General features: G+C 34.4%; 1 protein-coding gene across 1 annotated transcript in view; it reads right to left on the reverse strand.

Moving 5' to 3' along the window:
• Positions 1-999, reverse strand: part of LOC100267201 (serine/threonine-protein kinase ATG1c-like) — a 2,682-nt gene extending 1,683 nt beyond the window's left edge. Inside the window, 2 exon segments of the mRNA XM_059741245.1 lie at positions 104-471; positions 586-999. Of these exon segments, the coding sequence (XP_059597228.1) occupies positions 104-471; positions 586-994 (777 nt within the window). The 5' untranslated portion in view covers positions 995-999.
• Between the last annotated feature and the right edge of the window lie 71,090 nt (positions 1,000-72,089).

Consider the following 72,089-nt stretch of genomic DNA (forward strand, 5'->3'; position numbering starts at 1 on the left):
CCAGCGCCACCCAGAAACCATGCTTGCACTTTTAACCAACAAAATAATTTATTATAGGACAAAATAAGGAGAGTTGATTTCTAAAGTAGGATTGATAAGTTACCTTCTCATTTACCAATTCAGTGATGATAGATGCACATTGCTGCAATGACTTAATCCTTGTTATGCAGTGAGTTGATGGTCGCTCTAAAGCATCTCCTATATCCATGGATCCTTGTGAAGTCTCAGAAGGTGCCGAGCTATGACTTTCCAAGCTTCTAGTATAACATGTGTTAGTGATTCCTACACCAGCAATTGGCATTGGTGCACTTGATTTGGTCTTCATATTTACAGATGTTAGAGGGGCACTCCCTAATTTGCATTGTGAATGACTTGGCTTGGAAGCAATAGCCGAGGAAGATGACACATCCATTGGGGGTCCAGATACAAAAACATAATCCTAATCAACCAACTCCTCCTATGAATCCACAACTGTGGAATCCATACAAATAAGATAATAAAAAATAACATAAATTTTAGCAACACGTTTTTTTAGATAATAGAATATTAAAATGAGCAATGAAATATTATTGAAAACTTTGGTACCTCTTGAACAACTTCTCATTGGTCTTTGTTCCATGGATTTTAGAGGTTCTTTGACATTCTCATCTGAAGGCCTAAGACTGTCAATCCTAAAGCTAGTAATTTCTGGTTTATATGATGCACTGCTGTATTTAGAAGCAAGATCCATGTTGTTGGGAGTGTTAAATATTGTTTCCCTTATATCAACTTTTTTATCAGGAGAAAATCCATAGGTAGACTTCATTGAGGACCTCTTCCTCAAAAATGATGGGCTCCCTTCAGCACCACTAGAATCATCATCTAGAGGAAAAGACATACAATCCTCTTGAGAACTTGCCTCTGTCTTTCTCACAGAATTGCATTCAGACAAAGGAAACCCGTCAATTATTCTTGATGATCTCCTACTATTGCATGGCACGAAGGATTTTAACATGAGTAAAGAATGAAAATATCATATGCCAAGATCGAGAAGAGTAAAAAAATTTCTCCTTTACCTTAACGCTTCATTTGGTTGCTTTTGAGAAAGGAATGGGTGGTTAAAAAACTCTTCAAATGTTAGTCGTTCCACTGCATATACAAGGACATAGAAGGATCAAAGAGCTATTAAACCTCAATAAGCCTTTAGTATTAGAACTACAGTGATTTCTTTTTGGCACAATCAGATATCATATATGTTTCACTTTTGTATCATCTTTAGCTGTTTTAGGCTTTTCACTTGGTGCCATTAAGAATTCCTAGCAACAAATAGGTTTCCCCAATAAAACACACACACACACACACACACACACACACACACACATATATATATATATATAAATGATGCCAGTTTCGAGCTAAATTATGTGAAATACCAGGATTGCGGCGCAACAATTTCTGACACAAATCTTTGCAGTCAGCACTCAAATCATTATTATCAGGAGGGAAATGCAATTCACTATATTTAACAATGTTTTGGAGCAACTGGTCAAGAAACAAGACAAAAAGTTAATCAAGGAAAAGTTAAGGGCACAAAGAAAGACAAATTAAACATAGCTAGAGAATTATTACTACTTAAATTAAACACAAGAAGAATCAATAATTAAACCAAGTTGAAAACCCAACCACTACAAATGATTATTGCAGATGTGCTAAAAAAAAGAAAAAGAAAAAATACTTGTATATGATTGTTTCCTGTAAATGGTGTTCTTCCAGTCACAAGTTGAAAGAGAATGGCACCAACACTCTAGAGATCTGCCTGCATATTTGGTTCAAGTTAATCAGAGAAGGTTATGCAAGAAAATAGATGGATTCTTACAGATGAAGAAAGTAAATATCACCTTTGCGTCATATTTCTGAAGTTGCATTATCTTTGGCGCCATGTACAGTGGTGAACCACACAATGTTTCTACAAGACCTCTAGGTTGTAGAGATCTGCCAAAAAAGAATTGGAACATATAAACTTATTGAAAGGACCTTAACTATATAGCCCATTTAGTTGTACTAGAAACTAGAAACGTTAAACAAAAGGATTTTTAAAATGAAAGAGAATAGGTTTCATTTCAATGAATATTTACACCATTTGAAATCAGGAGACTCATGAGAAAGTTCAGTTTGTTGAATCATTTTGGAATACAAACAGAGGAAAACTTGTTAAAACTTTGTCATGTAATGTTAATATCACAACTTGGTTTTGCTAAAAGTTAGACCATCAAGTGTTCTCAAAAAATAAAAATAAACAAAAAAAATAAAATAAAAAAGAATGTATTAAAAGAAAGAATCTTATAGGCTTGCTAAAAAAGATTTGAAAAGTAATCACCATCAAAACCCACATACAAAATGTAAAAGATAATATGAATTTTACCTTGCAAATCTAAAATCAGCAATCTTCAGTACTAAATTGTTGTCATTTGTGGAGAGAAGAAGATTTTGTTCCAAGTAATACATATGCCAAATGGAATTAGATCTTATGCAATGCCTCTTTTGCACAGGATATACAACATAAAGAATACCCGTCACTAAAATTTCCATAGTATTTGCAGAGGATAAAAATTATGATGGGCATGCCCTATAGAGAAGTTAAAATCATGACAAAGTCAGAAACAAAACAAGAGCCAATATATATATTAATAACTTTTTTATTAAAAATGAAAAGTAGACAAGAAAAAAGCATGCTTGGGATTGTAGAAAATGGTAAATGGGCTTTGGTTTGCCGCAGCATGAGCTGTAGCTGCAAGAACTCCAATATGCAGGCTATCAGTAGACAGAACTGATGATGACAATGATGTTTGCTAACGGTTTGCACGCCTCACACCAAACAATAGCTGTGATTTCTCATCTCTTGTGATGACAATGAATACAAGATAACGAGGTTAGCTAAAATATATTTTGTAGAATGCAATATATTATTAAACAAGCATTAAACCTGTGGCTATGAAACAGACTTGAGTGATTGTCCAATATGGATATATCATACAAGGGTCAAAACTTTCAGATGTCCTAAGAGTTTCTTTCTACAGTTTCAAGGATGACAAACGACATTAGAAACTTTTACAATATTGGCACTGGTTGTCACCAATCTCATACACAAGATGTTAAAAACAGAATGAGGGAAAAAGAAAAAGAAAACCTAATTGTTGCATGCCTACATAATCAGAACATCAAACTTGAATTCTGGTTTCACTAAAACTTGGATGCATAATAATCAGTCAACTAAAATGAAGCCATTATTTGACGTCTACCTAGACCACATCTATGTGGAACCTAATCATACTTGAGCTAGAAATAACTTTTTATGAAAATTTCCAATGAATGTTATATAATACCTAGTTTATGATCATCTTCAAACTTAGGCATGACGTGTCATGATTATCAAGAAATAAAGGTTCCCTCACCATCAACAATTTGCTATCATTCAAGTTTAAATACACTTATGTTATTATTCAAAGCCAAATATCAATGATTAGGGTCAAGAAAGGGGAATATCTCATCATGATTAACAAAAATATTTACCTCGATGTTGCCTACATCCCACATTGGTTGCCTGCAACTATTTTGATCATCTAACATATCTCCAGCCTGCTTGTTACAATGAAAAGGTGATAAATCACTGGTTTTTGTTCTCTATCTTTCAGAACTGTTGGTAAATGAATGTTGCATGTCATCTAGTTTTCCTCTTTCCTTGCTAGAGCTGCCTTTAGAGTACCAATCTGAAATAATAGTTCAAAGTTTTCAGAATAATAAATAAGAATTGAGAAGAATGATAAATAATGAGAGCATTCAGAACCTGTTCTTTCAGCTCTTTCACATCTGCACTATCCTTGTTTACACGAGCAGCACCAAGTTCTACCGTGGCAAATCGCTCTGCAAATTTAACTATGCTAATTGTTTCTCCATCAGCATCCGGTTCAGGGCTAATGTGAACAAACATTAGTGTCTTGGCTTGCCCCTCTAAAGAGAATTACAATCCAAAAGCCATATTATAATTTAAAAAATAAAATGAAAGAAAACAGAATCAAATATGAGGTTCATACTCTGAAAATGCATTAGTTTATTCTTACCAAGTGAGTCTTGAAGAAGTTTTGTTACTTTACTATTCTTGTAAGGGACATGTGGACTCTTCTGGGCAAGGGCAGAGATGACATCCCCTAGAACAGAGAGAGATCTGTTAATATGTTGTGCCTCCTTTAGTCTATCTCCATTGACCTTAGATTTGTCTACTCTCTCACTGTCGGCCTGATCAACAAGATGCATACAGCCACGAAGAATAGTTCCTGACATCAAGTCTCTTCCCTAAACATGAACAGTCAGGCATGTGCAAGTTGATTGAAAATCAAGTGAGCAAAACCAGCAGAGATTACTAAAAGAGTATTCCTAGAGAAATATATAGAGGAATATGATCATACCTGTGAGAGCGACTACTATGGTTTCATATGTTCACAAGTGTCAAAGAACCAAAGTTTTAATTTCTATGCAATTTTGAAAATTCATTCTAATAATATTTAATTCTCCCTATTTACTTACAATGCAATGAAAATCAACTTAAGTAAAAAAACAATCAAACTCCGACTAATTCCATAATCCCAGTGTTCATTTCCGAATGTGGCACAAAAAAAATAAATTTAAAGAACTACATTTGTCCACCATAAATTACATACAAATGTGCTAACTTTATACAGCCTTATCACAAATTACAATCCCCTTTAATCTCTCCGGACATAGTCTCGGTGTGCATTCTGTGCTGAGAACAACATACTCCCCATAATCTTCAACCTGTAATGTTTCAATTTCCCCTGCATTCATTCAAGTTGATAGCAACAAATCAGCAAATTAATTAATTAGGCTTTTCTAACTATTTTAACATTAATGAGATAGTCATAGATAATTCCTCCTACATACCACATCGATTGATTTGGAGAACCCTCTCATTGACCACAACTCCATGAATTTCATTACAAAAACTCTGCAATCGTGCCTACGTCAATATAATTACCAAAACGTTATTAAGTGTGGAATTATAAATAAGAGATGAACTTAAAAAAAGTTGCAATCCTATACAATATCCCGGACTGCAAGGTCAACACTCACTCATTAGGTTGGAGGGGTACATCAGGTGTTATGAAATTGAATGTCCTCAAATCATAAGGTGATACCTCTTTTTTGTGGGCAGCCAACCACAGGACAACCTTGGCCTGAAACATTTATTAATGCAACAAGTGAAATCTATATGGGAAGACATACCTAACAAATTATTAGTTGTTACTTTACCAGATTTTGTTGTACTCCACTCAACATTGTCTTCTTCCTACCAGGACGAGAATCTAGCAGTTGGATTCTCCTATTTGCTAGGTCATATACGTACAATGTCCAATGGTTCTTTATGAGAACCGGTAAGAAGACCTGCACCAATAGACTGCCATTAAACATACATCTAAATATTGTACCTTCATGAAATAAAAATACAAATCCAAGCATTAAACATAGGAATCCACCTCATTAACATTGACATATGGAATATCCATCTGATACACATGTGGTTCAAAGCGTCCTATAACTACCTCCCTCAGTAAGTGTTTTGCCTGGAAGTGGATTACCATTTCTTGCATGTCAAATAGGGGATAACATCAGGTTTGTCATTGTAGGTGATGCCTAATTCAAGACATAAAATAAATTTAAGCAAGGATTTAATGGAATAGTCATCATTACAGCTATGTAGGGGGATAGAAATAGTTTCAACTTCGGTTCATGTTCATACTGCAGCAATCTATAGTAGGCATCGACGACCTGATTTCATATATCATAAAAGTGTAAGGAACTAATTATATTAGAACCACACTTTCATTTTCAAACTTAAAATAATGCATAAAGAGGGATAAGAAGTGATATGCACGTCGTTCCCTATCCAGCCATTCCCTTCGAAGCAGCCTAAATTGCCTCTAGTTAGGATAGTGTCATGCATAGACACTAGTTCCTCATTGTTACAAAAACATACAATTTAGTTTTTGTGTTTTCACTATCATACAATGAGAGGAGTGTCACTAAAGTATGTTATCTAGCATCCAAATCCTCTCCAAATACCAGTGCAACTGCTTGTTTTAAGTCGATTATGATGGCAGATTGTTTGGTTTGTGGTTGGGATACATATGGGGACAACAGGTTTGGAGCCATTTGACGCACTCGGCGTCTCCGGACGTTCCTATTTGTGGGGACAACATTACCTTCTGGTTGTTCTTCACCATCTGCAATACGAGATTTAGAACTAGTCAGCAAAGGTATACATTATGATTGGGTACTTGGGTTGTTAACCATATGGGTGTTTGCATAAATTTTATCACTTACCGCTTACTACATTAATGGGTACACTGGGCTGCAACTCATACTCAGGGGCGACAACACGATCTGGTGTGTCTAGCACATGGTCTGCAACATGCGAAGCCATGTACTCATCACCAAGAAATGCATGGTCATCGGTTGTGGGAGTGTTGGCTGGTGCATAACTAGAGTGACCACCCACATCTGAATTTACCCCACTATGTCTTCGAGCCCCTAACTTATGCATAAGGCCACGCATTATTCTCAGCTGCTGCTGAATGCCCCGTTGATATTGGTCGATTGCTCGTTCTGCATCATGATATTGATGCCATATTTCCTATGACATGATATTGATGTCAATCTTTGAGCACAAAATGTGACAACAACATATTTCTTTGTAGTTAAGAAGTAAAAATAAATTACAATGACAATGAAATGAACATTTATTAAGCTTTTAAAAAATTAGCAACTTACATTACTATTTTCAGCATCAACATTTGTGTCATGGTCCACATTAGTCTCTGCCTCCATAGTTCTCTCTACGGTTGGAGATCTCTGGGACGCCTATAATTAGCACTGAAGATTAGTACTTAAATAATGAGTGTTATGCTGGTAATGACAATATATTTATGCATGCATCACTTACAAAATCAATCTCAGCATGTCCGAATGCTCCAAACTCCTTTATCTTAGCGACTAGTCGTCGCTTAATCAAATCATCAGTCCATGCCAATGCTGGGGGCACTGTAATGGGGACTTGGACTGAAGGAATTTGGAATTTAATGACATAATGCAGCTGCATAATAAATACAAACATCAGTAGGAAAATGTTACTATGTTGTGCAATAAAATTATATAACAAAATGGAAGACAAAGGCTGAATAAGTTCACTACCTGTAGAAATAAAACGCAACCATGTATCCAAGAGGTGTTAGACTGTTGGTATCACCTAATTCCCTCAACCAGTTGGTCAAGCACAAACTGGGCCCAATTAACGTCATTTCAGAATCCATCCTCATGGATGGTATGCCACAAGTTATGGCAACCATTGAGCCTAGACGTGGGGGCCAACAATGTGGCACATGCATAGTAAATGAATGCTCTACGGAACTCCTCGCCTACAGGTAAGTTCAAGAGTTTCTCCTCGCATGCCCGAATAGTCCCAAATGGATGCTCTAATGATGTAGAGGTCACTTACAAAATCCGTCCTTCTGTTGGGAGGCCGAAAATGAGGCCAACATTGGTGGCTGTAACAGGATAGTGTTTCTGGGCTGAGAACTCTATCCGTCTAAATCCAACATTGAAATTTTGGATTAGAAAGATACAGATGTTGTGGCGCACCTATGTGCAGTTTAAGCTTAAGAGACCTCCAAATTGGAGGTCTCTTATGGCTTGTATTTTTTCCTTTAGTAACCAATTGCAGAGTTTCTTAAATCTTGCAGTTGAGCATCGTGTAAACATTGATGTGCCCTGCATGCAATGTTTGACAACATGGACATGTTAGGAATAACAACATTTTTGCAATTGGTAATGCAAAAAATAAGTGAAAAAGTAAAGTTGTCATTTCTCATAGTTACAAAGACTTGTCTGCTTGTATTTGGAAATAATATACAGCAGGGTAAGACATGAGATGGGGTTGGGTGCTATTGATAGTGAGATATCCTGTAAGAGGGAGGATTGTAAATTTATGAATAAGCCTATATAGAATAGACAATAATAGTAAAAATGTATAGAATAGACTATAAAAGTACAAAAATAAATATGAGAATACTACATGATATAGAAAAGAAAGAAATCAAGTCAATTTATGGAAATAAATTGACTAATTCTATTAGAGAAAGAAACCATCAACAAATCAATGAATAATCCTATTTAATTCCCATTTAGATTGTAAGACAACTTGATAGAACAAAAATCCTTGGTAATGAATTTGTGATCTTCAACAACAACGAATAAATGGAGTAAACAGAAAATGCTATGGAAAAGCAGATTTCTTTCATTGCCTTAACATGCTTACAATAAAATGCTTGAGAAGGTGGAAATAAAAGCTCACAAACTCAAAGGCCTTGTCTTTGTATTCCCTCGCACACACTGGGTTTTGTGTCAGGAATCATCTTTGCAATAATTCTATTCCCCCAAGTGTTTTCCATTATACCGAACAACATGGTGGCTGCTAAGGGCCTTGCATTCATGGATGTGAGCAAGAAAAAAAACTCAAAGAGACCTCTTTGTTTTCCCTATTCTTTTCATTCTTTTGGCTATTTAAAAGGGGTCTAACCTGCTCCTTTTGATACTTCTGATAGACACAAAATCTAAAGGAACTGCTAGAGCAAGCACTTTGCTACTGCCATTGAACATGGACAAGGTTTGGAATCCAAGTTTCTGTTGAGAGTATTCCCACATGGTAATAACTATCATTGAATAATTATTCACTATCTTCTAATACCAAGAATCATGTGTTTGACCAAAGTTCATTCATACCTAAGTTGTTAGCTGAGTGAGGATTCATGGGAAAATAAATGAAAACTAGGACTCTTAATCTCAACTTGTGAAAGTTTTGAGGGCTGAATCTGATTCAGTGGGCATAATAATCTAAAATTTGTAGAATAGAGGAAGTGGGCATTTCGAATTAGGTACTGATACACTATGAAATGCTACTACATAATTTTTTGTAGAATAGTAAACAAAGAGTATCTTTACGCTTGAAAACAAGAATAAATAAAGTGAATCCATGAGTGTTGGAGAATTAAATGAATGAAGAGGAGTTTGGAAACCATAAACTCCAACTGGTAGATGGCCAATACAACAAGAACATCAACTAAGGTAAGAAACATAGAACATAGTTTCAAGTAGAAGTTATGACACTGCTTGTTACACTTGGAACTTCAACAACAGTTCTCCTTCATTACCACAGTAGAGTAACTAGCATTAAGTTATGTGTTATGCCAATGCATCAGTCTTCAAACCAAAACATAGTTCACAACATACACTTATAATATCCTGCTTAATTACAAGTTTCATGTTTGCCTAAGAAATGAAAATTATAATATCAGGCAAGACTCAACTAGAGTTTCAACAGCTTGGCTGCATACCCATTTACAGATGCCAAATTATCAGATATTTGAGAATATTGTGAGGCTTTAATTTCAAGACCTAAACTTCAAGAATTACAAAAATCTTTATAGAAAGAGGACTTAATTATTTGGAAAATATTTACAACAACAATAATAATCATCATCATCATGAAGATTGATGTTTCAGTTCTAATGTTTCAGTCAGTTCATGCACCAAATCTTCTATCAGTTTCACATGGAGCTGAACTATTCATCCAAATTCACATTTGATTGAGCAGGATATTGGTCCAACACATTAAAATCATGCCCCAAAAGGAGAATTTCTGCCTTATCGCCCTAGATTCCCAATTATTTAATTGAATTTTTTTTAGGTACAAGTCAAGAAAACTCCTGCAAGGGATTACAATCATATGTGCCAAATTGTCACGGAGAGCACCATTTCATCTATTTTAAAGGCTGGTTATACAGTTGAGAGAATTAGAGTGCGGTTGGAAATGTTTTTTTCTCGAAGTGTAATTAAATAAAAAGTTTTCCTTCCTCGTAGATTTAAAACATAAAATATGACATTTTTTATCAAATGGAAACCACTATTTGGGGTAGGTAAGAATAGTTTAGAGATTGTATGCAATGAAAATCATGAAGTTAGCTCAAAATGGGAATAAAATTTTCATTCCATTATAGAGTATTAAGTGCAATCAAATATTGAAATGAATCTTTATTAAGATTTTCTGGATACCATTCCATTCTCAGCAAATGAACAGTCTTAGTAACTCTAAAGTAAGTGTTAAGTACCTAAAGGAGAACAAAAATAAAAAATAAAGGAAAAAATTTTAAGAAAATAAATTGTAAACATTTATATATCTTCTTTTCCCTGATTTTCTTAGCAATCAAAGAAGAAAACAATTTTATAAAGTCAGAAACAAAAAATATGAAATTAATAAAATTGTAAACATTATTTAGAGGTGGAATGAGAAAAACTTAGAGATGTTGATGAAATAAAAATAATGAATTAAATTAACATATAATTGGAATGAAAGGCTCATTGCAGTTCAACCTATTAAAGTGCAACAAAGATTAGAATGAATATTCATTACCATTCTATAACTAGGAAACAAACACAAGATGAACTGAATGCCTCAATCAACATCAACTATCCATTACTTTGATTTCCAGAAACTAGAAATCCAAGATTCACCCAGGAAAGTGTAAGAAGTGATCTAAAGTAAATAGAAATCTTTGGTGTCAGTTAGAAGGTGATGCTACTAGATTAGCAGTAATCACTATATCTGAGCAGTTCTTGACAATGAACCGAAGTTTAGCATAAAAAATAACTCTTGGTCCGTATAGAAAATCAAATTTCATTTTTTCACTGAAATAAGCCAAATAAAGGCCAAAGAGGAAAATAAACACAATCAAATTTCATATATTTCGAGATTAAAAATTTGGGGATAGAGACTCACTTCCTAGGGTTATTTATCATTAGTATCTGACATGCAATTCTGATTCGAGTATGGCAAGGAGTTCGGTGAGCGAGTTGGTTGTTCATCAGCAATCTAGTTGCTGACTCAACTCCTAAGGTTTTATGCCTTTGGAAGAAGGGTTCAATGGCCATCACTACGTCTCTCAAAATTGAGGGTTAAGAAGAGTGAATAGAAGAAAAATGTCAAACAATTAGTAAGAAAACAAAATCACAAGTCATTTGAAGATTCTCACCAGTGGGTTCTCAACAGTTTGAAGTAAGGAAGTGGCTCTGAGTGGGTTGTTGGCAGTTCGAAGTGAGCGGCAGAGGTAGTGGTTATCTAGTAGCTCTATTGAGCCATTTATAATAGCAGCTCATTTCTTCTCCTAAATATAAGAGTTGTTATATTTACAACCTATTTCTTTCCTCAGTTATAAGACCTTTTATAGCAATAGTGATTCCTTTCCCTAGCAATAATGTTGGTTTGGTTGTGGATTTTGCCCAATAAAAACTAAGTCATTATATCTTACATTTCTTGTAGTGTAATATAGATCATTTATATATAGATGTAGGAATTAGATAAGTAAATCCTTGTGGAGACCACCTAACTGCTATTCATGTTCACTAGTTCTTTTTTAGTAAATTCACTTTTTATTTTGAGTGCTAAGGACTATGATCAGTTAAAAATCAAAGTAAAACCTGAAATTGAAGTGTGAAATTGATTGTTCAAACAGATTTCAAAATTAAACCTTGAGCCAAGAGTTGTAATTGGAAATAGTAATCAAAACATTTGAAATTATCTTCTAATTGTTGTGATAATTTCACTAAAAAACGAACCAAAATTCAAAAATTGGCATATTGCATGTGTCTTCTAAAGGGGGACAACTTGTCCTCATAATCTTGCTTTACAAAATGGGTTGAATACCGGTGTAACAAAAAGCTAATCAAGGGATACTTAGATTGCTTCATAGTAAGACATCATAGCAACTTAAAAGTCAAACAATTGTTTTCTTGGATGTTGTTTGATAGTTTAACAAACCATAAGAAAGTTGTAAAAAATATAGTAGTTTTTTTTTCCCTCTTTTCTTTGTGTCAAGTTGTAATTTAAGTGTAACCTAAGTAAAGAAATGGGAAACTTAAATTATGTGGTGAAGCATTACACTAGGTAAGGAAGTTCATTTTGACTTAAAACTTTTATAGGTTTTATAAAATATGGTTTTAGGTGACACAACCGAACATACTTTGAGTATATCCATTAGCATTAATCCCATCCCCATCACCATTCCTACCACAACACCTTTCTTTATCCCTTCCTCTACCCTCATCCCTCCTCCTAGACGACATGGTTTTTGCCTATCCCCACAGCTGTATAGCGAAGACCATTAGATCCCTAAAGCATAATTTTATATGGTGTTAGTGAACCACATTTTCCATATTACCAAATTGTACACAAATATTACCCGACAACTTACAAAGCTGATAGAATAGTATTGAATAAATAAACGTTGAATTGTTAAAATATTATATTAGAGAACTTTCCAACATAACTGATACATGGTAACTATAATAACGGAGATGAAGAAATCACTTAAATTTCATGCATAATATATATATATACTAACTTAAAAGGTATCTGGAAATGAAAATTTCATAAAATGATTTTAGATTATATATAAACAAGGGAGTCATTTGTACACACCAATTCAAATGTGCAAAATATCAGAAAATGAAATTTTACCCATTTTGATACCAACATGCATTCTAATTTATGTTCTCACAATACATTAAAATTGCATGACTATAGATTATAAGTTCTTATGGCACTCTACCAGAGAAGCCAAAACCTCTCAAATAGTATGTTGGCAACGAAAGAATACAAAAAACAACAAAGATAAGCAAGCATGATGAACCATACCGAGAGTGGGAGTGAACTGGTAGCAGAACCATCTAGGCCATTACTAGCCATTTTTAATATTATAACTGCATCATTGGGCATAGAAAAGTAGAATGTTATGCACAGCTAAACTGACCAACTGAATAACTAGACAGCAAGTATGGTACAATACTATGAAAGTTCAGCTAAGTGACAAGAAAAATGCACGCATCCAATGATGTGAGTAGGACATACTTAAAATAGGGAAGTGAAAGTATACATCAAGTTAAAGGATACCACATTGAAAGTGCAATTTCAAATTAAATCAGTAATGAAAGCAACTCCAAATAATAAAAATTAAAAAGTAGTTCTATAAAAATAAAAATAAAAGTAGTGCATCGTGTCTATAATAAGGACAATACATAACATCCAAAAGCAACAACCCCATGACCATAAAGAAAATAATGGAACAATGAGGGATCGTACACAAAATGAAAACCTTACAAGCAAAGAAATGAACATGTCACGACAATGGATTATTACATTTAGATCGATTGTGACCTATGCCATTGCATCGAGAGCAATGAATAGCTCTCTTATGGCTAAATTGTGACTCAATATGCCTTTGTCGGGGTCTTCCTGGAGGACGTCTCACTTGCGGGGGTTGGAGACTAGGAAATATGTTGCCTTGGCCATCTTGCAAAGTCCCAGCCTTACAAACTTTAGGCATATTGTGTGTTGGTAATGGTTGAAACTAACCCAAGTAAATCAAATGTTGGGTGGAGACTTTAAAACATGGGTCGATATAGTCATACACATCATGTCTCAATGTGCGGATCACAGCACATACATGTGGACATGGCAACCCGAACATTTGCCATGTTAGACATGTACACTTATGTTGCTGCATATCCACAACCAAATAAACATCTCCAATAAAAACCTGGAACGTCTCACCCAAATAGGGCATCACAATAATCGAAGCAGATCTCGTGATATTTGACATTAGCTTTTCCTCTGTTTTGGGTCCAACCATGCTCTTCCACTTATCTGTACCACGCATATGGGTGTCCAACATGGCTACAAGCTTATCCATGTCCATCAACAACAACGTATAAATTGTTTGGTGTCGTTCCTCTCTTAACCACGCATTGAAGGACTCTGCAATATTAGTGGTCATTTTATCCCAACATTTTTTAAGGAACTTTGACATCGCCCAATGCTCCAGACTATTCTCCGTAACCCACCTTGCTAGGTCACCATTAAAACGCACAAGTTTTTCAAATGCCTCATTGTAGTCTATATCCAACCGAGCATATGCAATGTTGTCTAAAAGCAACAAAGCATCTTCTTTCCCCTAATGTTTTGCCTATTGAAGAAGCTTGAAAAGTTCTCTTTCACATGTCGATAACAATAGGCGTGATTTTCTTCCTCAAACAACTTCGAAACACTATGCAATATCCCTTGATGTCTATCTGATATAATACTTACTTCTTGATCATCTAGGATCTCCTTCAATTTCTCCAAGAACCAATACCAATCCTCATAATTTTCTGAACCAACCACACCCAGGGCTAGAGGGAACATTCCATCATCTGCATCATATGCAATGGCAGACAAAAGAGCTCCTTTGTATGGACCACTTAGGTGGCAAGAATCAATAGCCAATACCGGTCGACACCCCATGGTGAACCCTTGAATTGAAAATGCATGGGCAATGAACAATTGCTTGAAGTGACCTTCATGAGAAGTGTACTCGGCAATAGTTCCAGGGTTAATTTCCCTTAGCCTATGGCATAACCAAGGCAAAAATGCATAGGGCGCATGTGGAGATCCATATAAATGCTCTTTTGCCTTCTCTTTAAGATGCCATGCTTGGTTATAAGTCAATTGAACTCCATGATCACATTCAAAATCCTTGCAAATTTGTCGGGGAAGGTATTCTGGAGTTGTTCTAAACACGTCTTCAACAACAACAACACCTCTCTTGGAAGAAACCCTCACCTTAGATAAACACTCATCTTGAGCTATATGATTATGATTAACTTGGTAAGCATAAACTCGCAATATTTCATTTCCTTCAACAGCATGAGCTGTTATCTTCCAAGGACAACCCTCAACCGAACACTTTACTGACATATGAGTAGGTGAATTTTTCTTGTACTTGTATTGAAACCTTCCAGCTAATGACATTTGGTATATTGCATTCCGAAACTCATCTGCATTCTTAAATGTATGTCCAAAACCTAATATTGCCTCACAAAACAGATTCGATTCCAAAGGAGTGTACTCACTATCTGCATAACGCGATGCAAAACCTCTTGATAACATCATAGTATTAGGACTTGCATTATGAAGGAAACGTAGGAAGTGGACCTCTGCATTTACATTCATAACCAAAATTAGACTACATAATGCGTAAAATTGATATTCAGAAAATTTTAAATAGACATCCAAGTGAAAGCGCATTACCCAAATGCCAACTGTGTATTCAGCATATTTGCCTCTATGGCTTCCACATCGGGTGAATCTACTATGTACACATTTGCAAAGTCATCACTGTGGGAAACCACATTATCCAAGTCATCCTCATCTTCTAAATCTTGGATGACTCTAGGGTTAAACTTAAGGGTGTAGTGCATCCTCCTCACATGAAGGGAAATGTCGAATTTTTCTAAGACCTTATGAGTGAATTCTTCAAATGTCATTCCTTTATAAATGTGAATACCTTTGCTTCTTCCACCAACATATTCCCAAAGACCATCATTTTTTTGGACAAGTTTGCCTCCCACGAAAATATAACAGTATATTCTATTTGTGGCATCCATCAACCTATTGAAATAAAGCACAAATTTATATTGTTGAACAAACAATAATGCATATTCAATGTGATCTTAAAAGTTTTTTCATCTCACAATATACTATGTTCCCATAAGAAAAAGTTATATTTTAAAAAATGTATATACAAACAAATGTAACTTTAAAGTCTTAAAAAATAATTTTTGTTGCTCCTTTTGATTATTCTAACCATTGTCAACAGTAAGATTATTTTAAGATAGGCACTAATAAACAAACAGTGAGTTGAACTAAGATATGAAGACCGAGCTTCTCTCTTCTCTTGGACTAGTAAATACTACCTAACCTAAACAAAACTAAAAATAATAATAAAAATAAAAAACAAAAATGAGAAATGTAAAACTGAAATGGAAATTAAAAGATTGAAATTAATAGATTAAAAAAAATCATTAAATTAAAAACTAAGAAAGGCTATAAAAGGAAAAAAAATATGAAAGATTACAACTAAAAACTATGTTACTTCTACTCCTACTTCTAAAAACAAATCTCTAACTTATTTTCCCTATCATTCCTCTTTACTTATATATTCATAGTTCACATTTTTATAAGCAAAAACCTCTCTCTCCAACTACTTTAGTGCTACCCAATTTGACACTACTACTTACCTATGCTAATAATCTAATCGTGTCAGTACTTGGAACTTTAAGACAGAACATCACAACAATATCTAGTAAAGTAGGAGGATTTTGTGTCTGATTCAACATAATACTCCAGAACATATATATATACACCAAAAACATTGAAATTATGGAACTATAAGACATTCAATAGGAAATAATCCCCCACGTTTTATTAAGCTCTGACCTATACTTACACTAGGTAGAAAACAAATTCTCATTCTCACTCAAACCCTTAGACAATTTCTGTTGGTACTACTATATCAAACATACCTACAAACTTATTCAAAGAGAATGGAGATATTTAAATATTAATTATAAAGCGTCGCTTTGCAAAATAATATGAAGAGATAATAGCCTAAAAAATGTAACAAATGCAGAATTCTCTTCTAAACTATCTGTCCTACTTTAGATGATTCATACAAAACCATAAACAATAGTTTAACACGTTTAAGGTTTAAGAATAAAAAACTAATAGATAAAAAGAGATAAATATGTTACTTGTGCCTACATCTCAAGCCAAGGCACCATAAGAAAACTTTAGGGTTTTTAGGTTTTCCATTTCCTCTTTCCATTTTTCCTCTCCCGGTTTTCTAGCAACCAATTAAACAATTATAAATTATTTTCAAGTATATATGACAATTTTTCACAAATATTTTTTTGAATTTAAAATATACAAATAGCATGAAAAAAAAATCTAAAAAAAATTACAAAAATAAAATCAAATCGATTAAGCCATGAATCATGAGTTGCAGGTAAAGTGCATTTTCTGTATTCTCAAGGCTTAAAGAAAAAATTATGGTTCAAAATTTTTCCTTCTTTTTCTCATTATTTTCTCAGCATCCGAATAATAGTAGCAAACCAAGAAGTCAATTATTGAATGGGAACAGTAACTTGAGCTCTAGAGATCAAGTTGAACATAGTTTAGAGATTTGGACTAAGAAAATTTAGGTCGAGATTTAGGCAATCTACTAACCTCAAATATGCAACAAGAGACACCCAACTGAAATCCATACCTTATTCAAATTTTCGAGAGAGACAAATGCGAGAAAAAATGAAAGAGCCATAGAGATTGAGATACAAGCGATGGAGGTACTCGGGAGGAAGAGAAGAAAACGACTTCTAGGCTTGAAATGCTGAAGAGAGAGCAAAATTAGGGCAAAATTTCAAAGAGCCACAGAGATTGATAGCAAGCGATGGAAAAACTCGGGAGGAAGAGAAGAAAACGACTTCTAGGCAGAGAAGAAAACGGCTTATAGGCTTGAAATGCTGAACAGGGAGCAAAATTAGGGCAAAATTCCAAAGAGCCACAAAGATTGAGATGAAAGCGATGGAGGAACTCGGGAGGAAGAGAAGAAAATGGCTTCTAGGCTTGAAAGGCTGAAGAGAGACCAAAATTAGGGCAAAATTCCAACCTGGATTTTTTTGTTTATTATTTTTTTTTTCATAATCAGCAAAGGTTATTTTTGGAATTAATAAAAGTGCATATCCTTCTTTTTAATTTTGACACTTCCTATGGGTTTTCAGCTTAAATGGGTCAGTTAGATGGACATTCTCTTAATTTTTGGGCCTAGCTGGGCCCAAAACACAATTCTCCCTACTTTTTATACCATTTATTTAGATTTTTTGCTCAATATTTGCATAAGTTTTGATCAATTTTCATCTCACCGATATTTTGTGGAAAATAGAACATCCATGAATGATGGAAGTCCCTATTTTGGATCAGAAAAGCATTAAACCATGCTCTCTGATAATCCCAATAATTAAAAAACACTCCTTAATCTCCTTTTTATGCTGCTTAACTTCTTCATGAAGTTCCTTAATGCTGACATCCTTGGGAGACTGCTGGTCAAACCTGTTATATATATATATATATATCAATGATAACATTTCATTAATTTCTTTCTAAAATGGATAATAAAAAATAGTTAAAAAAAATTAAAATGATAAAACTATTATGATTACAAAAAATATGTTCTTTATAAATATTTTATGAAACTAAAAAAATAACCATAAAATTGTTTGTTACTGGCTAGATCATATATATCACACAACTATCTTTTCAATATATAAATCAACAACATTTCATTAATTTTTTTCTAAAATGGATAACAAAAAGTAGTTAAAAAAAACATTAAATGTTAGAACTATTATGATTAAAAAAAATATGTTCTCTATAAATATTTTATGAAATTTTAAAAATAATCACAAAATTGTTGTCACTGGCTGGATCATATTTATTGTATAACCATTTTGAAAAGATTTCATATTCATAAGATAACAATTATTTTTGGAACAAATTATGTGGTATTATTATCCACTATAATAATAGCAGTGTTTTAGTGAGTAGTAATTTTTGTAGAAAACATTATTTATGAAAGTTTATTTTTTTTAACAAGTATATTGCTTTTGTGACAAAGTATATTAGTTGAGCATTTTCAATGGTTTAAATCCATCACAATAATATTGTTGCTGACAAGTATTTGTTGTTGCAATTACTATCGGTAAATAGTTACATATAAATGATGAACAATTCAATTTGTGATGGAATATGTGTGTAAGAAATTCGTGATAGCTTAAATCCATCACAAAAGTAAATATAAGTGGATTGACAATACTTAATTTTTTGGTAGTGCTTCCTTAACGATGATCTAGAAGAAGAGGTAGATGGAATTACCACTAGGTTTTGATGCGACAAGGAAAGATGAAAAGGTGTGTAAATTGAAAAAAATATCTTTACAAGCTGAAGCAATCACCATGGGCTTGGTTTGATCAATTTACTAAGACCATCAAACAAATGAGGTACAAACAAGTTCAAGCAGACCATACCTTGTTTTACAAACATAAAGATGGTAAGATCATTACTCTTATTGTTTATGTAGATAATATTATCCTTACAAGAGATGACAAATAGGAGATGGAAGATTTAAAGGAGAAATTGGCAATGGAATTTGAGATAAAAGACGTTGGATCAATGAGGTACTTTTTCGGCATGAAAGTGGCTAAAAATCAAAAAGGTATATTTATTTCTCAAAGAAAGTATACCTTGAATCTTTCAAACAAATTTGGAATAATGGGGTGCAAATTAACCGGTTGATACTCCAAAAGATTGTTTTCTTAGTATTTTATAAAAATAAGGGTGTTTGATAAGTTGTTTTTTATTTTTATTTTTTAAGAAATAAAAGAAAATTTCTTGAATAAGTTGTTTTTAAAAACTTTTTTTTAGTTTGATTTTGTAAAAAAATTTAAAAGTTCAATTTATTTTGTATTAATTAAATTTAATTCAAGTCTTAAAAAAAAAGGAATATAGTTTTTAATTATAAATAAATTTAAAAATGAAATCTGAATTGTAATATAAATAAAGAAATTATAAATTATATTTTTTTGTTAAAAAAATAATTTTTCATATGTTATAAAAATATGAATATGGACATCTTCACAAAAACATAAATTTTTGTTGTTAAAAACGAACAATAATAATTTATTTGAAAAGCAATAAAGTTTAATATTTTAATACACAAACGAGCCAAGTTTTTTGCTATATGCACACATTTAGTACTCAATTGTGGATAAAGTATTTTGGAATACTTTGATTTAATTAAAAATTAAATGGATCAATTTCTTGAGCTTTAAATTATTTTTAAAAATTATTAAACACACTAATAAATTCAATATAAATTTTCAAATAATTTGAAATTATTTTCTCTAGTGAGAAAATTTATAAAAATATAATTATATGCAAAATAAATAAATAATAGAGTTATTGTGAACCATTTTTTATTCTTAAATTCCTAATATTAATTGGATCATATTTGTTTTTCAAAATATTTAAAAAAAATTATTGTACTTATTAATGAATCCAATGCTTTTAATCTTGTTTAATTTGGAGTTTATTTGTCTAATGAAAAAATAAAATAAAATAAATTATTTTATGTAGAAAAGAAACAATAGGGTCATTGTAGACCAATTTTTGTTATAAGTGTATGAATTGGGTCATTATTTGAGTTTCAAATTATTTTAAAAAGTACATACTAAACTTGATCATGAATCCAACACACTAAGACTTGCTTGATTTGAAGTTTACTTGCCTAGTAAAGAATTTACAAAAATATGATTATATGCGAAGAATAAACTAACCAAGTCATTCAAAATGAATTTTGGGGTATGACTTTCTAATATTATTGAGTTTCATAACTTTCTACTCCTAATTAAATTGGTTTCTGAGTTTCAAATTATTTTTAAATATTAATAAATTTTACATATAAAGTATAGTTTGATTTTAAATATATATGCTTAATAAAAAATGTTAGAGAAGTTAAAGAAAATGCATAAAAACATGTGTAATTCAAATAAAAATAATATTTGGAGATTTATTTTATTTGTAGTGGTATTGACTAATGGAGAGAGAGAGAGAAGAAGAAATATATCATATTTATTATTATTTTCTTTTTTATTTTTAATTTTTATTTGTTTCCTTTCCTTTTTAAAAAATTGGCTAAAACAACTTTTATTTATTCTTTAAAAATGGTTTTTTTTTTATGTCACTTTGTTTTTAAAAATAGAAAATATAAAACAATAGCTAGATAGTGCAATAAATTTTAATTTCATTTTTAAAAATAAAAAACTATTTCTAAATCATCTCATCAAAGAGGCTTTTAGTGTCTATTAGCATCATTGATCTTTAGAATATTTAAAAAATGAAATAAAATTCTATTTGAGAACTAAAACAAGAAAAATAGTTATTTTTATTTTTAACTTAGTTTCTATCAAAGGTATGCCCCTGATAAGTGTTGCAATGAAAGAAAATGAAAGGGAAGAGATAAATTTTTAGAATAGTTTCATGTTCTTTTTTGTTTATAGTACTCTAATATTTTCATATATATACACTATTTTGACAACGGTGAAATATTCCTTTTCTAACAAACAAATAACACTCTAACAAACCTAACAGTTCCTTACTTATCCTATGCGCACAGTACCTATCATAAGGTTTCTTGAAGAATTTGAAGAAAAATATGAAGAATTTGAAGACAAAATATGGAGGAACACCTCAATTCATTCTGTGATACCTCGCTTTACAATGAATGAAAGCAAAAATAAATAGCCTACGGATATGAGACAATTCCGGAATGGAATTTCCCTTACATGGAGAGTGAATAAACTCTTACATGGGAAGTGAATAAACTACTCTTACATGGAAAGTGAATAAACTACCTTGCTAGAATTACTCCTAAATATATAAACTACTCTTACATGGAAAGTGAATAAACTACCTTGCTAGAATTACTCCTAAATCAATTATAATAAAGGTTGTACATTACACTAATTAGGGAAGTAAACAGAGGATGCTGGCTTGATTTCCAACACTCCCCCTCAAGCCGCGTTGTAGATGTTGATCATTCCAAGTTTTTCTGTCAGATCTTCGAAGTTAACTCGAGCAAGAGCTTTTGTGAGAATGTCAGCCGTTTGACAGTTTGTCGGAGTGTAGCTGACTTTGAAAACTCCTTCTTCAATCTTTTCCTTGATAAAGTGTCGATCTATCTCCACGTGCTTAGTTCGATCATGATGAACCGGATTCTTAGCGATACTGATGGCAGCTTGATTGTCGCAGTATAACACCATGGGATGCTTGAAAGCTTCCTGAATATTCTAAGGAACTTGTATCTCTGTGATGCTAAAAGTGAATGCACGAAACGTAGGTGATAGCTTATCATAAGAAATAAAATTTCCAATGGGATGCTGAGTGCATGATCTAACTTCTTTCCTCCAAGCTATGGGCATATTAAGAATATCATTTTCTAACTCGGAATCAACAGTACCATCAGGAGCATTGTTACCTGGAAGTTTGCTTGGATTAGGACCCGGTTCTGCCTCATGGGTTTGTTGAGAAAGTGCTCTTTCCTCCGTTTCCTCTTGGATGTGCTCCTTATCCCACAAGTCAACAATGGACTCGGGTTGATTAAATGACTCTGGAGGAATGTGATTTTCAGTGGTGATGGGTGACTCACTGAATGACTCAAGATCCCAAAATTGATATTCTTGAGTTGAATTCTCCCCCTGAATATCGTTTTTGGGATAGTAAGGCTGGGTTTCAAAAAAGGTGACATCCATTGAATTGTAGAATTTTCTTGTGACCGGAGAGTAACACTTATACCCTTTTTGATTTGAAGAATACCCAAGAAAGATGCACTTGAGTGACCTAGAATCAAGTTTACTTCTATGTTGTTGATTGATATGAACAAAGACAGAGCACCCGAAAATTTTGGGTGGGACGGTGGAGATGAGACGAGTAGTCGGAAAGGATTTTAGGAGTGTTTGACAAGGTGTTTGGAATTTTAGTACCCTAGACGGCATCTTATTGATGAGGTAGGCTGCCGTAAGGACAGCTTGCCCCCAGAATAATTTTGGAACATTCATGGAGAACATTAGTGATCTAGCCACCTCTAACAAATGCCTATTTTTCCTTTCAGCGATTCCGTTTTGTTGTGGGGTATCAACACATGAACTTAAGTGAACTATCCCTTCTTGTGCTAGAAATTCTCCTAGAATGGAGTTGAAATAATCCCTAGCATTATCAGACTTTAGAATTTGTATTTTTGACTGGAATTGGGTCTGAATCATATTTTTAAAATTTTTGAAAATTTGACTCGTTTCAGATTTTTCTTTCATGAGGAATACCCAAGTTAATCTAGTGTGATCATCTATGAATGAGACAAACCACCTAGTACCAGTTACATTTTTTATTCTTGACGGACCCCAGATATCGCTATGAATCATTGAGAATGGACTAGACTCTTTATAGGGTTGAATGGGAAAGTGAGACTGGACTTGCTTTGATAATTGACAGATTTCACACTCAAAGGATTTTGGATTTTTATTAAATAATGAAGGAAATAAATGCTTGAGATACATAACATTTGGATGACCTAAGCGATAGTGCCACAACCTAATTGCACTATCGTTATTTTGACATGAAACCGAAAAAGAATTACTACCAACTGTCATTTGAGGTTGTTCTTGTGGATCATGGCGCTCCTTAAGGATGTAGAGTCCAGAGCATTCCTCAGCATTGCCAATCGTCTTCCCCGAATCCAAATCCTGAAATTCACAGTGAGTGGAGGAAAAATTAGTAATACACCTCTTTTCCTTAGTGAGTTTACTAATTGACAATAGATTACAGTCCAAGTTAGGAACAAGGAGAACAGAGTTGAGAGTAAGATCCCTTGATAGTACAACTGAACCTGTTCCGGCAACCTTTGATAGTGAACCATCTGCTATTCGGACTGTTAAATTATTTGGACATGAGCTATATGTATCAAAAATTGTCGCATCTCCCGTCATATAATCAGATGCTCCTGAGTCCACTATCTAAGGTTTTTTACGTTTCTTACCAGCAGTGAAGGCACTCAAAAAATTACCTTTGTGAGCCAAGGTTCCGGAACCAATGACCTGGTTGGAAGATGAGCCAGTTTGTGACTGTACTGACAAAAGAGGAGACAGTAGTTTCTGAAGCATCTCCATTTGCTCCTTATTAAAAGGGCTAGCTTCAGGTTGTGGTGATTGTTCATCGGTAGCCACATGATTGCCTCGTCCTTCTTTCTCAAGTGGTTGACGTGGCTTCCAATCTACTGGCTTTCCATGAATCTTCCAGCAAGTTTCTCTTGAGTGTCCCGGCTTTCTGCAATGATCACACCAAGGTCTACCTCCTTTAATTTTTTGACGGTTGTCAAAAGGAGCGAATTGAGTCTTAAGAGCCGAGCTTTCTGCCATATTCAGTTGTTGATGGGATCCCATCATGAGATTTTTCCGACTTTCTTCGCGACGGACTTCAGAGAATGCCTCTCTGAGGCTAGGTAGGGGTTTTACTCCCATGATTCTTCCTCTGATTTCATCAAGATTTTTGTTCAAACCTAACAAAAATTTAAACACACGTTTCCCTTCGACAATCTTTTTATACAAAAAACCATCTGTAACACAATTCCAGTTATGAACCTCAAACGTATCAAGTTGACGTCATAGACGAGTAAGAGTATTGAAATATTCAGTTACCATAAGGTTCCCTTGACGCAAATCGTGGAGGATGCCTTCAATCTGGATGATTTCAGATGTGTTTTCCTTGTCTGAGAAAGTTTCTTTTGCAGTGTCCCAGATTTCTTTGGCAGTATCAAATGACAGAAAATTTTCACCAATGTCAGCGGTCATAGAGTTGACTAGCCAGGACATGACCATATTATTTTCTGCTATCCACTTTTTGTAGGTTGATGTTGTGGTTTCTGGTGCCGCCGAAGCTCCGGTGATGTAGTCATCTTTCTCCTTTCCCCGTATAAACATTAATATGGACTGAGACCATTGCAAATAATTTTTCCCATTCAGTTTATGGGCTGTGATTGGAAGATGAGAGGTTTCCATCTGATGAGAGGATGAAGATGATGAGATGATGATATCAGAAGTAGAGGATGATGAATTGGTAGCCATTCCAAAGGCTGGACAGTATTTAGGCATAAATTAGAAGAATAGAATTGAGTAAAAAAAACTGACTAAAGATGAAGACGATGAGACAGGATTAAACCTACTCTGATACCATGAAGAATTTGAAGAAAAATATGAAGAATTTGAAGACAAAATATGGAGGAACACCTCAATTCATTCTGTGATACCTCGCTTTACAATGAATGAAAGCATAAATAAATAGCCTACGGATATGAAACAATTCCGGAATGGAATTTCCCTTACATGGAAAGTGAATAAACTCCCTTGCTAGAATTACTCCTAAATCAATTATAATAAAGGCTGTATATTACACTAATTAGGGAAGTAAACAGATGATGCTGGCTTGATTTCCAACATTTCTTGAAGTGGGTTTCACGTGAGGTTATTGTTGCATGTAATCTTCAGTTAAAGAAGCTGCAGGCATTCCATTAACATGCCCATTCAAGTTGAACATGGACTTCTCTGAAACGTTTGCTGAAGAACCATTATTGACTTTGTCTTGCATGGATATGTTATGCCCTTGCAAATGTGAAAGAGAGGTTATGTGAAGCTTGTTGCGAAGATGCTAGAAGCGCTAGACAAGGAGTGGTTTAGTAAATATGTCTGCCACTTGCTCAAAACTTTCACGAATGAAATGAACATTGAGCTCAAAATGTTTTGTACGAGCATGAAATACAGGATTGTTGCCAAGGGCGATAGAACCTTGGTTATCACACCACATTACTGGAGGATGTGGTGGAGAAAAATGGAGCTCTTGAAATAGGGACTGAACCCAAGTGGGTTCTGCTATTGTAGTTATAAGACAGCGGTATTGTCATGCCCCAGATTCTGGGCAACCTAAAATTTAACTCGTGACCTTAGGTCAAAGGTTTGACCCTAAGGGTTACACTTATCCAAGATGGCAATTAGTCCTAATTATCTGATTTTTTTTTCAACAAAACAACATCTAACCCTAAACATTAAAAACACCCTTCAACTAGTCAATTGTATGCCACCTAATGTATGTCTGATTTTCTCTTATTTTCTTTTAGTTATGCTTACAACTATTTTCTATGATCTTGAGATCCTCTATAAGCATCTTGGATGTGAGAACAAGGTTTGAGTTGAACCAAAAAACTATGGTTTCATGGAGGTCTTAGGTGTTGTCCCATTTCGACCAATAATTTTTTTTGAATTAGTTAAAGGGTTTAGAGATACTCAAATGAATGAAACGAAATTTGTTGGATTTTTAACTTCTTGAAGTTAAATATGACCAAATTTAATAATTTGTAGATGTCATTTGCCCATGGAAACAACTAGAGAAAGAGAGATAAAGCTCTTAGAAAAAAAATGGTGCCACATCTTCACCTGGTGCCATTTTTCATCGTTAGCAAGCTAGAATTAGCTGAAGGTATATGGTGTCACAATGGTGCCATATCTTATAGTGGACGCACTTATGGCATTAGTGCCACCAATTTCCCCTGAAAGTGAAGAACGAGCTAGGCCCATACTCCAAGCAATCATTAGGTATTCCACTTACCATTTGGATGCATCAACGTGACAAAACACTTAGAGCATGGTTTGAGAGCCTATAAAAGAGAGGAATGGCAACTGTCATTTTGTTCTTGGTTTTTGGTATTGTACTATTAGACTTTTGGAAAACGAGATCTTGGAGGCATTTGGAATTTAGGTTTCTTTCTATTTTTCTTCTTTTGTTTGGATTATTTTCTTCATTTTGAACTTGTTTTCCTTATATTTTCATTGTCATTAGATCAATGCATTAATTGATTTGAGATTTGAGTTTTTAATGTTCGATTTCGTATATTTTGTTTTATTCCTTCAGTTTAATTTTGTTTTAATTTCTTTTGAGAAGTTTAGTAGGTTGAGGAAAGGGGACACTAGGCATCCTCTTCCATAATTGGAATGATCTTGTGATTATTAGGTATTAATATATTTATTCAACGTATTATTCGGATTCCTTCAATCTTGTGAAGTCATCATATCTCAATGTTTGGGAATTAAAGTGGTGCACCTTTTTTACTTGAATTGACCATTATTGAGTCCTTAACGTTTCAATTTGGCAAACAAAATAGGTAATGAGAATTTTGAATGTTCTACAAAGAAATCCAATTAGTGAGTTGAGATTTTCAATTCAATTTAAGTGTGCTTTTGTTGAAAATAATCCAACTTAAAAAACTTGTAGGTGTCTTAGATTTTTATTGTAATTAAGAATCGTTCAATGGTATGAAGGGAACCTAAAGGATCCCTATCTCCTTTATATTTTGTTACATTTGGTTAAGACAATTTAAATTCCCCTGTTTTCTTAAAACAAAAAATTCACAAACCTTCTTGCTCAAATCAAATTGAAAGAAAGATTTTTCCACAAAATCTAGCTTTCACTATCTAGATTCTTCTACCTTACCTACATTCCAAGATCATCTCCACGAGGTTCGATACCTTGACTCATCGGGATTTTGAAGTTATAACTGAAGAACCACCTATTTATTCATAGACATTGGGGATTTGTCAGATGATGACGAGGCAAAGAAGTAGTGTCTAACTTTAATACCTTGGGAATAAATTGGTAGCACAAACGATGGAAGTAAAACAAAGCAAAAGAAGAAATTAGGAGCATAACTGATGGAAGCAGGAGGAAGAAGATGAAAGAAGAAAATGGTGCTTGGAGATGTTAAGAAGTAGGAGTGACCATTGTGTAGTGGTTACCAAATCTCTTAGAATCTATATCCACCATAGAACCACTACTTTTTTTTTTCTTGATTTTCTTGTTTGTAATTTCTCCATAGAGGAAAATTAGGGAGGGGAGAGGGGTAGTTGCAGGGACCCCAAACCAAGCATCCCGCAATCATTGTCTACGATTATTAGTGATGTATTGCATGATTAAGAAACTACAATGGTCAAACTTGCCAAACGAGTGAAAGCTAAAACACTATAAAAATCTAATTTTAGTAGGTCAAGGTATGTACAGTGAATTCTAAGATCTTTATTCACTCTCATGATATTATCTATTGAACCCAATCCTTGCCTGTGATTAATTTAATCGTCGAGGAGAGATCAACCAAAGATTAGGCTCTCTCCACTCTAGCTATCTTCTACTTTGTTGTAGAGGAAGGTCAAGAGAAAACATGAACCTTCCACATTTCAAAGGGTGAAACATTAACCCAAAATCTCAAGAGTACCAAATTTTGTTATTAGGACAAAAAAAATTACCATAAGCTCATGCTAAAAGAAATAACCCTTTTAGGGGGGCAGACAATACCATGTTAAAGTCTTTTATACACTACTACAAAAAATGTATTCAATGACGTTCATTTTCTTGACGCTTGTAAAAAATGTCAAGGAATTGTATTAATCATGGCACTTATAGAAATTTGGATAACAAGGACGCTTCTTAAATAAATATATTGACGATTACGAAATTTACCTAAATATTGGCGCTTCTTCAAAGGTAATATTGCCGCTTTAAATAAGATGATGCTTTTTTGGAGTGTCATTGTCTACTAGAGTAAAATTTGCCAACCTTAACACTTGTAATAAATGTCATTATCTCTATGCCTATATATACACTTCTATTTTCCCAATCTACTAAGAACCCTAGCCTTGCAATCTACTAACAACAGCCACAACAAAGACGATTGACGAACTCAATGGTAACCAGTAGACACCCATCTGTAGCCTCATCGGGGACAACAACAACCAGTTGGAACGCTCCTTCTCCTATCAAGTCGATAACCTCAATAACCTCAACTAGGTATTGTGATGATTTTTCACCAGAAAACAACTACCACAGACAACCTTCATCATTGGAGAAATCTAGAACAAAAAGAGCCTAACCCTTTTTCATAGATGATCTCTAGTAGTGAGATGCCCTAATTGATTTGCCGCCACTAAGATATTGGGAACTCCTACAAATAATCAGCACAAGTAAATCCCTTTTTTGAAGGTAGAGCTTCCATAATTTTTTTTTTTTTTTTGATGGAGTCACAACCTTTGCGATTTCGCACTCGATAAATCAAAGACTCTACTGCTTGGTTCTTTTAATTTATCCTTTTCATTTCTTTATTCTTTTGTGGTTTTGCGTTAATGTTTTCATTTATTGTTAAGAAATCCAAGTAAAATTAGGAAGATATAATTTGGAATTGCAATCTTCCCAAATCAACCCCAATCCCCTGTTTTGGTTGTATTTGAGGCTCCATTACTATTATTATTATTATTATTTTGAAAAAAGAATTCAACTTTAGTGTTTTGTTGAGCAGTAGATGACATTTATCTTGCTATGACTTTTAATAATTTCTGGGGAGCAAGCAGAAGCCTATTCTTAAGAACAACCATTTTCTTGACCATCATATTAAACACTTGTCTTTGCAAATCAACAACACTCCTGATTGTCGCCAAGTTCCTCTTTTTTTTTTCTTTTTTTTCTTACTACTCCTCCACTATTTGAATATTGGTTGCATCTAACCCCGATATATGTATCTATATGTGTTATATCATTATTTTTAATTTATTTTTATTTCTTCTTTTTTGGTTTATATTCCATGTTTATTTCTGATGCTAATGCCAGGTAGTCTAGTCGGTACATGTTGGGCATTTTTTTAAAAATCCAAAAACAGATTGATTGGATTCTGAAAAAAAATAAGAGAGTCAAAAAATCAAAAGACAATAGACTACATTTATGGTGATTAAGGCCAAAGAATGAATTTAGACAGGTTATCAATGACAATGGATCTCAGAGAGCAAACTGGTTTCATACTATGATGTGAGAAATTCTAAAACTATCTTACTAATTCAAGAAGAAAACAAATAGCACATATATATGTGGTTACATAATCCTATTTATGAAATTCAAAATTTAATTGGAAACTGACTCTATCATTGGAAAGTAACTCTAACCATCCCTATAAATTAGGAACACTCCTAATATATATAAATTTTGACTTATCATAACTGTACCATAATTTCCTAAACTTAAGGACTCTCTATCTTTCTTTACCCTTTGTCATCCTTTCAAGGATCAGCACACATGGTAGAGAAAAGGTGACCTTATATTGGCTTTCCAAAAGATGGCATGGAACAAAAATAAAAGCGACTAAGATGGTTGAGGATATTTGACATGAGAAACTGAAATACAAGTAAGAGTGTGCCTGTGAGTGTCAGGGCACATGGTAGAAAAGATGTGCCCTTTTACTGTTTCTCCATTTAACTTAAAGGTTACACTAAACAAAAACAATAAGTTTAGGATATCTGACACAAGCTACCAATTTGGAAAAAAAAGGAAATGGAAGTAGGAGAGTGCATGTGAGTGTCACATAGATGGAAAGAGAGAGAGAGAGAGAGCAACTAACAATTGAAATTGCTAAATTTGGTGAGAAAAAACTTTGATAATTCTGGTGACAAAATGAGATCAGAGATATAGAGAGCATCTCCTGTTTCTTCTGTTTCTTATTTCCTTCAATCATTGGCAAATGGCACTCATGATTAAAATCTAAAAATTCTTTCCAAGACTTAAAGAACCAGATGCTTTTTTAACTGCTCACTGCTTTATTGAACACAAATGAAAAAGGAGTAGCAGTATCCAGAACAGGGAATCCAGCCAAAAAAGTGGAAGAATTTTATATAATACTAACTATATAAGTTTCAGACCTTTAAAGGATCCTGGTAAGGGTTCCTTATTCCATAATATTTATGTAACACATTTTATGCAAGATAGGTTTCATCTTTGCCAGTTGATAATTTTCATCTACTTATTTATTTATTTATAATAGGGAATACTTATCTAAATAATTCTTTTTTTCTAAAAGGCATGCTCAATATTTATTTTTTATTTGGATATGTGATCTTAGAAAATCGGAGTTATGGCTTAGGCCTTTGTCTCTATATTGAAGTAAATTAATGAATGGATAAAAACATTGTCTCTGAACTATTATCATGCTCCCTAAAGGCCAAGGTAAAATGCTAGAAAATATTGGTCAAGATGGCCAATTACTTAAACTGTTATTTTGAAAACCTTTCTCTAGACTGCAATAGTCCCTCAACTGCTGGCTGGCACCATCTATTATTAATCAGGAAAAGGAACTCATGAGTGAGATGAAAAAACATTATCCACTACTTTACTACTTTCTGTAAATCATGTTGAAAATATTAGTGGAATCCTTCAAGTCAGAATCCTCCTAGGTATGTTTTTATTTGTTTTTTTTTTTTTTTTTTTGCTTCTTACTGTTTTATTTTAAATTTTATATGTTGGGTGATATCTTATTTTCTAGGATCATTATTTGCTTCTCTATAGGGTCAGAAGTTTTCGATTCAAGGTCTTTTGGGAAAAGAAATCTGCTCTAGTTCTTTTATTAATGGAACCTTGTTGATATCCCATTTATCACCATAGGTTTTTGGTACAACTTGTCTTTATTGCTTTGTAGGATAAAGACTTTTCATATTATATGGTTCAATTATTGAATTCCAAATTGTTGTAGGATTACCATCACTTTCATTTTCCAGTTTCTGGAACCATTGAGCATTTTGTTGACGTACCAAGATGCTTATATACAGTATGTGCAATTAATATATGTTGAAATTCATGTTTGTTTTGCAAACTGTTTTTTATTTCTTTAGAACTTCTTCTGATCTTTTACTTCATTTCTTTCTACTAGGTTTATCCCATTGTTGTGAATAGCAAGTATTGCAATGTATTCACAGAAAACAAGCAAGCAGTATCTATTGTTTCAACATCTGATTTTGGGAAGGTCTGTGGTTTCAATCATTTGATGTTGCTTAATTCACATTTCTTGAATTTTATCTGTCTTTATGTGACAATAAAACAAGCTCCAACCTTTTCTTTTTAAAAAATTGTAGTTCTTTAAGCTCAACTCTCTTTTAACTTGTTTTCCATAGAAACATGGATAGTGATTCTTTGTAGCTGGAAAGACCTTGATGGGGGATCATTGGTCTTTCTAAATTTATGATTTTTTTTCCATATCTTTTCCATTTGTTCTCTATATAATTTTAATGTTCCCTGGATATATTCAATTATTAGTTTTAAGGTGTGAATATAATCTAAGAATGTACCAAATCTCATATCTATAAATTAATTAACCTAATCAAACAAATATAATGATCATGAAAGTAAGGAAAATAAGGAGGTAGTATAGATCAATGCCATCATTTGTGATAACCTCAGAAAGGCGTATCTAGAACAATGTTATTAAAAGCAAAATGCGATGTCACGATAATAGGACTCCTTTTAGCATAAGTCAAAAGGCGAAAAACAAGGTCATAGTAAGACAATGAAGAATATAAATATATGTACCTATTTCATTCTTAACCATTATAAGTATCATCTTTTTTTATATTAGAAATAAAATAAAAATTATATTAATAATAGTAAAGATACAAGAGAAGAATGAGAGGTCCTGCCCTAAAAATACAGAATCTAATCAAAGTAAGAAGACACCCCTTTATACAGAACAAACTATACACAAAGGATGTTCATAGCTTTTTGTGTCCCAAATTTTTAAATATCAAATGTTTTTCTTATTTTCTTTTGTTTCTTAGGGAAAATTATGCAATCTTCTCTAGGAAACACTAACATGACTAAAGCACCTACTATTTTATGAAAGACTTCACAACTTTTAAGGTTATATTTGGTTCCTGAAAAATTTAGGGAAAAATGCGAAGAAAAGAAAATAGAGAGGAAAAGTAAAAGGAAAGAAAAAGTGAAAGAAAATAAAAAATAGGTTTAAGTTCAATAAATTGTTTTTATATGCTTCTTCAAACTCATTTCACTTATTTCCATTCATTATATAAATATGAAATATTTTAAAAATACATAAATTTTAACTAATTCTAATTATATTTGATGTTCTTTTGTATTTTCCATAGTGAAATTAAATATGAGAAAACCATTTTCCTTAACTTTTTTTTCTTTCCTTAATACTTTACAAGAATTAAACGTAATCTAAAGGTGCTGCCTTAACACAAGTCAACAAGGTCTTTACTTCGAGATTTTCTTTTTAAGATTTATTTGCATTCATGAGTATTTGGTGCTTGTGAGAAGATTGTTTACTTGTAAAGTTAGCATGCCCCTGTACATTATTTAATTCCAAGAAAAAGATTTGATTTGAAAACACATGAGCTTACACTAGTTTCAACTTATCAATAGTTAGAGAGATGTAAAACTCGAACTAGTTTTACCTTGTCAAGAATCAAATAGATGCAACTTAAAATATCATTCTGAGGAAAAAAGGGATATCACTTTATATGGCTACTTTTAGCTATTCTAGTCAAATAAAACAAGTGTAAAAAAACAATGGCCAGTATTAATTAATTAGATGAGAACATTGTGGCAGAGCAGAAATGTGAGCAAGACTTAATTTTGTGGTATTTTTCAGCAATACAAGCTTTGACTTTCTATCTTTTGTTCCTGTTGTTTTGTAGGTAGTGGAAGAATCTGTTTAGAGTGTCAACCTATTTCATGGAGGCGTTGGTGACAGAGCAGGCTAGAAAATACAATGGAAGGATGAAGAAGAGTCTTCGTGTTGCCATTTCATTGATTGGAGATTCCAAAATATGTATTAACCTCTATACCATCTATGATTTGATCTTGCTATGTAAATTCTTTTGAAATATTTCATTTCTCCCTTATACTTTTTGTGGTATGATTCTTGGAATTTTTGTAAGGTTGATTACATGGATGAGCCAAGTACAAATTAGATCCAACTTCAAGAGACGACTTATGGAATGTTGTCAAGCATGTAAAGCAAGGTCGAGCCGAGCAATAATTCTAACAACTACTCTCTCTCTTTCTCTCTTATTATATTTGGACTTGCATCAATAAGGAGTACACCCTAGCTACATATGGTCCTATCCTTATATTTAGTTCTGCTCTTGGTCCTTGTTATTGGCATATTTTTAGGAGTTGAAGACTTGAATTAGTTTAGAAGTCAAACTTTGTATTTTAGGAGATGTAAATTAGTTTTTTGATTTCTTGAGATTTCGATCTATAGGAGTCCTTTTTTCTGCCCTTCTTTACCAAATGTACACATATAGATACACTTTTTCTAAGCAATATAGATATACTTTTTCTCTGCAATTCCTTTCATGGTATTAGACCTTGCCAACTAGAGCTCCTCTTTTCTTTTTACATTTAGTATACATGAGAAATAGCAATTAAAAAAAATGAATTCCGGTTTCGCACTTTATGTGTTTGTATTATAGACATTCTTAAGGTAAAGTTCCTTAAGCTTTATTTTTTTGTAATGTATTGCATGATAGGTTGATGTTTGAATCTCTATTTAGCTTCATAGATAACCTGAATTTGTTATTAAATTTTTATGCAATCATATCTTTGCCATATAGTTGTCACTTTGGATCGCTCACATAATTCTAGATATTTTCCCAAATATGCCTAATAAATATGTTTTATTTTAAAAAGTAATCATAATCTTTTTAAAATATGAAATATGAGCTTTCATTAAAAAATATTCATCATTAGAAGATGTTTATCTACTATTAAGTTGTAGATATTCTTCTCTACATTTTTTATGCATGCCAATTTATTTATTATTAAGTTGTGGAATTCATATAGTTGTTGCTAGCCTTGATAGTGATAAATAAGATGAATGTTATGTATGATACAATTGGCTACTATTTTGGATGCAATGTTGCAATGTATATCAGATGGTGGGAAATATTAATTCTTTTAACTTAACAAAAAACTTAGTTGATAAAGTATCATGGTGTGAACCTTATTTATTTCATGTCACACCATATTCCCAAACCTTCATTTGTCAATGTTGTGCATTCGATGAGGTCTATTACTATTAGATGATGCCTAATTGAATATTTTAATGGACTATTAATGTTGATATTCTCTTGTCCCAAACTTGGTGTGTTTTTCTACTTTCTTTTGGGCTATACTAAAGATTTAATGAATTATTGATGTCGATGTTCTCTTGTCCAGTATTTGATTAATCTCGTGCTTTGTGTTTTAACTATTGATAGTAATTTTGTTGTAATTATTCTTAGGGTCACATATGTCAATTGATATACACATTTGTTTTCCTATTATATTTTCATTGTCATTTCTTTCTCTCTATTTCTAAAAGTATTCATTTATATATCTTTTTTTGAAATTGTAATTGATTTTAGTTTTTTGTGCATGTAGGTCATCTTTTTGGGAAATTAACCTTGTAGTTGGATAAGCTAGCAAGAAGAAGTATTGATTACTACTCAAAAAGTACTATTTTATAGCTTGAAACTAACTATTTTAAACACTTTTGAGTAGTAGTTAATACATTTTAACTCAATTGGCACATTAAGGAACCTAGCAAGGGTTACTAATCAGTTTTTGGCAAGTTTTGGTGTTTTTGGTAGCTCAAATCCATGGCAATGCAAGTTGAAGTTCAAATACATGAAGAATCCGAGCTTTGGAGCACTTTATAGCCTTTTTCCAAGCTTGGCAATAGGTTACCAAGCCAATCATAGATGCAAGGAAGAAAACCAGAGGAAGAAATCCAACAACCAGCATTTTCTCATGGCTGTGCAAAATTTCGCACACCATGTGAAACCACAAGAGGCAGCCAAAGAATTTCATACACCATGCGAAATTTCGTATAGTATGCAAAATCTTCCTATGCACCGACTCCGTTAGATTTTTATCTCCAAATATTTTGTGTAATTTCCTATTTTCTCCTTGTAATCAACCTAGATATTTTCTTTTATATCTTTTGCTAACATCTTTTGTAGAGAAACACACACATAGATGGGTGGAATTCATTGAACACTTGTAAATTCCCATAGTAATAAATATACAGAGCTTTTGCTCTGCCTTTCCTTCTCATTTTGTTTTCACTTTTCTTTCTAGCCAAACAACCTCTGAGGATGATTTCTCAGGGGATGAGTGGCTAGGTTTTATGTTTCTTAGAGTGATGGAAGCTAGGTGAAGGACCCACATATAAAGGTGGGAGTTGTCCTTGCTTTAAATGAAAGTAGTTGTTAACCATTAATGGTTTTTATTTCAAGGTTTAGCTTTAAATCCCTTAAAAGCACCTTGAATGGCCAATACTTGGTAAGCTTTTTGGATTCTATGGATGCTTATTGCTAGATCCATGGATGTCTATTAGTTATCATTTACGAACCATTGGAAGGTGGTTGAAGGTGAGGGTCTTTAGTGTTTGAAGCCATTAATGGGAAGCAACTATCTTTTTTCATGAACCCTTTGGATCAAATCTTAATCACTAAATATAAAACCGGTTCGGGAGATAACCATCCTTTATGTTATTATCCCCAACGTGAGAAGAAGATCCGAAATCTCCCTCTTTGCCTAAGGAACCCGATCCTAGTGACCTAAAACTTCAAGAGACCTTTTCTTTGTAGTTAACTTCACTTATTATTTTTGCTTAACTTAAAATTAATCTTTGCAACCACAATTCCATTTTCTTTAAAAGCTAATTTTCATAAGGAAAAGCACCATTTTATTTCCTTCACTAAAGTCAACTGTACGATGAAAACCCATCCCTATGGACGATCCTAGAGCCACTATACTATGTTAACTATGCTACCCTAGTGTAAGGTGATTTAGGTTTTATAAATTTTGTTGATAACACCTGTCTGAGCCATAATCAAATGGCAGGACTGCAATGGGGACGAATCAAGTGGCGTCGTTGACCGGGATGGTGCCAAAATACATTGAAATGACTTTTGGTGAACACTTGTGATCTTCATCACAAGTTTGGTGATTTTTCTTTTACTAATTCTTTTTCTTTGTCTATATTTTGGCTTATCTTTTATTTAGTTTTTAGCTAACCTTAACTTTTTCCTAGAATTGTATTTCTTTTGTTTTTTTTTTTTTTTTTTTTGTTTCAGTGATCTTTAGTTGTGCATGCCCTATTGGATAAGAGATATTGAGGGAAGACTTGTGAAGATTGAAAATCCTCAAGAAACTGAGCTGGAAGTGTGCTTGAACATCATGGATATTCCACCTAAAGACTAGAATAGCCAACACGGTCAAGAGGATAATTTCAATGCATATCAATCCATGAGGGACCGCATGCATCTGCCTCGTATGAGTGCACCTTCATGCATAGTGCCTCCCACTGAGTAGCTAGTAATCTGACCTCACATTGTGCCACTCCTACCTACTTTCCATGGGATGGAAAGTGAGAATCCCTACTCGCATATTAAGGAATTTGAGGAGGTTTGTAATACATTCCAAGAAGGAGGAGCTTCAATTGACTTGATGAGGCTCAAGTTATTTCCTTTCACCTTGAAGGATAAGGCCAAGATTTGGCTTAATTCTTTAAGGCCAAGGAGTATCCAAACTTGGACTGATTTGCAAGCCAAGTTTCTCAAGAAGTTCTTCCATACTTATGGGACCAATGATTTGAAAAGGAAAATTTCGAACTTCTCAGCTAAAGAGAATGAGAAATTCTATGAGTGTTGGGAGAGGTATATGGAAGCTATTAATGCTTGTCCTCACCATGGCTTTGACACATGGCTCTTAGTGAGCTATTTTTACGATGGTATGTCTTTTTCAATGAAGCAACTCCTAGAAACTATGTGTGGAGGAGACTTCATCAGTAAGAATCCTGAGGAAGCCATGGACTTTATGAGTTATGTGGCTGAAGTTTCAAGAGGATGGGATGAACCAAATACTAGAGAGATGGGAAGAATGAAGTCTCAACCTAATGCAAAGGGTGGGATGTATGTTTTGAATGAAGACATTGACATGAAGGCAAAGGTAGCAGCTATGGCAAGGAGATTGGAAGAGCTAAAAATGAAGAAAGTACAAGAAGTGCAAGCCATTTCTGAGACATCAGTGCAGACTATGCCTTGTTCCATTTGTCAATCTTATGAGCACTTGGTAGAGGAATGTCTTACAATTCCAGTAGTGAGAGAGATGTTTGGAGATTAAGCAAATGTTATTGGTAAATTCAAGTCCAATAACAATGCTTCATATGGCAACACCTACAATTCAAATTGGAGGAACCATCCAAATTTCTTTTGGAAACCAAAGCCATCTCAATACACACAACTTGCTCAAGCACCTCAGCAAGCCTCGAATCTTGAACAAACTATTGTGAACCTTAGCAAGGTTGTGGGAGACTTTGTGGGAGATTAGAAGTCCATCAATGCTCAACTCAATAAGAGAATTAACAGTGTGGAGAGTACATTAAACAAAAGGATGGATGGGATGCAAAATGATCTGTCTCAGAAGATAGACAATGTCTAATACGCAATCTCAAGGCTTACCAACCTCAACACAGTGCAAGAGAAAGGAAAGTTTCCTTCTCAACCTCATCAAAATCCCAAGGATATCCATGAAATGGAGGCTCAAAAGGTAGAATCTTCAAAGGTGAGGGAAGTCAAAGCAATTATAACCTTGAGAAGTGGTAAAGAGGTTGATCAACCCACATCCAAGCCAAGGCATGATGAAAAGAGTGTGGCAGAAAAAGAAAAGAGTGAAGAAATTAAAGGAAAGAGAAAAGGGAAAAGTACAAAGAAAGATGACCATGATTCTAGTGTGGATGAAAAACCCGAGAGGATAGTCATCAAGGAAGATATGATGAAGAAATACGTGCCTCCACCTTTCCCCCAAGCTTTGCATGGAAAAAAAGGAACTAATAATGCATCAAAAAATTTTGAATTATTGAGGCAAGTGAAGGTCAATATCCCTTTGCTAGACATGATCAAACAAGTGTCAACATATGCAAAATTCTTGAAGGACTTGTGCACTGTAAAGAGAGGATTAAATGTGAACAAGAAAGCCTTCTTGATTGAGCAAGTGAGTGCCATCATACTGTGCAAGTCTCTAGTGAAGTGCAAAGATCCGGGCTGCCCTACCATCTCAATGAGTATTAGAGGGACTTGTGTGAAAAAAACTTTGTTGGACTTGGGAGCCAGTGTGAATTTGCTACCATATTCTATCTACAAGCAATTGGGACTTGGAGAGTTGAAGCCAACATCCATCACTCTATCTCTGGCAAATAGATCAGTGAAGATTCCAAGAGGGATGATCGAAGATGTCATGGTTCAAGTTGACAAATTCTACTATCCAGTGGATTTTGTTGTTCTTGATACAGATCTGGTTGTCAAATGAACTAACTATGTTCCTATCATACTTGGAAGACCATTCCTAGCTACATCAAATGCAATCATCAATTTTAGGAATGGAGTCATGCAACTCACATTTGGCAATATGACATTAGAGCTCAACATCTTCCATTTGTACAAGAAGCATATCCATCCGGAAGAAGAAGAAGGTCCAGAGAAAGTGTGCATGATTGACACTTTAGTGGAGGAGCATTATGATCAAAGAATGCAAAAAGATTTGGTTGAGAGTTTTGGGGATCTTGATGAAGGGTTACTTGAACCCTCATATTTGCTTACTACCCTGTCCCCTTGGAGGAGGAGAGAAGAAATTCTACCCTTATTCAATGAGGAGGAGACACAAAGAGCTGTTAAGGAGGAGCCCCCAAAGCTTATTCTTAAGCCACTACCCACAGAGTTGAAGTATGCCTACTTGGAAGAAGACAAGAAGTGCCCTGTTGTTATATCTTCAGCTCTTACCATTCACCAGGAGGATTGTCTACTTGAAGTCCTTAGAAGATGTAAGAAGGCAATAGGGTGGCAAATTTCTGATTTGAAAGGGATCAGCCCTTTAGTCTACACCCATCATATTTACATGGAGGATGAAGCTAAGCCAATTCGTCAACCTCAGAGAAGGTTGAACCCTCACATGCAAGAGGTGGTGTGAGCTGATGTTCTTAAGCTACTTCAGGCTGGTATTATTTACCCCATATCAGATAGCCCATGGGTGAGTCCTACTCAAGTTGTGCCAAAAAAGTCTGGGATCACGGTGGTGCAAAATGATAAGGGAGAAGATGTCTCTACATGCCTCGCTACAGGTTGGAGGGTGTATATCGATTATAGGAAGTTCAATTCGATGACAAGGAAGGACCATTTCCCATTGCCCTTTATTGATCAGGTGCTTGAGAGGGTCTTTGGGCATCCTTTTCATAATTTCTTGGATGGCTACTCCGGGTACTTTCAGATAGAAATTGATGTTGAAGACCAGGAGAAGACCACTTTCACGTGCCCATTTGGCACCTATGCATACAGGAGAATGCCTTTCAACTTATGCAATGCACCCGCAACTTTCCAAAGATGCATGTTAAGCATTTTCAGTGATATGGTGGAGCATATTATGGAAGTCTTTATAGATGATATCACCATATATGGAAGTGCATTTGATGAATGCTTGGTCAACTTAAAAACTGTTCTGAACCGATGCATTGAGAAAGACTTAGTGCTTAACTAGGAGAAGTGTCATTTCATGGTACACCAAAGGATTGTCCTTGGGCACATCATCTCCAAGCAAGGCATTGAAGTTGACAAAGCAAAGGTTAAACTCATTGTTAAGTTGCCATCCCCAAAAAATGCCAAAGGATTAAGGCAATTCCTTGGCCATGCCGGGTTCTATAGGAGGTTTATCAATGATTTCTCTAAGCTTGCAAGACCTCTTTGTGAACTATTGGTGAAGGATGCTAAATTCATATACGATGATAGATGCCAAAGGAGTTTTGAAGAATTGAAGCTATTTCTAACAACCGTACCAATAGTGAGGGCTCCCAACTGGCAACTGCCTTTTGAGGTAATGTGTGATGTCAGTGACTTTGCTATAGGAGCTGTTCTTGGGAAAAGAGAAGATGGAAAACCCTATGTGGTCTACTATGCGAGCAAGACATTGAATGAGGCGCAAAGAAACTACACAACCACTGAGAAAGAATTGTTAGCTGTAGTTTTTGCCTTGGATAAGTTTCGTGCTTACTTGGTGGGGTCCTTCATTGTGGTTTTCACTTATCACTCTGCTTTGAAGTATCTGTTGACTAAGCAAGATGCTAAAGCAAGGCTGATTAGATGGATTCTCTTGCTTCAAGAGTTCAATCTCTAGATCAAAGACAAGAAATGAGTGGAGAATATGGTAGCATACCACCTTTCAAGGCTAGCTATCGCACATAATTCCCATGGTTCGCCCATTAATGATGATTTTCCAGAGAAGTCTCTCATGTTGGTGCAAGTTGCTCCTTGGTATCCTAACAATTCAAATGAAATAGTGGAACTACTCAACTTCAACAGCACCAGGAGCTTCAAAATGAATGGCCACCGTCTCAAGCCCTTTGTGGAGCCTTTTTCTCACGACAAGGAGGAATTCATCCTCCTTGATCCACATCAAGCTTGACAAGACCAGTTATTTTTTATGGACTTAGTCTTTTTAAAGACTAATTGAGTCCATATCTTTTTGTTTTATTTCTGATTTGAGAGTTTTCCTGTATTATTACTTGTTTTGATTTTTATTTCTCGTTTTAATTTTATTTTGGTTTGATTTAACTTAAGTTTTTTATGACCAATTACAAGGGGGACTTCAAAGCGGCTGGGCAAGTCCTTAAAAATTCTTGGCAGAGGAAACACCAAGGCAATTCACACACCTTGCGAAAATTTCGCAGGGCATGCGAAATTTATGGATCATTTCTCATGGGGTGCGAAAATTTTGCACCCTGCGAACTCATTTCGCACGTTGTGTGAAAATCAAAAGGCGTTGTGCAAAAAAGAAAAGTCGCTCTGCCAGCCCTTTTTAAACCCCTGATCTTTAACTTCTCCATTTCGCAAACACCAAACACCCTGCGAATCCCTCATTTTCCTCTACCACATTGCGACCTCATCTCTCTCCATTTGACATCTTGCCCGCGCACATCACTTTGAAGACTTGCACTCCGAGCCCCCTTCGAGCACGGACCCGAGGCCATATCTCCATTTCCGACATGGCACCGACTCGAGGAGCCCTTCCCGCCCCTTCACCGCGTTGCACTACGAGGTAGAGAGCCTCCACTACTCAGGTGCCTAGTGATTCTCCATCTTAGGTCGCTGAGGCCCCATAGATTCCACTTTCTGAGGGTGGAGCGCCTACTAGTCCTTCCTCACCTGCTTCTCAGCGCAGATACGAGACGAGGAGACCACCTACTACACCAGGGGCGACTACTTCGCGCCCTGAGAGTTCAATGCAACGCCCTCCTGCCAAGAGGGCTAGAACTTCAGGCCTAGGCGAGTCATCCAAAGCTTCATAGCCTAAGCCTCTTGCGGATTCTGAGCTTCCTTCCGACATGTCACCGAGGTCTATTATCAGACACCCGATGCTCACAGCACTACCCATTGATGGAAACTCAGATTACAGAGTGAGACCTTTCCACTCAGAGCTATATTTTGATCAGGAGGCCATGCGACAGTAGCCTAAGCTCCGAGACTCTTATGGCCTACTGCAGAGGCACCATCTTGAGCACCTTATGACTCCTCGTGAGTTCTTTTATCCTAGAGTAGCACTAGAATTTTACCAGTTCATGACTACTCATGGCGTCCCAAGTCCTACTACGATTCATTTCACCATTGATGGACGTCATGGTATCCTCGAGGCCAGAGGTATCGTAGAGGCTCTACAGATTCCTTTCGAACCAGTGGATCCATTTGTTTTTTGCCAGTGGTCCCCAGTATCTCAGAGGGACATGGTCCACATTTTATCCAAAAGGACCTCCATTGATTCGATCCTTCTACGGAAGGAGCTTCTACTTGGGATGCTCCTCGTAGATGTGGTGCTATGTTCCAACCTCTTTCCCCTACAGCATTCGGTACAGAGGCGATGAGCTATCTTGGACGCTTTATTTCGTATATCAAAGGGCTTCTACTTTGGCCCACACCACTTGATCATGGCCTCCCTTGTCCACTTTGAGGAGAAGGTCCATAGGAATAAGCTTCAGAGGTCGAACACCATTCCATTACTATTCCCGAGGTTGCTTTACCAGATCTTGGAGTATATGGGTTTTCCTACTGAGCCTCGGCTCGAGCGCCGCCGCCTTTGTCGAGAGCAATTCCCTCTTGACAAATGGAATTAGTTGGCGGGTTATTCTACACCTCCAGGAGCCCCTCATATGGTAGCACCTCTAGTGCCCCCATAGACAGAGCAGGGTGAGTTTCTGACAAAGACTATACCACCTACCCCTGCATCACCTACTTTAGCACCACCAGTGCCCATGCCCGAGGCTACTTCTACTACTCTCCATGTGACTCCTATTGTTCCACCAGTTGGTCCTACTACATCCGAGCCTTCCATCACCATCTCGGCTTCGGAGTTTCATGCCCTTGTGCATACCTTTCAAACACTGACCACCACACATGCTACTCTCTTCCAGCATATGGCTGAGATGCATCCCCATCAGGACCAACAGACTGCTATACTCCGCCAGATTCAGCAGCACCTGGGACTTCTGCCTCCACCTCAGCCTCACCTTCCTGCATCATTAGAGCCTTTAGCTCCAGCTGAGGATACTATTCCAGCTGAGGACACTACCACAGTAGAGGTCCAAATCCCGCCATCTTAAGAGGCCACCACAGATGCCATTGCTTCATATGATCCTCACGATAAGCCTCAGACAATTGACACAGTCACAACTACACCTGAGAATGCATCATCTCCACTTGAGGGTGCCACTACTTGATCATAGGACATCTCTTTATCTTATTGTATTTACATATTATATTAGTGGAGATTTGTCCTTGTTTTGATGCTTTATACTCTGGGATTGGATGTATTACCTGATCATATCTCATATTGTACTTTCTTAGATTAATATATAGACATACTTTTTTTTTATTATACTTAGCATTTTTCTATTTCCTCTACTCATTACTCTTTTGTTTTTTTTTACTCATGTGGTTTCTCCCATATGACTCAGACTCCATTTCACTCAAGAGGTACCACTTCCTCCCTTTATTTTCAATTGCTCTTGACACATTAAGGGCAATGTTGATCTTGATTGGGAGAAGAGTTGAGGAAGGAAGTTTTGTTAATAATGCTAGGTTAATTTTTTAATTTAGTTACTTTTTGCTTAATTTTAAAAGTTCTTTACCCTACTCTCCATGGTTATTAAGGCAAAATTCTCAAAATGAAATGGGAGAAATTGAGTTCTTGCATTTTTACTTGAATCTTAGAGTTTGTATTATGCTTATTGAAGTTGATGAATTATTGAAACTCCTATTGAATTCAACCTTATTTCTTCCACTTTAATCTTACCACACACTGTGCACATTAGGTTCCAGTTATAAGATGAAAAACTATCTCACCCCCTGAACTTAGGAAAATTTTGACTTGGTACATTTAACCTCGTTTTAATAGTGTTAGGACACCTTATAAAAAGCTAATGAGCCTTCGAAAAAAAAAAGAACAAAGTGTTTCACTTACCTTGAAACCCGAGCAAGGTTCGAGGGTATACGACAAAAGTCTTTAAAACCCGGTGCCCTAAGCCTTTATTGGTTGGGAGTCACCGACCTCAATGCTCGTTACAAAGGGTAATAGGTGGAGTTTAACATATTGTAGGTGCTTGGGTATTGAATTTCAATCTCAAAAGTCCGGGAAAATTTTGAGGAGTTAGTGGTCGAAAGAGCCTTAAAGCTTGATGCCCTAAACCTTGATTGGTTGGGAGTCATCGATGGATCCCCGTTACATGGACACTTTAGAAAACAATACCTTTATCATTGCACTCCTACAATGAAAAAATTATGAAATAAAAGAGGTGCGTTCTTAGTCTATTGGAGGTTGGTCAGTTTGAGAAAGAACTAGGTTGGGGGGAGAGAATAGTCCGACATACTATAATCAGAAACTAATAAGCTTAACACTTAGATTTTTGTGGAAAAATAAGGATTGGACCCTTGGGAGTGGAAATTCTTTTGATGCTTAAATTTGCATAATGCCTACTCTTTATAAATTGTGATTAAGCAAGATATTTGATGACTCTTGTTGAAGGCTGGGTTTTGCCTCTTCGATGTTCCATGAGAGAGTATGATCCACATCATGGCACTTGAAAATTTTTTGGAGTGATTAGCATGATTTTGTAAATTATTTAAATGTCTAATTTTCTTTATCTCTCCTTCATTGCTAAGGGACTAGCAATGTGTCGGTTGGGGGGAGTGATTACTACTCAAAAAGTACTCTTTTATAACTTGAAACTAACTATTTTAAACACTTTTGAGTAGTAGTTAATACATTTGAACTCAATTAGCACATTAAGGAACCTAGCAAGGGTTACTAATCAGTTTTTGGCAAATTTTGGTGTTTTTGGTAGCTTAAATCCATGGCAATGCAAGTTGAAGTTCAAATACATGACGAATCCGAGCTTTGGAGCACTTCATAGCCCTTTTCCAAGGTTGGAAATAGGTTGCCAAGCCAATCAGAGATGCAAGGAAGAAAACCAGAGGAAGAAATCCAACAACCAGTATTTTCGCATGGTTGTGCGAAATTTCGCACACCATGCAAAACCACAAGAGGCAGCCAAATAATTTCGCACACCATGTAAAATTTCGCATGGTATGTGAAATCTTCCTATGCATCGACTCCGTTAGATTTTTATCTCCTAATATTTTGTGTAATTTCCTATTTTCTCCTTGTAGTCAACCTAGATATTTTCTTTTATATTTTTTTTATATCTTTTGGTATAGAGAGAGACACACACACAGATGGATGAAATTCATTAAACACTTGTAAATTCCCGTAGTAAGAAATATACAGAGCTTTTGCTCTGCCTTTCCTTCTCATTTTGTTTTCACTTTTCTTTCTAGCCAAACAACCTCTGAGGATGATTTCTCAGGGGATGAGTGGCTAGGTTTTACGTTTCTTGGAGTGATGGAAGCTACATGAAGGACCCGTATGCAAAGGTGGGAGTTGTCCTTGCTTTAAATGAAAGTAGTTGTTAACCATTAATGGTTTTTATTTTAAGGTTTAGCTTTAAATCCCTTAAAAGCACCTTGAATGGCCAATACTTGGTAAGCTTTTCGGATTCTATGGATGCTTATTGCTAGATCCATGGATGTCTATTAGTTATCATTTACGAGCCATTGGAAGGTGGTTCAAGGTGAGGGCCTGATTACTACTCAAAAAGTGCTATTTGATAGCTTGTAATTAACTCTTTTAAACACTTTTGGGTAGTAGTTATCACCTTTTAACCCAATTAACATATTAAGGACCCTTGCAATCAATTCTAATCAAATTGTGTTAAGTTTTGGTGTTTTGATAGCTTTTTGATCACCAAAGCAATCAGAGATTGAGGAGAGTTCTTTGGAATCTATGGCAAAGATGTCTGGATAGGGCGTCCGGACACACCATTGGAGAGCGGCGGAACGTGGGCTGCAGCAAGGCTTGCTTACTGTAGTCAATGATCCAGACAACATATCCGGATAGGATATGCTATCATTTGGAGTGTGATGTTCACGAGTGCCGGATAGCATGGCGGCGTGTATCCTCTGGGGGGAATCCGGATGGGTCCCTACACCTTACACATGCAGACGGTCCCCTTGCGACGTCCGGATATCTCATCCGAAATTATGTCCTGTCAAACATGTCCAGATCCTTTGATCGGATATTTCACATCCGGATCCCCTGACGTCGGATGAGAGAGGAGGCGTTTCAACTTCCCCGGACAGGCATGTTCGGATGTTCGGATCTTCTGATAGCGCTCATTCGGAGAGCATCCGCGACCGACATTTCAGATTACCCGGATTTTGCATAGTGTCGCGGTGTTCTCCTGAAGCTTCACGATATTTCCGACCGACATCTTGAGATATTTTGCTTTAGATATTTGTTGTCTAAATCCCTAAAGTCTCCTTGTAATCCACCTATCATAGGATTCCTTAGTCCTTAAGTAAGAACAAAGGGGTGAATAACCTCTTATATATAGTTTGTAATTTCCTTTACAAAAGGGAGGATACATATGATGTAATCCGATATATGGAATCGACGAACAGAGCACTTGCTCTGTTTCTTCTTCATATTTTTGTTTTCTCATTAGTTTTCTTTCTAGTCAATCAAACTCTGAGGATTTTTCCTCAGAGGATGAGAGGCTAGGCTCTTCGTCTCTTGGAGTGAAGAAAGCCGGGTAAGTTTCCTCATGCATAAATTGGAAGTTTTGTTGTTTTAGTTTTTAATGAAGATAAAGTGTGACCCATTAATGGTTTTTATCTTTTTAGTTAACTTAAAACGCCTTTAAATCACCTGGGCCAACACTTGGTAAGGTAAGTGATCTCCATCCATTGAGATGCACTTGTTTATCTCTTGCGAGCCTTTGGGAGGTGGTTTAGAGGCAGGATTTTCTAGAATAGCCAACACTTGGTAAGCTTTTGGACTCTACAGAGACATCCATTAGTTATCTCTTGCGAGCTTTTGACAGGTAATCCAAGGTTAAAGATCACCTTGAATGGCAAATGCTAGGTGAGAGGCACGAGCCATTGCAAGATGCATCAGTGAGAGGGATTTAGTGTTTGAACCCATTAAGGGGAAGCATCTGTACCACACCGGTTAGAGAATTAACTATATGTTAATTCTCTAATACGAGGAAAAGAAACAAGTGACCGGAACTCTCCTTTTTGTATGAGGAACCTGAACCTAGTGATCTAAACTCCAAGAAACACTTTTCATTGTAAGTAAAATCAGTTACTATTTTTGGTTAGTTTAAAACCAAACCTTTTTCATTTAAACATCTTTATGTTTTCTTTTAAGCTAACCTTGAAATGAAAAGGCACCCATTCAACTTTGAATTAATATCAATTGTAGAGTGAAAACCCATCCCAGTGAACGACCCTAGAGCCACTATGCTATGCTAGCTAAGGCTATCCTAGTACATGGTGTAATAGGTTATAAATTTTGTTGATTACTCCATGAGGACCACAATCAAGGGACACCAGCTGGACACGAATCAAATGGCACCACTGTCAGGAACCATTGAGAGGACATGAATCAGCTGAGACACCAATTGGGAACGAATCAGGGTATTTAGTGTTTGAAGTCATTAATGGGAAGCAACTATCATTTTTCATGAACCCTTTGGATCAAATCTTAATCGCTAAATATAAAACAGATTCGGGAGATAACCATCCTTTATGTTATCTTCCCCAACGGGAGGAGAAGATCTGGAATCTCCCCCTTTGCCTAAGGAACCCGATCCTAGTGACCTAAAGCTCCAAGAGACCTTTTCTTTGTAGTTAACTTCACTTATTATTTTTGCTTAACTTAAAATAAATCTTTGCAACCACAATTCCATTTTCTTTAAAAGCTAATTTTCATAAGGAGAAACACCATTTTATTTCTTTCACTAAAGTCAATTGTACAATGAAAACCCATCCCTATGGATGATCCTAGAGCCACTATACTATGTTAGCTATGCTACCCTAGTGTAAGGTGATTTAGGTTTTATAAATTTTGTTGATAACACCCGTCTGAGCCATAATCAAATGGCATGACTGCAATGGGGACGAATCAAGTATGTTGAAGACCAAAGCACAATTGGGTTGCATGTAAAGAAAAAATGGACTATGTTAAGGGACTAAACATTAAAGTTGTGAATTTTTTTTTGATATTTTAATATATTTTAGCTTTTTTTGTGTTTCTTATTTATGAAATACAAGTTCACTATTTGTGATTAAATACTGTAATTTGGAAATGTATTACCAGGTGAAAAATTAGGTGCAACCACTAATTTCATTGGTACATAATTTTTTTTCTTATGTGTATGCATTATTTCAATAGCAGGTGAAAAATTAGGCGCAACAATTATTAAATTAAAACTAAATTTAAAATTAAACAATTATCTTCCTTGATGCTTTTACTAAGTGTCAAGGAATGAGAGTAACCACCAGTAACATTTATACAACCCAATAATGGCACTAATAAATGTGTCAAGATAGTGTGAACAACTAACAATGACACTTTTTTAAGTGTCAAGGTTCTCTTCAATGGCGCTTTCTAGAAGTGTCCTTATAGTTCGATATTTGAAACTACTAAACAATGACACTTATAGAAAGTGTCAAGGTTTCTTCTACTCAACAATGGTGTTTATAAAAGTGTCAATGTAGTTTGATATAACTAATGATGACACTTTTTTTAAGCGTCAAGGTTCTCTTCAATGGCGCTTTCTAGAAAGCGCCATTGTAGGCAAATACTTATTATGACAAGCTAGTAGATGATGCTTTGGGGAAATGCCATTGAATGTATTTCTTGACACTTAAAAAGCGTCATGGTTAACATTTTTTCTTATAGTAGTGTGGGCAAAACGTTCATTCAACATATATCACATGAATATTCAAATAAACTAAAAAGCAAAAATTGAATTGGAAATTAAATGGTAATGGGCATTTTATAAACATTCTATGTTGAGAAGATGTCCTTCCAATGTGAATATGAGAAGGAAGTGTAAATCTCCTTTCATATTTGAATGAGACACAAAAGAGTTAGCTGATTCAAGCAAAACAAACTCAACTTGGAAAATTAATGTAATGGATGATTCCAAATAAGAGAAAGTTGACTTCAAAATTAATGTGAGAATTAGGTAGCATTTAGTGTAGGAACATGTTGCATTATTTCATTGTTTTAGATATTTAAGTTTTTGTAGCTTGGATGGACTGGTCCATTGGGTATATGAAGTTTAATTTGCAATGCACATAATTTGAAAGAATCTTGTCAAGTCTATCAAAATTAATTGACAAATATGCTATCCATTTGGATGAAGTAGAACTTCAAAAGCACATAAGCACATACCTCCAAGTGATGGTGCCATGATATAGTCCTTAATGTTTCTTGGTGAAGGTGTTTTGTAAAAGAATGCAAAGAAGAAAAATTCAAAATTAGTTCTAAACATTTTAATACCATAGAAATTAGTTAAGACTGAGTATCAATATTGTAATGGTAAGCTATGCATCAAAAGGTCTATAAAAGGAGTCAAGAAAATAACACATTTGACCAACTAGAGCCTCTCAGAGTTTAGATGCCTTATCTTATTACAAATTGAAGAACTTGCAAACAGTCCTCCAAAGGACATTGAGGATAAGTAAGGCGGTGTTTTTTTTTTTTTTTTCTTAATTGTAAATATAATTTAAAACTAAATAGTGCTTAATAGTGTGTTAAGTATTGGGTTGTTTGTTTTTACCATATTTTATTTCTATTAAGCATTAAAAAATAAAAAACAACCAACATGTTACTTTTTCTATTTAGAAAAAGCTAAATATATTTTTTTTTCAAAAAAAAATTTATAATAAGTCATAAAAAAGTAGAAAAACATACAACTAAAAGTTTAAAAGCAAATTGCTTTAAGCAAAAAGGTAAAAAAACAAACACCTTCTAAGTCATTTATCTGCATTAAGATTTTAATTAGTTTTAGGGATGATCAATCATACCCATACTTATATCCCTCACACTTTTTCACTGAACTGAATGCACTTGTAGCATTAAGAAATGTTTTCCCAAAGGCCTTAATACTCTTTAATTTGATGTCAATGGGTGATTATGGGATTCTTTATTTTATGATATCTGAGCCCCTTCCTCATAGGATAAACACACTCTCATCTATAGATCAAATCTCCCAAACCAACCAACACAAATGTGATCCTAGGTAAGAGGTTCAGTCTACTAGACTAAACTCATTTCCTTCAAGTTCATTATTGGTCACCACAAGTTCACCAAACTAGTGAAAGAAACCAACTTTACCGAAATAGAAAACACTATTTTTGAAAACAAATAACTACTCGAGTTAATTTCATTCATCTCCCCTCTGGTTTTCACTAAATACATTTGATCCCATTGATTTGAAATTACATTAAATACCTTTCATTTTCTTTTTATTTGTTATTTTCATTCACTTAATCTTCTCCTACTCAAAATAAGGAAGGTATTTTATGAGATCTCAAATTAATAAGGGCTAAGTGTATTAGTTAAAACTTTAGGGGAGGTGAATGAAATTAATACTAACTTCCCAATCTTAAGTAAGATAAATAAAAAATAAAAAAAAATTAAAAGCCTAGTAAAAACCAATCAACAAAAAATTGTAAAAAAAATAAAAAAATAAAAGAAAAAACTAAATCTTGTACAATGTTAAGAAATCAAAGCTGAAAATATTAGGCATAATCTAATGAGAAAAATTATCAAAGAAAACAATCACGCAATGAGATAAATGAATGAAATCATTAGACCTTACAATTTCATTAAACAATATATTATAACCACCATTCAATACAATTATAAGAACAAAGACTAAAACCCAAAAAAAAACTAGAGAAAAAAAAAAAAAACAGTTTAAGCGTATTCTGACTATTAGTGACATAGATAAGGTCAGAGAGAGAGAGAGAGTGTGTGTGTGGTACAAGCACGGGAGATCTAATTAGCAACCATAAATATTAGTTGTGAACCAAATATGATATTGGAGTTTAGAGTGAGGGATTTGTTCGAGGCTATGGGGAAAACTAAGATATGGGTAAAAGTTTTTATATGCTAGATACAAAAGAAACTTGTAGAAACACGAAGATAAAGAATGGAAGAAAATCTGTTTCAAACCAATTTTTACATACAATATTTATATGGTGTATCAGTTACATGAGAATAACTACTTATCTAGCTAACCCTATCAACTTAACCTACTGACTTGAGCGATGTTGCTAACTACCCTAGCTGACTCTAACAATATTTCGTTGTTACAACCTTCGGGCAGGTATCCTAACAGTAAAGGAGTTATAGAGCCAGGTGAATTCTTGATCTTGAACTCCATCATCCCCCCACAAGCTCATGGGTCGGGGAATAACCGATAGACGAGTTCTAAAGGAGGTGAACTGTGAGCTTGGAAGATGTTTGGTGAAGATATCAGCAACCTGTTGTACTGATGGTGTATACTGAATGGTGATGGCTCAGATAAAATGGAGATTGTTTTCGATGTGTTTACTCCTTGCATGAAACACCAGATTTGCAGCTAGTCGAGTAGTAATTTGGTTGTAAGCTTGAATATCAAGAGATGTTGAGGGATGAAATATAAGGTCAAGTGAGGGAGTTCTTTTAAGATACCGCAATACTCGTTTAAGAGCCATCCAATGTACAGTGGTGGGGTGAGCCATAAACTGACAAGCTTTATTTATGGTGGATAAGATGTCTGGTCTGGTGATTGTTACCTATTGAAGGGCCCCCACGATACTGTGGTATAGAGAAGCATCTGAGAATGTATCACTTGCTAACTGAGAAAGGTTGGTGCCAACAGCTCCAGGTGTGGAAATGGATTTTGAGTCTTGTATGGCTGATCTTGTGAGTAGGTCTTGGATGTATTTTTGCTGATTGAGGTGCACAACACCATTAACATGGGAGACCTCAATACCTAAAAAATAATTGATGCAACCTAGGTCGCGGAGAGCAAATGTGTCTTGAAGATATTTTAGGAAGGCCAACACCTGAGAAAGGTCATTACCTGTGACCAGTATAACATCTACATAGACTTGTAGGAGTATGGTGATGTTTGAAGAGTGAAAAAAAAACGAGTTATTTGCTCGGGAACAGGAGCAGCCCCCACTTGAGTAAGGCTATTTTGAGCTTAAGAAACCAAGCACGGGGGGCTCGTTTTAGGCCATAGATGGTTTTGTTTAAGCAGCACATATGAGTGGGGTGTTTGGGGTCTTCAAAACTAGGAGGATGTTGCAAGAAAACTCGTTCTCTAAGATCACTGTTGAGGAAGGAATTTTGGACATCTAATTGGCGAATTGTCCACCTGAAAGATAATGCAACTGTAAGAACAATACGAATAGTGGCAACCTTGACCATTGGTCTAAATGTATCAAAGTAATCTAAACCTTGTGTCTGATGAAACCCTTCAGCAACAAGCTGAGCCTTGTACCGATCAATAGAGTCGTCTAGCTTGCGTTTGAGTTTAAACACCCACTTGCACCTAATAATAGGCCTATTGGTTGGTGCAGGAGTAAGTTTCCCAGTGTTGTTATGAATGTGAGCTTGATATTCAATTGCCATGGCTTTCCTCCAATTAGGATCTTTGAAAGCTTCTCAGTGGGTGGGAGATTCAATAGTTTTGGGTGCTAAAAAAAGTATAGGTTTGAGATGACCAGTCTTGGATTTGGTAAGCATGTGATGGTTGTTTCATGGGTGGTTGGAGGTAGCTGGTTGAGATGAATGTGGCAGAGACTTAGCCATAAATGGGACTTAAATAACTGGTGGAACGAGTTGATGAGATGCACTAGAATTTGTTGGTGATGAAGGCCTCTTCCCAGGATGGAAAGTGTTTGAAGTTGTTGAATTATGGGTATTGGATGTGAAGCCAAGAATAGCTGGAGTGACAGCCTGTGGAGAGATTGTAGGAATTGGTAAAGGGTGAGGAATGTGATATGGAAAAACAGTCTCATCAAACACTATGCCGGGAAATATAGATGCAACTGGTTGTGAGGTCCATGAAAATGTATCATTTCTTAAAAGAGATATATCTGAGAAAGAGACATTGTATGGATCTGTATTGGAGTTTCTGGTTGTTGTAAGGTCTGATATATGGAAAACAGAGGCACCCAAAAACTTTTGAGAAAGTATAATCTGGAGGACAACCAAATAAGGTTTGAAATGAAGAGTGCAAGTTTAGAACTTTTGTGGGTAATCAATTAATGAGGAATGTGGCTATTTGAAATGCATATAACCAAAATTTGGAGGGTTGGTTTGCATTAGCCAAGAGAGTCAAACATGTTTCAATAATGTGTCATATATTTTGTTCCAATCTCCCATTTTGTTCTGGTGTATGAGGGCATGAGCATCGCTTTACAATTCCTTAGTGAGAAATGAAGCAAAAGCTTTAAATTCACCCCCCCATTATCTTATTGCAGGCATTTAATCTTGGCATTAAATTGTTTCTCCACTAGAGTTTGAAACTTAATAAATGTAGATAATGCTTGATCCTTGGCATGTAGGGGATAAATCCATGAGAATCTGGACCAATCATCAACAAGTAACAAGAAATAACAAGCACCTGTAGTTGCTTGAACTGGAGTTGGGCCCTAAAGATTGGTATGTATGAGATCCAAAACTTTAGTTGTCTTTGATTGAGAAAGAGAAAATGGTAATTTGTGACTTTTCCCATACTGACGTGTTGTACAGATAGTTGAATTATTTTTCTGAAGAGAAACATTACAAGAGGCTAATGCATGTTGAAGAATATCTGCAGAGGGGTGACCTAACCAAGCATGCCAGAGAGTGGATGGTGTTGTTCTCGTTGTGACTGTAGAGGTAACAAAAGCAGTTGGTGTTTATCTTGGCACAAGCTGTCTTGGAAACTAGCAAAGACCTTGTTCAAGCTTGCCTTGTAGGAGTGTGTTCTTCGTTTGCTAATCCTTGATTACAAAATGACGATGATGAAATTCAACAAATGAATTATTGTCATGGCATAGTTTAGAAACACTAATGAGATTTGTGGCAAGCTTCAGAGCATGAAGAACCTTGTTTAGCTTGAATTTCTTGTATTTGGTAGATAAAAGAGTGCAACCAATGTGATGTATAGGAAGTTTCTTACCATTTCCAATAGAGACTTGATAAGGTTCGTGATAAGGATGCACGACAGATAGATGAGTAACATTGTTGGTCAGATGATGAGTTGCCCGTGTCAAGAAACCAAGAATCCGATGATGCTGGAGAGGCTACCATGGCTTGAACTTGGTTACTGTTGTCATTAGGAAATGTGTTATTGTTGGGAGTTGTATGTGGAAGATGACTCCCTTGAAAATTGATATCAAATCGGTGATAGCATGAAGGAGCAATGTGTTCGTATTTGCCACATAATTGGCATTGTGGTCTATTGCCTTGATGCTACTTAAAGCCTAGATTTCGGTTGCCTAAGGATCCTCTACTTTGAGGTTGTGCTGAGTTTGGTCTAGAATTTTGATAGTTGTTGCGATTGCTAGAGATCCTTCTGATATTGCCTCTCGTTTGTTGCATTTGAGAGACAACAACATGACCAGATATGGAGTCTTCTTTTGGGATTGTGTTTTGAAATTTCAGACATTGTTCATGTGTGAGAAGTATGCTGTGAATAGAGTGGATGGATATGTCATCTTCTCGAGCAGTGATGGAAGCAACAATAGGATTGTAATCAGCACCAAGTCCTCCCAGTATCTGTAACACCTGGTCTTTTTTTAAGACTGGTTCTCCAATAGCTACGAGATTATCAGCTATAGTTTTCACTTTGAGAAGATACTCCATCATGGACATTGTGCCTTTGCGAGTTGTTTGAAACTCCAATCGAAGTTGCATTGCTCTTGCTTTGGAGGAGGTTGAAAATATCTTCACCAGAGACGTCCAAGCTTCATGAGAGGTTTGGTATCCAACTATTTGCCCCATGATTTCAGGGGTAAGAGAAGAATATAACCGGCTAAGAATCATACGGTCATAACTTCTCCATGAAACGAATTATGGGTTTATTGTGCCTGTAGCTGTCATCTTGGTAGGGTGCATATTCAGTCCTTCACTATGATCTTCAAAGCCATTGGCGAAGATGACATTCTCCATTTAGGTTTGCCATAAGATGTAATTGCTTTTGTCTAGTTTAACAGGGAGGGTATGATTTAGCATTTGAAGAGAATAGCTCGATCCTGGGAGTGAAGTAATCTGTGTGGGAGTTTGTGATTCAGAGGATGGATTAAAGAAAGACATGGTTAAATTTGGGAAATCTTTTCTACAAGATTATTGATGGAAGGATAATTTTTTGTGGTTGATGAAGGATCGTTTTTAGCAGTTGAGAGGAAGAAGAAGGGCTAAGGTAGGGTTATGGCTTTGATAGCAAGAAGAAACTTGCAGAAACATGAAAACGAAGAATGGAAGAAAATTTGTTTCAAACCAATTTTTACATATAGTATTTATGTAGTGTATCAGTTACATGAGAATAACTGCTTATCTAGCTAACCCTAACAACTTAACCTACTAACAATATTTGGTTGTTACAACCTTCAGGTAGGTACAAGTGTGAATTTTGGAGTTTTTAAAGATAACTATTTAATCTCATATGTAATTTTTTTTGAGATTTGAAGAAGTGATATAAAATTGAAATAGCCCTAGATGTGATTTTGATAAAAAGGGCACATACTGACTTACCCCAACAACAATTTTCCCAATAAGTCACTTTTTTAGTGGGTGTTGGTAAATTAATTTAATGACTTAATAGCTTAATTTAAGTCATTCAGTAGATTAAATATATTTAGTAAAATAACTTAATATTGCAATTTAAAGTTATTTTTAATTTTAACTATTAATTTAAAATAGTTAACTTGTTCTTAATATCAAACATTTTTTACCTTACTTACACACATTAGTTATAATATATTTTAAAATTATGATTCCACAAATATGACTCATTTCATATATAATAAATACATTATGGTTATCTTATACATCTATAATTTTTTAAATATAAATGTTTGACAAATAAATTTATTGCTTAAAATTAATGGAAATAAATGAGTTAAAATAAGTGAGGATAAATATTAGTTAAAATTAATAAGAATAATTCTATCAATTTAATGATTTAAAATAAATTTTAAGATAACTTTAGCAAACAATCTTAACATTTAATATAAAATAAAAAAGTAATAAGTTTTAAATTAAGGACTTAAAATGAATTTAACTTAAATTGAACTTAAAGCATTAAGTAATAAATATTAAGTTTTACTAGATATCCATTTAGAGTGATTTAGGGTGGATTGGACAAGGTCACACATAAAACCCTTATTGCCATTCTTACCTGCATTCCATACTCAACCAAAATCCCAAAATGACTTTCATTATACGCAATAACTCTAAAACCTTCTACAATACTTCACTCAATCATTTTCATATATAATGTATAATTTGTTTTTGAGATATTTTGGAGCTTCTCAGCTTTCTAAAATTTGCCAAAAAAATATGAAAAAATCTTAACCCTCCTACTCGATATATCCAACTAGAACTTAAAGCTTAATCAATCAGTTTGTTGATTTGATCAATCAAGATAGGAATTTCATCCTAAATCAATTAAATTACCATGTTTCTTAATTCTTCATCCAAAAGAATAACTTACACTTTTGAAATCCCAAATCAAACATATATATAAAAGAAAAAAACTTCACGACATCCAAAACCAAGTAATAATTAAATAACCATCTAGGATTAACATAAGAAATAAAATATGGATGGAACATCCTCCAAGATCTTATTATCTCTTGGGCAACAAGCAGTAGAAAAAAGGATTTGAAATGGGACAATAGCACAAACCTTCTAATCCTTGGAATTCTTGGAGAGATGTGGTGTATTCCTTTCCAATTAATTAATTATCATTAATTAGTTTAACCCAATTATTAAATATCAAAGAATGTCTCACAATAGATTTACTAGGCTCCCAAAATTTATGCTCAATATAACTCGTGATCTACAAATTATATTTACAAAATCAATAAATCATTCTTCTTTTTTAATGACCCTAACCATCCATTAATAAAGTCGTTGGATGATGAAAATGAACCATGTTTTCTTCCTGCAATTTAGCCACATAAACATTTAGGATTAATACAAGTGGCATGCATATAGAAATATCATTAGTACAGTACTAATTAGCTACAGGTAGAGGACACCAGCAGTTGCTTATAATGCCAAGGTATTAAATTTTGGCTGAAATAACGCAAATGTCATCAAGTCAACCCAACTGGAAACTATTTTGTAGAATAGATGAAGAGACACCTAACAGACATAACTAAAAGACATTTGGAAGATGCTTTAAGTAAAAAAAAAAAAAAGGAAAAGTCACCTATGCCTTGAACTGGTCGACATAAGAAAGGGATTGCTTAGTTTATGAGACTGATCTTCCATGGCATAGGCTCATGAGACTGTCGCATAATTTTGCCAAGCAATTGCGGTGATCCTCATTGTTTGGTAGGATGATTTCTATTTTAAAGAGATAGTTGTACAGTGATCCTATTTTGATAATTGACTTGTGTTCTAGGAAGTTAACTTTAAAGGGGGTCATGTATGTGGGATTGATAAGAAGGTGAAATTGTGATGAGATTAGGCGACATGTATGTAATGATATTTCATGTAGAATGTTCTTCGTTCTATGATGTATAAGTAATCCTTGCTCTTTAATTCAAATAGATTTTATTCGGTTCAATGCCATACTTTGAATATGTGTGTTGCTGCTTGACCTCGGTACAGGCTGGGGGCTGGGTGCTGGACGACTGTACACGCTCACAATTCAACGAGCGTTGATGTTGAGAGCTTGACGACAAGCCATGGCGAGGAGGGCTGATGCTTGTTTCAAGAAGGGCATCTGCTATTGGTTGGAAGGAAAGATGGTACATCCGACGTAGCTGCTTGCTGGTATTGCTATATTTCTGCCTGAGAATCAGGGATAACTACGAATCGTGGAAGAAATTAAGTTTGATCATCCTTTTAAACTCCCTCTGAAGAGGACTTTCATTAGTCAAAATTGCCCAACCTCTTCACCACTAACTCATATTCATACTTACCTAATTAATATCTATTAGGAAGTCAACCATTTAATTAATTCCACTGTTTGAATTTTTTAAATTATATATATATAAAATTTTGTTGGTAAAATTTGACTTTTTAATAGTAGGGCATAAAATAACAACTTTGAAGTTCTTGGAACTTTCATGTTAAAATTATTTAATTTGGTAGTTGAATTTATGTATCTAGTTGATATCTATATATATGTTTTAGAAAAATTCACTTGTTGATTGACTGAATTTATTTGGTCCAATAATGAACCTTCCTAGCATATGTCTCGTTGTCAAAACAGATGGATTTCTTGAATCAAGATTCTAGGAAGAGAAATTATGTATACATCTTCCTATCTTGTCTAATATAATAAGTTTATCTTTTTAATAGTCACAAAAAAAAAAAAAAGTTATAAAAACTAATTTAATCAAAGAATATAAAATAAATTGCAAATGTGATACTTAAAAATTGAGGTCATGTTTGGTCTATTAAATTAAAAGTAAAAATTTAAGAGCATAAACCTATTATGAGAAGAAATCAACACTCTCCATAAATACAAAGAAATTACAAAAACTTAATTATTTAATTGAAGCATGGTGATATGTTGAAGATTTAAGGGTTAAAATAAGTTAAATTACTTTAAGTAGCATATAAAAATAAATTATGAATTTTAAATTTTGTTTATTTTCCTTCACTTTTTTTACTTATATTTCTTCTCTCTATTTTCTTTTTCTTATATTTTTTTCCTTAAATTTTTTTGGAACCGAACATAACTTCATTTTTTTTTCTTATATTTTTCTAGAAACTCAACATAGCCTTAAGCAAGATTGAAAACTATAGGTGTAAGGATTAACACAAATATTTTAGGCATAATATAAAGTAAAATTAGATTTTGTAAACCATTTTAGTGACTAGAAATTATAGGGAATTTCAAATCTATGAACTTAATCAACACTATGCCACATAAAGTCACTGTCCCATCCGACCTTCCTAGTTAGAGCCCTCCAACCCTCTCAAATTAGAACCTTTATCTTTGTAACAGCATCCTAAAAAAACTTGTGACCTATTCCATCACCACAAGAAAACCTACAGGTTATGATTAGTCTGAAAAGTATTAAGGAAAGAAAAATTTAATTTTATCATGAAAAATATTTTTAAAAAAAATCAAATATAAATAAAATTTAAAATTATTTGGTGTTTGGTAAACAAACTTAATAACTTAAAGTAACTTAATAACTTAATTTATGTTATTGAGTAAATAATTTAATGATATGACTTAAAATAAAAAATAATTTAAGTAATAATATAAACAATTAACTTATTATTAAATCTACATCTTCATTTTATCTTTTTACAGTCATTTGCCTTAGTTACCCCTATAATTTTTTATACTACTTCACAACCTCCATTGTTACTCGACTTCCTTTGTTCTAATTAAAATTTATGAGGATAAATATATCAATTTGATGATGTAGAATAAATTTTAAGTTAATTTTATCAAACAACCTTAATATTTGAAGTCAAAAAATAAGTAATAAGTTTTTAAGTCAATAATTTAAGTATATTTTAATTTAAAGTTAACTTAAGTAGTTAAATAATAAGTATTAAATTTTACCAAAACTTGAAAATGAAAAATAAATTAAATGAGGTTGAGATTGTATATAAAAATAATTTATTTCTTATTTTTCTTTTCTTTTTCTTTCCTTTTCATTTTTTCTATCTATCTTCATTTGCCCACAAATTTTTGGAACCAAACATACCCATAAGAACTCATCTAAATGTTGTCTCAAAAGTTGTTCCAAGGAACTTCACAAAATCTTATACTCCCTAGAAATTGTTACCTAGATCTAAAATGTAAGCTTCATGGGTCCTCAAGGATAATTAACCAATCAAAACTGAATTACGAAAAAGAAAAAAAAAACTTTTATATTTTAAAATATTCAAACCCTTGAATCTCCCAAGGAGGATGATTGATCAGTCATATGGCAGTAAGGGAAATTTGTCAAGGCTATGTATAGGACTATCATAACTCATGATCAATCCTCCATATATAAAATTTTTATTCATGGGGCACACCACTTGTATATATTTAATTTTTTTTCCCCTCTCATTTATATCCATTATTTTGTTATATGGTTGAGTCTTTCTTCGAAAACAAAATAATTTAGGACTCTTCTGCCCATGTTTTCTTGAACTTATTTTTTTAAAATTGTTTTAAAGTTGAACAACACAAAACAATTTATTGCTATTTTGTAAATATAAAGATGTTAACACAAACTTTTGCTTTATCTTAAATTTTCTTAACAAAAATTCATTTCTTTTTCAACCTTCTAATATTTCAGTCAATTTTTTCAGCAAAATTTGAATCTATATATATTCTCATCCTTGAAAGGTATAAGGCATTTCACTAAGATTATAATTTTCTCATCCTCTTTCACCTATTTGGTTTCTTTTTGGATGCAAATGTCTGTGATGAAAAAACTAATAACTGAAAAATGAGTATCAAGTTGAAAGAGACGAACTTCATTTTGTCTCCTTGGGATTTTGTTAAAATAATTATATTTTAACTTAAACAAAAAGTGTAATTTTAATTTGGAGGAAAATTTTCATATTTGAGGTAATATAAGGTATTTTGTTGCATGTTATGCACTTATCATAGCTTATTTATCTAGTTACATATATTGATTGAAGTAGCATAGATTTCAATAAATAGATTCGATGTTTACTATGTTTTTAGCATTTATTTAACTTGCAATGACTTAAAGAATTAGGTTTTTACTTAGGTGGGTGCTTTTATATATATATATATATATATATATTTACTTAATTCTAAATAGAACTTAAAAATAAATAGTACTTAGTAGTATTAAGTATTAGATTATTTGTTTTTGTAATATTTTATTTCTATTAAACATTAAAAGTAAAGAAAAACCAACATACTATTTTTCCTATTTAGAAAAAACCAATTATTTTAGTTTTTTTAACTAAGCAAAAAGTTTATAATTAGTCATAAAAAAGTTTTTTTTTAAAAAAAAACAAACAAACAAACAATCAACTAAAGTTTGAAAGCAAATTGCCTTTAGCAAAAAGTTAAAAAAACAAACACTCCCAAAGTTAAATATTTAATTTTATAATCATGGGTCGGATTTCAAGTTACAAAAAATTTAGGTCATGACAAATATTACTTAGGTTTTTACTTGTAATATAATAGATCAAATAGTTCTAAATCATGACACTGGTATTATTGAAATTCCTATTTGGTTCTAACAATTATTTAATACTACTTTTTCATGGTATCAAAGAAATTTAATTTAATTATGAGAACATAAGAGCCTATAATAAAGTTAAAATCCTTAATACCACACTATCTAAAAGTTAAAATCCTTTAGTTTATGTTTGGTTTTTGGAAAATTTGAGGGCAAATGTGAGAGAAAAAAAATAAAGAAGAAAAATAGAAGGAAAGAAAAAGTGAAGAAAAATAAAAATAATTTTAAACTCAATAAATTATTTTTACATGCTTTTTCAAACTCATTTTTCTTATTTCCCTCTATTATATAAAGATTAAATAATTTTAAAATATATAAATTTTTAACAAATTTTAATTATATTTGATTTTCTTTTGTACTTTTTTCACAATGAAACCAAATACAAAAAAAATCATTTTTCTTAACATTTTTTTTTCTTTCTTTAATACTTTTTGGAACCAAATATGGCCTTAACAAACAAGAAAAGGAAATAGAGTTGACAACATATTTGCCAATGTCCATCTTGTTTCCATATTCTTTCTCCACCCACGACCTATGGTCTCATATGCGACAAAAGAAAGAGAGCAACATAGTCAAAATTCATTTCTCTCTTCAAATATAGTGACACAATAAGTAAATAATAATAATCATCAAATTAATTTTCTTTTCTTTTTTCTTACCTAAAGTTTTTTAGAAACCATATAGAAAAATAGAAAATATGAAAAAACTGAAACCTGACCTTGCATTCTATTGCATCGACACTCTCATTCTTCACAAGACTTATAGTGACAATAAAAATTATAAAAACAAAAACCGGTTAAAATTTAAAATCGTAAGAATTCACCGAAAATCTAGAAAGAAAAGAGAGAGGTGTTAGGGTTTTAAAGCAACGAATAAAATACCATGAAATAAGGAACCTCTTCTATAGTCCAACGAGGGTGCAGTGTTGGGTTTCAACAAGGGAAGAGTGGTCGTGGTGAGGATTTCAAAAATTGGAGGTGTGCCAGGAAGGGTTTCAGAAAACAAGATTCGTAGAAAAGACAGGGAAACCCTAAAAATAGGTCTTATATGTGGGCTCTTTGCTTGCATATCCAATAAAATCTGTGCCCTCAATCAACTTATAGTGGGGGAACTAAGCCAGGCACATCTCATCTGAAGCCACCCTTTCTACACTGCACATATCAAGTCTATATCTGGGATTCTTGTGATGTTGTGCCCATTACTTGCCTATAGTTCCTCAAGTATGGAAACATTGGCAGTCATCTTCAAATTGATAAATGGTAGTTTTTTCCATTCATACTTTCATTCGTTCATGTACAGAGTATATATAGAGGGTAATCACCATTCTAAGAATGGGAAAGAATAATACAAGGAAAGAATGATATAAGGAAATAACAACTAATATCCTAATATCTCAACTTTCCTAATATCTCAATATTCTTAATATCTCAACTTTCCTAATATTTAAACATTCCTAATATCTCAACACTAAATAATATAAGGAAAGAATGATATTCGGAAAGCATTCCTAATATCTCAACACTCCCCCTCAAGTTGGTGCATAGATGTCACACATGCCCAACTTGTCTAAAAATTTTGAGAACACTTGACTTGAGACAGCTTTGGTGAGGATATCGGCCAATTGATCTTCTGATCGAATCTTAGGCAATTCCACAATCTTATCATCCAACTTTTCCTTAATGAAGAATCTATCCACCTCGACATGCTTTGTACGATCATGTTGTACTGGATTATGAGCAATGTCACATGCGGCTTTATTGTCACAAAACGATCGGATTGGTTGCCTAGATAGGTAACCTAAATCATGTAAGAGAAGTCTTAGCCATAATGCCTCACAAAGTCCTAGAGCCATACCTCTAAATTCTGCTTCTGCACTTAAACGAGCGACGACATTCTGCTTCTTACTTTTCCATGTCACAAGATTACCACCTACAAAGGTAAAGTAACCAGATGTAGATCGCCTATCATCCACTGCACCGGCCCAATCAGCATCAGTATATACTTCTATACTCTGATGATTAACATTTTTAGCAAACAAAATTCCCTTCCCAGGAGCATTCTTCAAATACCTCAAAATAAGCATAATTGCATTCATATGTTGCTCTCCAGGATTATGCATGTATTGACTCACTACACTCAATGCATAACTTGTATGAGCTAAGTACATTAATCTCCCCACAAGTCTCTTGTATCTTCCCTTATCGGTTGATACTTGATTAGGTTCAACACACAATTTTAGACCTTCTTCTATTGGTGTATTAACAGGTTGACCTCCCGACATTCCAGTCTCCTATAAAAGATCTAAGGCATACTTTCTTTGAGACAGAAAAATTCCTTCACTTGATTGAGAAACTTCAACCCAAGAAAGTATTTCAGATGACCTAGATCTTTCATTTCGAATTCTCTAGATAGATAATTTTGTAGAGCTTTTTTTTCTTCAGGATCGTTCCTATAACTACCATGTCATCCACATATACGATGAGTGCGGTAATCTTACCATGTTGCTTTTTCAAGAACAAAGTGTGATCTGAATTACTTTGACGATAGCCAAAAGCTCTCATTGACTTTGTGAACCTTCCAAACCATGCTCTCGGGGATTGCTTCAACCCATACAATGACTTCTTCAATTTGCACACCTTTTGACATTGCTTTTCTAACACCATGCATCCTGGTGGAAGATCCATATATACTTCTTCAGATAACTCGCCATGAAAAAAGGCATTTTTCATATCGAACTGTTGTAATGGCCAATCTAGGTTTGCAGCTAAAGATAGTAATACTCGAACTGTGTTGATCTTAACTACAGGTGCAAATGTCTCTGTGTAGTCAATTCCATAAGTTTGAGTGTACCCTTTTGCTACCAGTCTTGCTTTAAATCGTTCAATACTACCATCTGCCTTGTACTTCACAGTATAGATCCAACGACACCCAACTGGCTTCTTTCTTGGTGGACATTCTACGAGTTCCCATGTTTCATTCTTCTGCAATGATTTCATCTCTTCATTCATAGTTGCTTTCCACCTTGGGTTAGCTAAGGCTTCCTGCACATTGTTAGGAATAGCTACAGTAGATAATTGATTTACAAATGACTTATTTGATTCAGACAAACGATGGTTAGACACATAGTTGCTCATGGGATATTTGACTTTGGTAGACAATTCAGGTTCATATGTGGGTTTAGGAATACCTCTATTATGTCGGTGTGGTAACCGTTTCATGAATGGATCATGTTCCAAATTAAGAACACCTTCAACAAACAACGATTGGTTTGGTATTTCAGTGAAGACATCTTCAGACCCAAATTGTTGACCACTCATATCCAACTCACCCGCTTCTTGGTTCACTAGTTCAGATTGTCTAGATTCATTCTCCTCAGAGATATGATAATCATAATCGAGAGTTTGAATTTCCTTATGGTACTCCCCCCTGAAGTTCAGACTCAGATGAAAAATACATCAAATCTTCATGAAACACCACATCCATTGTAATATACATTTGTCGAGTTGGAGGATGGTAACATCGATATCCCTTTTTGTGCAATGCATATCCCACAAACACACATTGCAATGCATGGGAAGTTAACTTGGTGCATTGGTGTTTGTGTAGATGCACAAATGCCACACAACCAAAAACACGAGGAGGTAGATTTGGGACAGTTGGGGCAACTACGGCATTAGTAAGAGCTTGGAGAGGTGTTTGGAAGTTAATTGAGCTGGAAGGTACCCGATTGATCAAGTATGCGGCAAATGTGATTGCTTCTCCCCAATAAGATATCGGTGTTTTTGCTACTATCAAGGAAGCACGAACAACCTCTAACAAGTGCCGATTTTTCCGTTTAGCGACTCCATTTTGCTGGGGTGTATTGGAACAAGTAGTCTGATGAATGATGCCATGTCCTTCCAAATACTTTTGAAGATCAGAACTTTGATATTCTCCACCATTATCACTACGCAGAACCCGAACCTTTGCATTGTACTGAGTTTCAATCATTTTATGAAATTTTTGAAACAACAAGTTCACTTCATCTTTGGTCTTCATCAAGCATAACCATGTCATTCTGGTATAATCATCAATAAAAGTAACAAACCAACGTGAGCCACTCAAAGTTGGGACTTTGGATGGGCCCCAAACATCAAAATGTATAACCATAAAAGGAAACGGACTTTTGTTCAAAATTAACGGAAACGAAACACGATGGCTTTTAGCCAATTCACAAATATCACAACGGAAACTAGAAATATCACTCTTTGCAAACAAACTAGGAAACAATTTTTTTAAATAACCAAAGGAAGCATGTCCCAGACGTCGATGCCACAACCAAATTTCAGACTTTTTCTTCTCCCCCTCAGATCCATCTGCCATCAAGGCTTGTTGCAACTTATTTGAATCCTTTGACTGCAAGTCCAAGTAATAGAGTTTTCCCTGCTTAATACCACAACCAATCGTCTGTCTTGTTTGGATGTCCTTAATCACACAAAATTCAGGCCAAAAAATGACTATACAAGATAAGGCTGCGGTGATTTGAGAAACTGACAAAAGATTGTAATCTAAAGATGGAACAACTAAAACAGAATCCAAATTCAAAGTATCAGTAAGAGTTAAGGATCCTTTCCCAATGACTGGGGTTGTGTTACCATTGGCTGTGGAAACAATTTTTTGTGAGGAAGGTCTAAGGGGTGAAACCTGTCTAGAATCAAAAGTCATATGATCTGTAGCACCAGAATCAATTATCCATGCACTATTAATAACAGGTGTAAAAGTATTTAAAAACTTACCACCATGATCTGTAGTGGCTACCAATGCAGAGGCTTTCTCAGCAACATTAGCCTTTGTTTTTATTTCGGCAACAGTTGCAATCGAGGTTTTCTTGGAATCCTTCTTCCGTTGATCACGATTATTACCATTAATAACAAAGTGTTGATAGCCTAAACATGATCTAAAGATCCATGGTTCAAACCCTCGGTTCCTCATTGTTTTCCTAGTCATACCAAGAGTCGTTGCTTTGAAATTGTGGGATATCCAGATTGGTGGGATCAATCTTATTGCAGTGAGTGCATTTGAAGGTTGACTTATCAATATTAGGGCTTGTCTTAGGATGGATGATCACTGTCGGACTACCATAGCGACAAAATATCCAGGATTTCAGTTCCATGGCTCTGATACCATCTTCAAATTGATAAATAGTAGTTTTTTCCATTCATACTTTCATTCGTTCATGTACAGAGTATATATAGAGGGTAATCACCATTCTAAGAATGGGAAAGAATAATACAAGGAAAGAATGATATAAGGAAATAACAACTAATATCCTAATATCTCAACTTTCCTAATATCTCAATATTCTTAATATCTCAACTTTCCTAATATTTAAACATTCCTAATATCTCAACACTAAATAATATAAGGAAAGAATGATATTTGGAAAGCATTCCTAATATCTCAACAAGTCAAACACTCTCAGACCTCCATATTCTGATGGTCATAGTCATGAGCTTCTGCTGTCGTGCATGTGCAGCAGATTGTTATGATGATTTTGGACAATCACATGAACAGAAAATATAAGGCATAGGGTGATAGGACGACCCATTACATGGCCTTCCTGAAGACTAACCTTGAAATCTTCATTAGTATAAACTATAAAAATGAGTAGGTCAACAACTTAGCTAAGCTTGCAGAAGTGTCTTCCTTGTTAAGTACATAGAAAAGTCATACTCATCTAGCTGCCACCCAAACTGGAATTAATAACACAATCGACCATTTGTTGGATGGATTATTTCCATGCCTACTTAGAGAACAACATAATTCCTAAGTGTACAAATTGAGAATACATGCTATGAGTTACTCCATCATCAATGAAGAACTCTACCAAAGATCATTCTTTGGTTGGTAATTGACGTGTCTAAGAATAGACGAGACCAAGTATGTGTTGGTTGAGATATACCAAGGGCAATGCATCAACAACAGGATAATCCGTAGCCCATTATGCCCTATCCCAGGGGTACTGTTTGTTGTTCATGCACAAAGATATAGCGCCATATATGAGCAAGTGGAATATTCACACCCATATTCCACTTCCTTGCTAAGCAACCATTATCCCTCGTCAATCCTTTGGATTTTACACGATGGTGGATTAACATTACAAGATTGTTGTCTACTGCCCCACCCCAGAAGCTCGTCTTTTTACAAAGTAGGTGGAAACATGAATAATTTGAATGAGTTTAAATAGATTACATGTGCCAAATTTACATCACAAAAATAAATAAATAAATAAAAATTCAGAGATTTTCTTCTTCTCTACATATCAATCATAAAATAAAACAAATCAATTGAGAGATTATTTCCTTCTCTGTATGTTATCATATTCTCTCTATGGAGTTTGGTAATAGACAATCCTTGAGATATTATCCTACATTCAGCCCAATTGTTTCCAAATTGTTTCAATAATCTTTTCCACATTTTGCTATTGAAAATATTCCATGAATACTTTAGTACTTTTATGATTCCCCCTCTAGCTAGCTAGCGGGTGGTAACCTATGCACTCCTAGCTTGTATTGAAGATTCTAAAAGAAAGCCTTAGGAAGACGTCTTGAGGGAATAAAAAAGTACCAAGAGCTCCCATTGTGACCTTGTCTTGAAAAAAGTAATAATCTAACTCATTGTGCTTAGAACATACGTTATATGAAAGACATGAAGTTTTCCAAACCTAAAGAGATATGTTTCAAAGGCATCTGAATAGAAAAATTTAGCAACAATCATTTACAACCTTTCATCTAATTCATATTTGAAGTTTAAAAATTGTGGACTAATCCTTGGTTTTGTGTTAAACCATGGTTTTAACCTTAGAGTGTGACATTACATATACTAAATTTACATCATAAAATAAAATAAATCAACATAAATTCATTGAGAGATTTTTTTTCTTTCTTGTTATGGTATCGATCATAAAACAAAATAAATCAGTTGAGAGATTGTTTCCTTCTCTATGTATCCTCTATATGGAGTAAATATGGTAAAAGGAAATATTTTAGATATTACTCTACATTCAACAACTTTGACTTCATCAATGATTTCCAAATTATTTCAATAATCATCACTTTTTCATATTTTGCTCATGGAATTCTACCATGAATACTTCATTACTTTTATTTAGGGCTACAACTTGGACGAGTTAGTTGAGTTGATGACTAATCTAATCCCAATCCGAATTAAGAAAGAATCAACCCAAACACCACCCAAATTGAACTCTAACCCGAAGTACATAACCTAAGCCCAATCCAACCTCATTTTTCTAAGTTCGGATTGAATTTGGATTGTTCAAGTTAAACTTGAGTTAGTCGGGTTAGATTCAAGTTGATCGGGTTGACTTCAAGTTAATCAAGTTACAAAGTTCAAATTCATCTATAATATTTTAAAATTTTTTTAAATGTATTTATATGAAAATTTATATAGTAGATAGTACAAAGTAAATTTCAAGATAGGAACAAAAAAATAAAAATAAATTTATAAATTTTTCTAAAAAATGAAAAATATATGATATAATATAATTTGATTCTATAAAAAAAATTATAAAGTAAATGAATATTATTATATAGGATAATATATATTATAAATATTATAAAAATATTAAATTGAGTTCAGCTTATGCTCGGGTTATTTGAATCTTAGTCCAAACCCAAGCCAAAGTGAACTTGTGTTGAAATTTTTTTACCCAAACCCAACTCAAGTATTGAAAATGATTGCCCAAGTCTAACCAAATGTTGGGTTGGGTTCGGGTTGGATTGAGTCAACCCGCCCAAGCTAAACCTCTACTTTTATTAATGCCAACATATAGGACTTTGATGTTAAGCTTGATATTGCAGGATGTTGTCCACTGTCCCGCCTCAAAAATGCTTCGTTTTACAAAGTGAGTGAAACAAAAAGCTTATGCAAATATATAAGACTTTGAAGTTAAGCATTTCTCATATGTCAATTTGGCATACCCAAGAAATGGTGATAAACAATGAGGTCCAATTTAACCCTATTCTCATCAACAATTTCTACAGCAAGCTTGGAAGAAGGATTTTCTAGTCCATATCATAGTTCCCTTGCTGCAACAATTGAGCAAAATCCAACGAGGAGCTACCCTTGCTGCCCTAAGCTTGCTGCTTAATAGCTTGAAAACCCAAGAGTGAGACACCCTTCATAATGGCATATGGCGTGAAGGTAGTAATAACCACAAAAATTGAAAAGCCAATAGCTTGTTCATATACCTTTTATGCATAATTTTGTCATTTTTAACCTAGACATAATGTAATCTAGTAGGGGGGTTGTCGAATGGATTGTAAATATGATGTTTGTTATACACATTAATATGCTAGTATATTCATGAGATCTCCGACATGAATTACTTGTAGCAAACAAGTGATCACCTATAGAGGTGCAGCATAGTCCAACTGAACCTCTGGTTTCTTTTGCTTAGAAGTTGACCTAGCTGTCTTTCAACTTCGGCAGCCAAAAATTCAACCCCAGTAGTCCCTAGAATAAATGATTTTATATTTTAACTAGTGGGTAAAAAGTGAGTTAAGGTCTCTGACAACAATGTCTCCAAACAACTATATATTTAACCATTTTAACCTCGCTACTACCATCAATATGGTAGAAGAGGATACTGGAACATATGCTGGAAGAGCAATCAAGAGCAGATAGCTTCAAATTCTGAAGGTTAGGTGGAGTTGGAAACTATAGTTTTATTAGCCTTTAGATACAATTTTAACCTCTATTTTTTGACAGGAACTTGGAGCTTTTGAGGTGAGGAAGGGCTTCCAACCTCTATTTCTGATAGGAACATGGAGCTTTTGAGGTGAGGAAGGGCTTCGCCTTTTTCAAACTTAGCCAAGTTGTAGTGCAACTCCTTTGGCCATGCATATATGTGCATATTGCCTTGAATTCAGTCAAAGTAAAAGGGTAATCATGTAAACTCTTTTCATGATTTGCTTTTCGAACATAAAAATCTGATAAAATTTAATGTGACAATTAACTCACAATATTAAAACTTTCAGAAGATCACAAAATCTGATTGATGTTAAGGACTCATTCTATACACATAAGTTCATTTGCGAGTAAGTGGGAACCAATTTAGAAGGTCAAGTATATTTACTGTCAACAAGAATGTTGCCCTCCAATTTAAGATCTCCACTAAGGAGGAACCCTGTTTGATCCAGATTCCAGGATCATGCAACAGAGTCTAAATCAAATCAAGAGCAACGTTCCAATTTGTGAATACCAAGAATAGCTGTATCTTCTTTTTACAGGATCCAGATTCTGTGTAAGCAGTGAAATTATTTGCAATCAGACAATCATCATCTTCTTCAAGAAATGCTGCTATGAAATTATTTCTAGCTGTGTCTGACTCTTCACAACATGAAGTTAGCAACCAGATTGCTCAATCACCAAGCCACAAAGATGATACAACCGAACAGTTGCAGTAGGAAAACTTCTTTGTTTATTCAGAATCAAGAAAATCTTTAGGTCCCTCATACCACGACCGCTCCCAATCTTTAGGTCTTGGGGGAAGACAATTCCTTCATTCTCTACGTGGACAGAAGTAGTGCTTGCTTTTCTGGCTTTTGTCTCTCCACAGTCTGTAAAAAAAATGTCCCAAAAAACAACTAATGATCAGAAAAAGTGTAAAAGGGAAGAGAGAAAACTGCTGATAGATTGGATCAGTCTTCTTCTTCATTAGATCATTACAAACATCTGGCTTTGAAAAATTTGAAGTTAATTAACTACCATCATTATAAATATTTATTTTTCCTGAAAGAATGAAAATGTATGGTTGCTCTATGAGTACAGCCCTCTACAGCACAAAAATAAACAAATACTGTGGTCAAAGCTGTCAATCAAAATCCCCCTATCCAGAATGCATGTCAATGGCTGATCCATATTCCCACACTAGTATCCCATATCAAAAACCACATACATACAGAGAATAAACTCGATAAGATTTCCTCCAAGAATCATGGCATCAATGATGAAGAATGGCTTTTATCCAAGTTTGAGGCAGTTTGCCATATTCATCTGCTTCCCCATGAGTCTCATGTAGTTAATGGAAGGATTCAATAAACAATCTCGAAACGCATGAGTGTTTTTGGCCTAATAAAATTCAGCATATGGCATGATTTTGTATGTGTAAATAGGGACTACTGCTAGCTTGTTTGTATGAAATAACCATGATTACTAGACAGTCACATCAAATTAAGCAGAATCTACAAAATACTGATCTCCATTTCGTACCATGTCTGAGAAATTTTGTGAAATGATCATAAACTGAACATGAATTATATGTAATCTACTTCATTTACCAAAGGTAATGAAATCTATTCTATTTTTATAATCAACTTAATTAGGAAACTCAGATACTAATCACTACCATACGTACAGAAATCATATTACTTTTCTTTAATACCTCCCTTGATCAACTTACATGCTAAGAATGAAAAAATCATAAGGCAATCAGATGAAACAAACCAAGAAAACAAAAATATTGAATGCAGAGTTATGAAATATCACCAGATGAGATCCAACAGTACATTAAAAAAAATTGTAAACTTGCTTACCTTGGCGCCATGTCTGGAGGAATCCCAATTGTTAAGCATAGGGCCCATGTTGACAAGCACATGCCCAGATCTTAGACACCCTCAAGATGAACAATGGCAGCTACTCTAGGCACTCCTACTGCACAGGCAAAAATAAGTTAGCTAATGTTT

Source organism: Vitis vinifera, chromosome 2 (genome assembly GCF_030704535.1).
Source record: "Vitis vinifera cultivar Pinot Noir 40024 chromosome 2, ASM3070453v1".
Classification (NCBI taxonomy): domain Eukaryota; kingdom Viridiplantae; phylum Streptophyta; class Magnoliopsida; order Vitales; family Vitaceae; genus Vitis; species Vitis vinifera.